General features: G+C 38.1%; 4 protein-coding genes and 1 long non-coding RNA gene across 5 annotated transcripts; all 5 read left to right on the forward strand.

The window, feature by feature from the left end:
* Positions 1 to 13518: 13518 nt before the first annotated feature.
* On the forward strand, positions 13519 to 16146 carry LOC111891985 (mitotic spindle checkpoint protein BUBR1). The gene is made up of 11 exons (XM_023888047.3): positions 13519 to 13825; positions 14058 to 14117; positions 14232 to 14376; positions 14479 to 14636; positions 14712 to 14793; positions 14875 to 14941; positions 15025 to 15079; positions 15171 to 15336; positions 15415 to 15506; positions 15717 to 15794; positions 15875 to 16146. Exons 1-11 carry the CDS (start codon positions 13620 to 13622, stop codon positions 15933 to 15935), a joined length of 1170 nt encoding a protein of 389 aa, XP_023743815.1. The 5' UTR covers positions 13519 to 13619; the 3' UTR covers positions 15936 to 16146.
* A 3332-nt stretch (positions 16147 to 19478) lies between these two features.
* LOC111891979 (bZIP transcription factor 60) lies at positions 19479 to 21108 on the forward strand. Its single transcript, XM_023888039.3, has 3 exons — positions 19479 to 20037; positions 20275 to 20498; positions 20592 to 21108. Exons 1-3 carry the CDS (start codon positions 19643 to 19645, stop codon positions 20864 to 20866), a joined length of 894 nt encoding a protein of 297 aa, XP_023743807.1. The 5' UTR covers positions 19479 to 19642; the 3' UTR covers positions 20867 to 21108.
* Positions 21109 to 29556: 8448 nt separating this feature from the next.
* LOC111891984 (pyrophosphate--fructose 6-phosphate 1-phosphotransferase subunit alpha) lies at positions 29557 to 34777 on the forward strand. Its single transcript, XM_023888046.3, has 18 exons — positions 29557 to 29760; positions 30242 to 30414; positions 30505 to 30617; positions 30710 to 30784; positions 30853 to 30966; positions 31054 to 31121; positions 31481 to 31564; positions 31662 to 31715; positions 31812 to 31892; positions 31968 to 32061; positions 32159 to 32232; positions 32326 to 32436; positions 32525 to 32626; positions 33334 to 33438; positions 33533 to 33649; positions 33730 to 33833; positions 34299 to 34464; positions 34542 to 34777. Exons 1-18 carry the CDS (start codon positions 29671 to 29673, stop codon positions 34659 to 34661), a joined length of 1845 nt encoding a protein of 614 aa, XP_023743814.1. The 5' UTR covers positions 29557 to 29670; the 3' UTR covers positions 34662 to 34777.
* Positions 34778 to 39819: 5042 nt separating this feature from the next.
* Positions 39820 to 41888, forward strand: LOC111891983 (uncharacterized). Its single transcript, XR_002850407.3, has 2 exons — positions 39820 to 40123; positions 41709 to 41888. It is a non-coding gene; the product is annotated as an uncharacterized LOC111891983 (long non-coding RNA).
* Positions 41889 to 42878: 990 nt separating this feature from the next.
* LOC111891981 (cysteine protease XCP2) lies at positions 42879 to 44941 on the forward strand. The gene is made up of 4 exons (XM_023888040.3): positions 42879 to 43390; positions 43993 to 44228; positions 44397 to 44537; positions 44616 to 44941. Exons 1-4 carry the CDS (start codon positions 42925 to 42927, stop codon positions 44829 to 44831), a joined length of 1059 nt encoding a protein of 352 aa, XP_023743808.1. The 5' UTR covers positions 42879 to 42924; the 3' UTR covers positions 44832 to 44941.
* Positions 44942 to 72089: the final 27148 nt, after the last annotated feature.

The following is a 72089-nucleotide window of genomic DNA, read 5'->3' on the forward strand; positions in this document are numbered from 1 at the left end:
ATTCCAACCCGATGGTTGTGGGCCGAGAGTATTCCATCCTGGTAGGATGATTGGACTCATAGTATGTTGGCATTCCAACCCGAAGGTTGAGGGCCAGGGGTATTCCAAACGGATGGTTGATTGGGCCCTTAATATGTTGTTCATTGTTGTATGTGTATGGTTATGTGTGTATGGGTATGGGTATTTTGGGGGAACTCACTAAGCTTTCGGGCTTACAGTTTCAGTTTATTGTTTTGGGTACATCAGGAGATCGTGGCAAGGCAAAGGCGTGATCGTACTGCTCCTCATATTTCATGATTTTGTGATTTGGTTCTGGGGATACTCTGATGTTTAAACTATTTTGAAAACAAATTGTAATAACATAATGGTTTTTAAATGGATTAAAATGTTTTAAAATTGGCATAAGTTTTATGGGTGTTACAAGTTGGTATCAGAGCCTTGGTTTGAGTGAATTGGAGGAACATTCGTGTGAATTCAGTCTCAAATCAAGGAAAGATTTTCAAATGGTTTTCAAAATAAGTAAAGGAGGATGCAGAGGGGTACGATCAGCCGGAGCCAGTAAGTAGACCCCAAAATACCATACAAGTTATTTGATTATGTGATATGATTAGAACAACATGCTAGTACTAGGCTAGGGATCTTCAGGAATTGCATGATAGAATTGCTTGATTACATGATGCATGTTAGCCTAGGGTTTCCTTTATATGAGATTGACATCATTACTGTAGTTGCTTAGTGTATGCATCACGGTTATACATAATTAAGATCTTATAGCCTGAGAATGTTTGATTTGGCCTTATATTCTGTTATTGTTTAATTAGGGGCTTAGGGTAGGATCGGATATTCGAAAGTCTATCGGGTCCAGCGTTATGTATGGCTAGCATACACTAGTGCTACAGTGTTGGTGGAAGTTTCATGGATGGATGGGTTATGTGAGGCCGGGAGGCCAGTTATGAGATATTCAGTATTCCTCTAGGAGTGAGGATTGAGCACTCGTTATGTCTATATATGTTGTTAGGGTGCTGTGATGATACTTGAGACAAATATGGGTAGGTGTGGAAGGTAGTATGGGCCCGTACTACTGAAAGCACAGGACCCATACGCATATCAAGGAAGTCACAACCCCTAGGATTTTGCATGTTTTGATTTCCAGAATAATTAAGTTTATTAAGAATAATCGAATTGTTCAAATCGTCCACAATCGTTCATATGTTGGGAGTAGATATGAATGAAGATTGTAATGAATTGGTGCGTAGAATGTCTAAATGGTGTTAGACATTGCAAAGGGTTGCTACAACGTTCATGAGTGTTTATGAACTAGTTTTGAGCATTAGAACAAACCCACGCTTGCTGGAATCACCTTATGGAATATGACATAAAAGGTGATCGCAAGACGATAATATCATATAGTCTTAAAACCTAGATATATGGTTTGTTATTTGTTAATTGATTGTACATTGATAATGCGAAAACGCATCAGTAACTCGGTGTTATAAAACGTATTGTTGTGTATAGTTGGTTAATGAATAAGTAAATGCATATAAGTCGAAGTTTATCTGTAACTTTTATCTAAGAAGGTAAAAGCGATATCTCGGCCACTCGATGATTTGATTTGACTTATGTGTTGGGCCCGGTCAGAACTGAATTGATGTGTTCGATTAAGTTCTATGTCAAATAAATCAGAGATCGAGAAACCTAAATGCTTGACTAACCATTCCATAGGATTGTCAGCATGATATCTAACAGAGGACTGTACGATCCCTTATCTAAAGGACAAGATTGATTAGATCAGAGTTTGACAGCGTCTTTGAGAGCTACGATTGCAAACCGAATTGTACTTGTGCATATAGTTACTAGACTTATCCAAGTGGGAGACTGTTGGAATAGTGTCTAAGGCTGTAACTATATTAGGCAAGTATTTGACCCGGTTGTGCATGGTCCTTTTGGGTTGCCTTCACCATAGCAACTTGATAGGATGATTTAATAAGAGAGAGTAAATATTATTAATATGTTATGAGGATAATATAATAATAATATATTGTTATTTGATTAATATAAGTCATAGAATTAATTAGAATTAATTTGGTGACTTAAAGAGATTAATTAAATAAAGGGGTATAACTGTCAATTGTTTGATAGTTAAACTTTAGACTGTAAATCCATATAGATATGGATTGGACGAATTCTAGAAGCTGAAGGATAGCTAAATTCGTCCAAGGCTTATCTATGGAAAGGATTTGGATAGCCTTAAGAGAAGATTATCCAATTAGGGTTTAGGTTGTAACCCTTAAGGAGTCTACAAGTATAAATAGACCCCATGGCTTAGGGAAATCGGCACCTCTCCTAAAGCAAGAGAACCCTGGCCGATTTCCTCCCCTCTCCTCTCTCCTAAATTATCTTCCTTGCTATTGGTGTTTGTAAGCCATTAGAGGAGTGACATTTGTGACTCTAGAAGCTCCAAGACCTCAAGATCAACAAGGAACTCAAAGGTATGGTTCTAGATATGTTTTAATGTTGTTATTTAACCTAATTAGCCATTAGAAGTCTTGGATTCAAAGCATGTTTAATTAGAAAGCCTAGATCCAAGCATTAGGGTTTTGCATGCGCACATAGGAAAGTTCTTATGGCTAAAACCCATCAGATCCGGTGTTATTTGTAAAGAAGAAGGACGGGAGCATGAGAATATGCATCAATTATAGAGCTAAATAAGGCAACAATAAAGAATAGATATCCGTTGCCAAGGATTGATGACCTGTTCAATCAGCTGTAAGGCTCAAGTTATTTTTCAAAGATTGATTTGAGGTCAGGATATCATCAGCTAAAGGTGAAAGAGCAGGATATAGAGAAGACTGCATTCATTTGTGATATGAACATTACGAGTTGTTGGTTATGTCGTTTGGACTAACCAATGCTCCAGCAGCCTTCATGGATTTAATGAACAGAGTTTGTAATTCGTTCCTTGATAAATCTGTGATAGTGTTCATAGATGACATTTTGATTTATTTGAAGAGCCAAGAAGAGCATGGTAGACACTTGCGAGAAGTGTTGGTAGTCTTGGAGAAGGAGAAGCTGTATGCTAAGTTCTCCAAATGTGATTTTTGGGTTAGAGAAGTCCAATTCATAAGTCACGTGGTCAACCAAGAAGGTATAATGGTTGATCCGGCAAAGATTGAGGTTGTGACAAAGTGGGAGCAACTGAATAGTCCCACGGAGATCCGAAGCTTTTTGGGATTAGCCGGATATTATCGAAGGTTTATCCAAGGCTTTTCTTCAATCGCTACTCCATTAACAGTTTTGACCCACAAAGGAACCGCTTATACGTGGAGTGATAAGCACAAAGAAGCATTTGAGCTGCTAAAGAAGGGGCTATGTGAGGCACCGATTCTTTCTCTACCCGATGGAGTTGAAGACTTCGCTGTTTATAGCAATGCATCTGGTGTTGGGATGGGTTGTGCTTTGACCTAAAGAGAAAAGGTGATAGCATATGTGTCTCGATAGTAGAAAGAGCATGAAAAGAACTACCCCACTCACGATTTGGAGTTGGCAGCGGTAGTTTTCGCTCTAAAGATATGGAGGCATTACCTCTATGGCACGAAGTGCAAACTTTTCACTGATCATAAGAGTCTTAAATATGTCTTTAGTCAGAAATAATTGAACATGAGGCAACGACGCTGGCTAGAATTACTTAAAGACTACGACTGTGAGATACTTTACCACCCCGATAAAGAAAATGTTGTTGCTGATGCTCTCAGTCGGAAAGTCAATCTTGAAAGAAGAAGGCCAAGAGTGTTGAGAATAGAAGTTGTCTCGACAATTGTGGAGAGTATAAAGAAAGCTCAAGAGGAAGCTTCTGAAAAGAATGACCGGAAGGAGGAACGTTTGGGAAAAACATTGGTGTTTGGTACAAACGGTCATGGACTGAAGGTATTCCAAAATCGTATTTTGGTACCTAAGTCAAAAGGAATAAGAGATCTTCTGATGGAAGAAGCTCACAAAACCATGTACTCAATTCATCCTGGCAGCATTAAAATGTATAGGGACCTGAAACCCTATTACTGGTGGCCGACGATGAAGCTTAATATTGCAAAGTACGTGACGAAGTGTCTGACATGTGCGCGGGTCAAGGAACAACATCAGAAACCATACGGGAGTTTAGAACCTTTACCTGTGCCTATGGCTAAATGGGAAGACATTGCTATGGATTTTGTCACTAAACTGCCCAAAACAAAGAATGGTCACGACATGATTTGGGTGGTCGTTGATCACTTCACTAAGAGTGCGCATTTCATAGCAGCCAATGAGAAATGGTCTATGGATAAGCTTGCAAATTCTTACGTGAAGGAAATTGTGAGGCTTCACGGTGTTCCATTAACGATTATGTCAGATCATGATGGTCGTTTCACCTCGCGATTTTGGAAAAGTCTACAAGAGGAATTGGGTACCAAGTTGTGTTTGAGTACAGCTTACCATCCACAGACTGATGGTCAGAGCGAACGAATGATACAAATACTTGAAGATATGCTGAGAGCGTGTACCCTGGAATTCCAAGGTAATTGGGATGAACATTTACCTTTGGTAGAGTTCTCATACAATAATAGTTTTCACTCGAGCATAAAGATGGCACCTTAACAAGCTATGTACGGACAAAAATGTCGTACGCCGTCTTGATGTCTTGAGGCTGGAGAAAAGCAGTATATGGGATCTGAGATAGTCCATCAAACTGCTGAAAAGCTAAAAATAATCAAGGAGAGAATGTTAGCAGCTCAGGATCGTCAAAAGAGCTATGCTGACAACAAGCGAAGACCGATGACTTTTGAAGTTGGAGATTCGGTTTTGCTTAAAGTCTCACCATGGAAGGGACTTATAATATTCGGAAAAAGGGGGAAAGTTAAGTCCAAGGTTTATTGGACCGTTTAAAGTTCTTCAAAGGATTGGGAATCAAGCTTACAAGCTCGAATTACCCGAAGAATTGAATGGAATTCATAACACTTTTCATGTGTGTTATTTGAGGAAGTTCACGGGAGAAGTTCCTGACATGATTCCACATTCGAAGTTGAGAATTGATGAGAACAAAAGGTTGATTGAAGAACCAGAGGCAATCGTTGACCGAAAGACTAAGAAGTTGCAACACAAGATGGTCGAATTAGTGCTTGTCCGTTAGAAACATACGAATGGGCCAAATCTCACTTGGGAAACGGAGAGTGACATGATGAGTCGCTATCCGCATTTGTTTGTTGATGTGTGATTCCAGGGACGGAATCATTCTAAGGTAGAGAGAATTGTAACGCCCGTGTTTCTATGCTAGGCATTAATGATGATGTAACAGTCTAGGTTAACATTTGTAACCCGTCTTGAAATAATAAAGATGTATTATTTGAGTATTATGTGTTTTGTGCTTAATTATGTGACTTAAATGAATTAAGGATAAAAATAAGCGTCAAAATGAAATGTTAGATAAACCCGATATCTATGAAGGATGAGGTAGTGGTCGTGACAAGGTTCCGAATATATAAAGAATGTTGAAATCCGAGTTATAACGAAGAAATTATGACCTGTCGAAGTTTCACGACAGAACCGGCACGACGCTGAATGACGTAAAATATGAATTTAAGATAGAGCAATATCTAGCCTTAGTGATCTAAACAAAAGGCGTAGAATATGTTAAACCGAGAGCGTATGTAAAAGGAACGTCTAAATCTGACTTCGTATGAGGAAGTTATGATTTTTCAAAGTTTCGACTTAGCAGTATGCAACCCAAATCTCAAGATAGAGATAGAGTGATATTTGGCCAAAACAATCTAAACAGGAATCAAAGATCTCGTCGATAGTAGTCCAACGGTAAAAAGACAGAAGAAAACGAACGTTAGATGAAGAAGATGTGATTTTCTAACAGAGTTTTCCTGTCCCGGCCTACTAAAATAATATAATAAAAGTTAAATTCAAAATTAGCCGACGGAGTCTAAACAAGAGTTGTAGAGCATAATCTCACCTACACGTGGATATAAATAATATCAAAAACGGAGCTCGTATGCGAAAGATATGAACTTTTGAAGTTCAGAACACAAAAATCGAGGCTGTGTCAGAACTCACGACGTGAGCATAGTGGTCACGACGTGAGCATAGACCTGACGCCTTCCAGAGCAAGTGGACGAGTGATGCATACAGTGACCTACAGGGGTTACGATGCGAGCATTAGAAACTCATGACGTAAGTGTAGAAATCTCACCCTATAAACAGAAATCAACAGTCAGCCGATTTTCGTTGCTCCTCCCTTACTCTCCCCCTCCGTATTACCTCGTTTTGCATGAAACTCATACCCCGAAGCCACGGTATCATTCCCGAGTCCCGAATCCCGAAGATCCCGAGAAGAAAAGAGTTTTCGAGCCGAAGCTCTGCTTGCAAGAAGCCGGTTGTGTGAAGATCTTCCAGATTTACCGAAGAATACTACTCTTTGAGCCGTAGTGTTGTCCGATCATCTTCTGATCAAGTGAGTGTATATTCCCTTTCTTCTAACACATAGATATGAAGTATCTACTTTAGAATACGTGTTACGTGTGTATAAATATACGTGTATATATATGTTATCTATTTATTTGGAATGAGTATCTTATTAGTTTTTAAGTTGCATATGAATGCATATGTACGTTTGTTATCTACAAAAATGATGGGTAGAACTTGGGTAGATAGTTGATGTGTGATAAACTGATGAGAGGCATCGATGTGATTGTGATCTACTCATTCAGCAGAATATGGATGACGACCACAGACTCCTTTTAGACTGTCCTGTGGAATGCTAGCAGGCTCATAACCTGTAGGTGTTGTTGAACTTAGGTGTTCATTTGTTGTATTTTATCCCCCTCATGGTTGCCTTAGGACATTTATTGCTGAGGAAACCCCTTTGCAGTATTGTCCGTCCGATGGAAATCCTAGATTAGGTCCCTTGTGATAGTTGTTGTTTTAGGGACGTTAAGTGAGGATAAGAGGAATGGGTAATCGGGTTATTGTTGGTTGGTGAAATTAAATATAATTATTTATTGTGGGTTAAAAACCCTATATGTTCACCTGGCTCCCAAGTCTGGCCTACTCCGTTTATTTGTATTACAGGTAGTGGCACGAGGGCATAACATGGAAGAATCATCAAGTTATTTTGTTTATAAGCTTGTACATGTATATAACTATTGTATGGATTGTAATATGTCATTTATGCTTTTTGGTCTGTATCGGAACATGACATCCTGAGTTTTGATATATATATATATATATATATATATATATATATATATATATATATATATATATATATATATATATATATATATATATATATATATATATGAAAGCACATTTCTTTAATAAATGTTTTGATGAACTTTATTTTATCATGTATTGTTTTGGGGAAAAATTCCGCAACTCTTTTAAATCAAATCATTACTCTAAAATTATTTTAAAAGCATAAATAAAACCGGTCTTTTCTGGCCATGATTTTGGGGATGTCACAGGCAATTCCCAAACTAAAGTTTCCAAGATTAGGGTTTTCTAAACCCTAGTTAGGGTTTGCAACCCAAACACATGGCAACTAGGTTCTGTTGGATTACGTGTCTAAGCCCATAACTATTTTGGTATGTACTTGACCCGATTATGAGCATGGTCCTTTTGGGTTGCCTTCACTCATGCAACTTGATAGGATGACAATAGGAGAGAGAGTAGAATTTATTATATGAATAATAAATTCATACTCAAAATGGTTTTATTAATATATTAATAGATTAATATATTATTTGGAAATCATATTATTTAATTAGTATCGGGCGGAAATTAATTTGGAATTAATTTGGTGATCAAAAGAGATTGATTAAATAAAGGGGGTTGATATTGTAATTATCGGATAATTGCTAGTTGGGCTATGAATTCCTATAGAAGGGATTGGACGAAATCTATGGGAAGCCCATAAAGATTTCGTCTAAGGGGCTTCTAGAATGGGCTCCATGGATTGCTTAAGGCCTAAGCAAGGCAGTTAGGGTTTCCACCATAAAACCCTAATATCCTCAACTATAAATAGACCCCTTAACATGTAGAATTCGGCCCTATGCTTCTTGGAGTTGCCATAGCCGAATTCTTCTTCTCTCATAAGTCATCTTCTTGCATTGATTGTTTGTGACTCCATTAGAGGTGCAACAATTGGGGCACTAGGTTTTCAGAAGTCAAGATCAAGAAGGATTAAACTTGTTATTGCTACATAACAAGAGAGGTAAAGTTTCTAACCCTAATCATATATATGTCAATTTCGAAATATGTATGCTAGTCATAGGGTTATTTGCTTTGGTATTCAATGTTGTATGTTCAAGTTAGAAAAACCTAGATCAAAGAAATTAGGGTTGCATGTACACCATAGGAATGATGTTATGCTCAAAACCTAACACTGGTATTAGAGACTAGGTCAGTTTTCTAGTTGAATAGATGCAAAAGTGAACTGCCAAAGGATCAAAAAGTCAAAATTTGTTGTTTGACAGGTCCGACTTGGCAAGTCCATCAGTGGACTCAACGAGTTGCATGAACTCAACGAGTTCCACAGTGGACTCGGCGAGTCCAGGATTCTATTGCCGAGAATTTCGATTTTCTAGCCAGATTTTGATGAAGATAATTACCAAAACTCGTTTTTCTTGTCTAAAATCGATTTTTTATGATTGGTATGGTTATCCTTATCAAAATTAATGGATTTGGTTAAATATAGATAATATATGATTATTATGATTCAAATATTTAACCTTGTAAGTTTGAAAAGTTTCAATTTACACCCTTTAGGTTTTATAGTTTAAATTTGAACTTAAAAGTTTTAGTTTTTGAACTTTAAATAGTTAAACCCTAATATTTTGAAAGGTTTCAAAATTTGTCCTCAATTTTTGGAATTTAAAATTTAATTAGAATGTATTAATTTTGAAATATTAAATTCTAAAACCCTAGTGCTTTGAAAAGTTCAAATTACCCCCTTATGGATTTATTAAGTTAATTAAGAGTTTAGTTAAAAGAGAGAATTAATAAATCCATAATAATATGGTTTAAAATTAATTAAATTAAAAGTCTAATTTATTAATAGATTAAACCACCTAGTATTTTAAAAGTATAAAATACACCCTTATACTATATAGAATTAAAAGTTTAATATTATATATGTATAAGTAAATGTCAGTCTTACCGTTAGTAGGCTTCATTCACGAAGCTGGTTTATAAGGGGTGTTGAAGGAAACAGCCTGTAAAATGACCATCATTGGGTATCCACTCTTACCCATCGCACTCTTGACTAGTGGAGGGTCGTTAGCCAAACGGGTAGGATAGGACACAACCTTCCATTCTAAGTATAATGAAATACGAAGCAAATAAACACTTTTATAAATTCCCAAATCTCAGTTACTTTAGGAAAAATGTGAATTTGGTGCTAATCCATGAAATTACACATTGCACCTTGTTTGTCGTTAGTGGAGCGTGTGTGGTTAACCGGCACACTAATATGGGACCAATGAGGGATGGAAATGGGTAGCTCGTAGATTATCATAGATCAATGGAGCGTATGTGGTTAACCGGCACATTGATTAGGTGATATGTATCTTCGAGAGTACCAAGCTAATTTGCATGGTTATTCACACCTTATTTGTGATCCTCGGTATCTCAGTCACAAACTTGAATGGCATAATCGAGATTAAACATACCATTGAAAAATTCAATGAATCTCAAAAGATCTAGGAGTTTCAATTCATTTAAAACCTAATTATCATTTTCGTTTTTCATGGTGGAAATTGGTAAATCGTCATTTACCTACCTTTAAATATTCTACAGCTGGATTACAGTATCCTTCTTCCGATTTGTAAAATATTGTGTTAGGTCCTAGCCTTAATATTTCATCTGGGTGTTATATTAAGGATTGAATCAACTAACTTGAATTTCTCCCGTTTTGTAGATGTCAAAATCTAACAACTATGGTCTTCCTGAATCCTTTGGAAAAGGTTTTCCACATGAAGATGATGGTCCACGATTGGATTGTGAAAATGGAAATCATGCTTCACTTCTTCCACCTCTTCCAATAGTTCTCCCAGACCCACGTGTTCGAAGACTTGAAAAGTTCAAGGTGACTCAAGCCCTGTTGGCAAGCAGATACAAAGATGGAAAGTTTGTGTGTGCATACGTCTTGGAGATGAAGTCACGCATACGAGCTCCTTTTTCGACGTTCTTTATATCCAAGTGTAGGTGAGATTATGCTCTATAACTTTCATTTAGACTCCGTCGGCTAATTTTGACTTTATTTTTAATATTATATTTTTAATAGGCCGGGACAGGAAAAGTCCGTTAATAATTCATAACTTCTTCATCCGACGTCCGTTTCCGTCTGTCTTTTTACCGTTGCACTACTATCGACGAGATCTTCGATTCTCGTTTAGATTGTTTCGGCTAGAAATCACTCGATCTAAATATCGAACTTTGGGCTGCATATTACTAACCTGAAACTTAGAAAAATCATAACTTCGTCACACGAAGTCTGATTTGGATGTTCTTTTTATGCATGCTCTCGGTTTAACGTATTCTTCGATTTTCGTTTAAATCACTAAGGCTAAAAAGCGTTCTATCGTAAATTCATTTTTTACACCATACAACGTCGTGTCAGTTCTGTCGTGAAACTTCGACATGTCATAACTTCTTCGTTATAACTCGGATTTCGGTATTCTTTACATCTCCGGAATCCTTGTTTCAACCACTACAACTTCATTCTTAGATATCAAGTTTATCTAAGATTTATTTTTGATGCTTATTTTTATCCTTAATGATAATAATTAAGTTTAAAGCACATAATTCATTTATTACTTCAAAACGAGTTCCAATGGTTGACCTAGACTATTATATTATCATTAATGCTTAGCCCCGAAACAAGGGCGTTACAACGTGGCCAAAAAGGTTCACGGATCACTTTTGTGCACCACGATTTGGAAAGCATGAGGCCACGATGTGGCGACCATCTAAAGGCAAACCCTAATTTTTTTTGGGCCTTAGACCTTATTTAAAGGAAGTGATAGCTAAGGTTTCCTCCACCCTCTGCCTCCATCTCCTCTAAATGACCATTTGGCCAGCCCTTTTGAAGCATTTGAACTCATTTTGCAAGAATTTGGTGGTTTTGAAGGAAAAAGAAGAAGTTTTGGTGCTTAGGTTCTCCAAGAAATCCCTCATCATCCTTTTGTGCAGCTTATGGACTTTTTATAAGTCCTCAAACTCTCACCTTTTTGTTGTATGCTTCTTGGATCTAGATTTTATGCCATATTTTGCCTTATTTGTAAAGATGGAATGAGTAGAAGATATAATGTTTGCAACTTTATGATCGATTTCTCTGAGTCCTAAGAATGTTATATCTCATAGATTTAGGATATGGTTATGGTTTGGGGACTTTGCATGAATTTTAGGTCATATTTCATCTTTTGACCTAGATTTGGGAAAGCACATGCATGTCTATAAAGTTTGCATTTTTATGGATCATTAGGGTCCCTAAAACCCTTCTAGAGGTTTTGGTATGGAGACTTTATGGATTAAGTGCTTATTGAGTGACTTCATGGCTTGAGTATCATTAAGGACCTAATATTTGAGATCTTGGCTTATCAGGATGTCTTAATGCATAAAGTTGGAAACTTTATCCATCAAGACCTTGGAAAAGGATCAGATATGAGCTTTGGAGCTCATGAAATGCATAGAAACAGCTTAATCCATTAAGTTGTTGAGTCGTGATTCCCACGAAGTGGCATCTAGTCGTCACGACATGGTAACTGAGGGTCAGGTCGACTATTTTGTCTTATTCTACCATGACGTGGCCAATAGAAGGCCATGTGGTGGCAATGCTCTGTGGGTGACTTGGACAGTTGACCTTGACCGTTGACTTGTTAACTTGGGTTGACTTTTGGCTAATTGCTAGTTCTAGAGTATAGACTAAGGTTGGACATTGTTTGATTCGATAGGTGTGTTATAACACGACTACGTGGCATTAAGTTGTGTTTTAGCTGACTTTGTGAGACAGGTGGGTCGTCTTACTATAATGTGTATGATGTTAGGTGTCTTTGTGACTCTTGTATTGGTATATTGGACTGGGCTCATTTGTGTATTGGGTTTGGCCCATTTGTATGTTGGGTTGGGCCCATTTGTATGTTTGGTTGGGCTCGTTGTATAATATGTGGTATTTTGGGGAATTCATTAAGCATTGTGCTTATGTTTTATGGTTTAACATTTTCAGGTATTTACAGTTCTAAAAGGAAGATACCGGCTTGATTGCATAACATTCCCCTATGATTTTCCACAAAGATGACTATTATTTTACTCTGATATTGAGATATATTTTATAACGATTGGTTTTTGGAACACTTGATGTATGAATTGGATGATCTAAAAATGAAAATTTTTATCAATATTTTTGAAACGTTATAATAATTTTAATGGAAATCAGTTAGATATCTATGAATATGTATGAAGTGTATATGTATATAACCATGTATTTGTAAATGGAAGTTCTGATTAATAGTACACTCAATACTATTAATTCATGATTGCCTAAATCAATTATTAATAGTGATAGGTGAGATATCACTTGAAATTAGGTTGGAAACCATAATAGTAGTGAAATGCTTTCAACAACCATTATTGATTTTTTTTTTGTTATAAACAATTTCTATTGGTTAACATTTTTAAAAAGCCGATTATAAAAATTAAATAATATCTTATCTAAAATTTTCTCATCTTTTATATAATTATCCTTATGATTTTTCAATTTTTAGTTCTATCATTTTCTATGAAATAACATTTGATATTAATAGTTTAATAAATAAAAACACGGCTAATACTATCTTATGATAATGTTTTTTTAATCTTTCGTATATGTATTATTTTGAATTTTTTAAAAATTATTTTTTTTTGATATAAGTTTATATAAAATATATTCATATTTATTTTGAATTTTAAATTAAATAGATTAAGTAATAAAAAATAAAAAGTAATTAATAATATAATGTAACAAAAATTGTTATGAAATATTTGATCTAGACGAATTATATATAATTAAAAAATTAGAAATTATTAAACCGAGCAACTTCAACTATAAAACACTAAATTTATAATTGTTTAACACTAAAATGGTGTTTGCATTCCAACCAAACAATGGTTTTTAGAGACCATATAGTATGACTTTCATATTTGGTGTGTGAAGCTGTCCAAACATTAAAATGATGTTTTTCAAAAATTGATTGGAATGAAAACAATATTTTATAGGCCTCTGTAATTGTGTTATTGGCATCTATAATTGGTTTTAATAGTTGGTTGAAGTTGGTGTAAATGATAAGTGAACACAACTCCAATAAAAAAAAAATAAAAAAAAATAAAAATAAAAATAAAAAATAAAAAAAAAAAAAAAAACGTTGTTTCATGTAAAACTTTTGAAAAAAAAAAAAATCTAGTGATCGATGTCAAAATGGATTTGTGGTGGTCAATAAAATAGGCTCCTTGTCTTTATCTTCGGCTATAATTTCAAATTTTGAAAACATATCTCAGAGCCCAACCTAACCGTTGAAAACCTAGGGTTTGCAATTTCAAATTTCTCAACCATGGCGGACATTGTCGATCCCAGAAACATGGTTATGGATCCAGAGACGGAGTTCCTAGCTTCTAAACAAGAAACTGGTAACGAGTGGGAACTCTTCAAAGAGAACGTCAGACCATTGAAGAGAGGACGCAACGTAAAACTCCTCAATGATTCCCTCAAATCCAATTCGGATCTTCAAATCAGAAACTCTCTCATTGACACTCGAAGGTCACAATCTTTCTTAATTATTTAGTATTTCATATTGTATTTACATGAGCAGAGTATAAGATCGAAGAAACTCCAATTGATTCCTTTGAAGACGAAACTGGTATAAGATAACTAAATGAACGAACGAAAAGAAATACACATCCGGATTAAATTGGAGAAAAAAAAAAATCTTCATTCGTTTTGCCTTCAACTATTTATTGATTGTCTTATTATTGTTTCTAACTTCTATCAGAAAGCTGATTAAAGCCATTGATGAGTATGAAGGTGAAGATCCTCTACAACCATGGATTGAGTAAGTTCTGATAAATCTGGACACATTTACACTTGCATCTTTTGTTGTTGTGATGTGGAATTTGCCTAATTAAGTCCGAAATGAGTATTATAACCTTTCAATTACGTTGTATAGTTGTATCAAGTGGGTACAAGACGCTTTTCCTCCAGGTGGAGACTGCTCAGGATTGGTGGTTATCCTTGAACAATGTGTGCGAACCTTTTGGCATGAAGAACAATATAAGAACGATCTTCGTTATCTTAAAGTGTGGTTGGAGTATGTAAGTTCTTATCACTATCACTGTAAAACGCTCAGGATTGGTGGTTATCCTTGAATCTTGACATTTGTTTGGTTTAATAACTAAGCTGCTATGCATTTGCAGGCTGGATATTGTGATGATGCTGAAGTTGTTTATAGTTTCCTTGATACAAATAAAATTGGCGAGATACATTCCATCTTTTACATATCATATGCTACCCACATGGAGTCAAAGAATAAGATCAAAACTGCAAATGACATATACGAATGTGGGATTGCAAGGTATGCATGTTATCTTTACACATTCCATCTTATCATATCTGTGTTTCTTTCTTCATATATCTTACTTTACTACAGGAATGCTCAACCGATTGAGAAGCTAAAGTCAGCTTACAAGAAGTTTTTCGTTCGTTCGATGAGTAGACCAAAAGCCATTGAAGTATGTTCTTTAATTTTACTTGTTTGTTGAAGTGTGATATGATAAAATGTTTGTATTGATGTTAAAATCCAAAATGGTTAGGAGGAATCAATGGACACTCGTCAACCTACCAGAAGCTTTGGAACCATCTTGGCTCGAGCAGACAGTGGTGAGAATTTCTTAATGAGTATATGCGAAAAAAAATCTATTTCTTTCTATTACTAATATACTAATTTTTTTTTAAACTGCTAGGAAATCGGCCTCTGGAAAGTTCTGAAATAGCTAGAAAAAGACAAAAACAAGAAGGGTGAGCAAATGATATAACCTGTTTGATTATTATTTCAAACCAGTTGTTAGCATATACATTGTGATAAAAAAAATAAAAAACTTTTTGATAGGGCTGCTGCATCATTCAAGGTTTATAAAGAGACAACGGGGAGGAGCTCAATGCAGCAGCAGCCGGAATCATCAAAGCCGGAGTTGAAAAACTGGAATACTCTTGGAGGAAGAGCTGATAGAAATAAAGAGAATAATGCGATTCCTGCCAAGTGGACATCACATAAGGTATTATTAATTTATTATTCTCTTTATTTCAATTGTCATATTTCCTTCAAATTCAATTATATTTCTTTCAAATTTCAGATTCCACAGAGACCTGTTGCTAGAACTGCTGCCCCTGCCCCTGCCCCTGCCCTTCCTTGTATTGAAGTATTTGTGGATGAAGAATGCTTAGGGTCAGTAATTATTAATTATTTTCTCTTTATCCTATTGCTACTTATTAATCAATTATTAAAGAATTACCAAAAATCACTCTAGGACTTTTATGGTGTATATATTTTGAAATTTGAACGAAAAGACAAGTAAGATAAGATGCTGTGACAAGTTATTAGTGTTTTGATAAATATATATATCATAAATCATTTTGTCTTTTTATCGATTTTCAGACCTCAAAATGTGAGAAATGAAGGTGGAGGCGCTTCTGCACTGCAGCTCAGGGACAAGGATGGTAAAGACCTCAAAAAGTAAGTAATGCAAATTGACATTATTAGCCCTCATAACAAATAGTATCATCATTTTCACTGGTTTTGTTATGTTAAAACAGGGAAACAGAGATATTGAGGGAAAACCCGTTATGCCATTTTCCCCCAAGCAGTATGAGATGATGATTTGTCGGATTATAATATATGAAGTGGTGTTGTTGTTTGAAAATCTCTTAAAGGGTAGACTTTTTGTCTATGAAGCTTGATTACTGTTGGTTTAATCATGGAAAAAAGAGTTGTACTGTGGGGTTTCATATTGTAAAAGGTTTGTTAAGACATTGCTCAATCATTTGTTGAGATAGTGTACGCATATGCTTATCTCATTTTTAAATCATTTCTTCTCTCCTTTATAAGTTTGTTTTATGATGAGAGATTAATATGGTCTCATTTGACTATAAAGTTAGAATATAAGACTCTTTTAGCATTTTATGTAAAATTTAGTAAATAAAAATGTAATAAATTTTTATCTAAAAATTATCTTTTAATGTAATATTTGACAAATTTAACAAATAAGGTTAATTGCAAAAATAATGAAACATTTTGTTATTATTAGGGGTGTGTATGGGGCGGTTTGGTTCGGTTATTGGTTATAACCGAACCATAACCATTATATTTGGTTAATGGATTTTGGTAGCCATTGGATATGGTTAATGGTTTTTATCGGTTACCGGTTTTGGTTAATGGTTAATATTGCTTAATCATAATGTTCAAAATAATATAAACGACAAAAGTATATTGACATAAAAAATGAAAATAGAATACCAAAAAGTCATCAACGCCAATGTTTGTAATCTAACTTATAGTAATAGAATAAAATGTATACCTTTAATACTTAGAGTGAGATAACACATAGTCATAATCAAAATAAAAAACATTCAATAAAAATATAAAACATTAAAAAATTTGACATTAATAATTTCATATATTGATAATTGATATTAATATTAAAATAAAGTCAAACATTCATATACTTAGAGTGAGATAACACATAGTCATAATCAAAATATAAAACATTAAAAAATTTGACATTAATAATTTCATATATTAATAATTGATATTAATATTAAAATAAAGTCAAACATTCATACACGTTTAATACGGTTAAATCAAAACTATAAAATAAAAGAGCCAAACATTCATATTATGTGTTATTGGATAAAAAAAACCAATCACTCATATACATTCAATGTGATTAAGTCGAAAACAGTAAATAAAAAAAGTCAAAAAATTAAAAAAAAAAAAATACATTCTTAATATATCACAGAATACAGTAAATAAAAAAAGTCAAAAAAAATTCAAAAAAAATACATTCTTAATATATCACAAAGTACCAACGGACCAAAAACGTAACTTATCTAGGAGTCTTGATTATAAAGTCAAAAAAATCCTTCGAATAGGACTATAAAGTCCAAACAATCTTTGATTAGGATTAACGGTGTGAGAAACCTTCGATTATGATTATGAGTGTGAAGATTAAACTAATTGTGAATAATGTTTACAAATTACAGAACTAGCCGATTAGGAATTACAACATTAATCAATAATCTAACTCAATGCATGATTGAAAGACTATGTGTGTCTGTGTGACCAGCATTTGATGGTTTGATTGCTCGTCCGTCTTCTGATAAGTGAGGATTAATGGATTATATTTTCAAATTTTTAATGGATCTTAAATAAGTTTGACTATATGATTTTATATATATAATATATAATTTTTATATATTAAAATATAAAGATAGCGGTTCGGTTAATAACGGTTTGGTTAACCTATAAAACCATAACCGAACCGTTAGTTATCGGATTAAAAAAATTAGAAACCGAACCAACGGTTTTTTAAATGGTTCGGTTATTATGGTTCGGTTATATCGGTTAATTTGGTTTTGGTTCGGTTTTTCGGTTATTATGTTCACCCCTAGTTATTATTTTAGATATTTATAAACGTTTGAATAAAATGATAAAAGATGCTAAAATGTAAATTAAATAGTTAAACTATATACGGTATGAATTGATAAATTGATATGAGTGCGATTTTCAATATTTGAGAGCATCGCGCCTAGACCAACATATGTTGTTTTTGGAACATCACACTATCCTTAAGTATCACCTCATGATGTCATTATTTCCGGTTGATGGAATATGTCAAGTTTGTCGTAAGACATGTTTAGACTCTTTTTCGGAGAATGCAATAGATTGTACAGAGCTCCACGTTTTAAGTGTCATGACATGATTAAGGACTTCCTTTTTGATGTATTTTGGTGTGGTGGTGTTTCCGTTAATAAAGAAGTACCTGTGAACTTCGTGATTGATGCTTTGGAGGAAAGATCTAACATGTTTCATACCTTGTAAGCTTGAAGAATGTGTGTTTCATTGTAGGACAAACTGATTTAAATATGTTTTGTATAAAATAGCAAAACACGAGAAAGTTTGTATAGATAATCAACACGTATTTATATTATTTGCCTTCGATACTTTTGGTTCTCCTAACAATGAAAACGATGAAGTTCTTCAATCAAGTCTAGAATTCATATACGGTAACGTTACGACAAAAAAAAACCCATGTACAAATTTACTAAAAAAAGTTTTGCAATCTAAAAAAATAAATAAATAACATTACCCTATTTTGTAATTGTAGCGGGTTTTCAGAAACAATGTTTTCAAAATCGGTTTTTTAGTTAAATCGGTATGGTGACCGGTTTAAACCGGTTCGGCCGTCAGTTAGTTTCTATAATTTCCATCTTATTTCGTATTTTCCTACACACAAAGTCATTCATAAGTTATAAATTATAAATACAAATAAATATAAGTTGAAGATTAATCCAAATACATTAAAAACACATAAATGTAAGTTCTACATCAATCCACGTACATCAAAAATAAAATAAAGTATAATACAGAAACAAAATATAGTTTTAGATGAATATAAATATATTAAAAAACTTTATAACTTTTATCATGTGTTTTTATTCAGAGAAATCTATAATTCATTTTTATGTTTTTATTTAATTTAACCGTTTCAACCGAATTTTTGTAAAAATCAATGTTTATTCCGATTCAAAAAATAAACATAAAATCAGCGCTAGCTGAACCGTTTATTTCTCCGGTTTTCGGTCCAACCGATTCGACCGACCATGTTTTTGAAACATTGTTCAAAAGCCTTAGAGCATCTACACAAATGCAATGCAAGTTTAACATCTTGCAAAATAATGCCCCATACACTTGCATCTTGCAAGTCTTCCAAATATTGAAAGATAAACTAGGTGTAGGGCTGTAAACGAACCGAACGAACATGAACGAGGTTTGTTCATATTCTGTCGTTTAAGTTTACCGAACAAATAAACGAACACGAACGGATAAATGAACGAGTTTTCTTGTTCATGTTTATTCGTGAACTTGCTAAACGAACGTTAAAAGAACTTATATGAATGAATATAAACAAGTGTAAACGAATAATATAAACGAACAATATCATTGTTCATGTTTGTTCGATTAACTAAACGAACGAGAATTTGTGTTAATGTTCGTTCGTTTATTAAATAAACGAACATAAACCAATTTCCCGCCGAACGATTCACGCACAGTCCATTCCGTTTACGACCCTAACTATATGCGGTCAGCAAATGCTTGGTCGCTTTGCAACATTTATTTGATTCATGAAATGGTGAATTCTGATTGGATGAGTGACACGCGGTTTCTTCGTCAACAAGATTGAAACGGAAAATCCCTAATTCCCAAATATTGATTTCCTGGAACCTTCCGCCCCTTGTTCCATATACATAACCTCCCTCACAAAGCTTCTTCAAAAAACAACCCCTCTCCATGTAAATCTTTCTATGGAAGAGCAAATCGATTGGGATAACCTCTTTGACTTTGATGCCAGTTTCTCCGATCCCTCCCCTAACCCTATCCTTCCAATTTCATCACCAAATCACGCCAACAGCCAGTCTCCTTTGTCTGTCGATGATATCGAACAGCTGCTTTTAAACGATGACGACGAAACTCACAACGCTGATGCGTTGAACTCGGTTCAGGATGCGGTCGATGTGTTCTTCCATGATATTTTGCTTGATTCGCCTTTAGACGTAGAAAAATCCGGTGAAGTTGTCGATATTTCTGATGGAGATAATTCGGTGGAGGATCAGAACAACGAAGCTATCGTTGATCACAAAGAAGAAAAGGAGAATTCCGATGATGATCCCAATGATCCCCTCGACAAGAAGCGTAAAAGGTATTTATGATTAACTAGTCTTTCGTATTTTGTTTTGGGTTTAAAAAACGTCGAAGGAAGTATCTTCCTAGATCTAGCCTAAATTGTAATATTCCATGCTTGATTTCGAATTTCGATCATGATCTGTATGCTATTACCAATATCTCGGCAAATTACATATTAGCAATATTCGAAGTTATCATTTGTCATCTCAATTTAAGTATTGCTTAAATTGTAAGTAACAAATGATTATTTCAGGCAACTGAGGAACAAAGATGCGGCTCTAAGATCTCGAGAGAGGAAAAAGATGTACGTAAAAGATCTAGAGATGAAAAGTAGATACTATGAAGCGGAATGCAAGAGATTAGGTTCGATGCTCCAATGTTTCATAGCAGAAAATCAAGCACTACGTTTTTCATTACATAGTAGTAAGGCATACAATGCTTCCACAACCAAGCAGGAGTCTGCTGTGCTCTTCTTGGGTAAGTGTCACATCTATAACTTTCATCCATCTTCTTCATCTCCATATCTACCATTGAAGTGAAATTGTATTGATTTGTGATTGTTTTTTGTAGAATCCCTGCTGTTGGGTTCCCTGCTTTGGTTGGTGTGCATAGTTTGCCAGCTCGTTCTTCCCAGCCTGCACCTGCAAAAACTAGGGGCAGCTCAACTGGAAACCGTGGTAGAAGAAAAGCTACTACCAAATCTGGTTGTAAGGAAGGAGGGAAGTAAAATCTGTAGAGAGCCTCTTTCCCTTTTGGTTGGAAAAAGATTCAAATCTTCAAGGTCAAGAATGAGATCAAGCCTTTGTTCTCTAGAATTTGTAAGCAAAATCCTAGTAGTTTTTTGATTTTTCTTTTATGGTTCTTTAACAAGACATGGGTAATAAAAGAAAAGAGAATGAGAGACTTTTGAGGTGTTGGGCTTAAACTTTGTGATATTCATTTGGTCATCTCTTGTTGATCCTGTCTATTTTTGGTTTTTTGATTTTTTTTGTTGGTGATGACTGATTCTATGTAACATTATGGTAATTATTATGTTTATGGCAATTCTGTAAGGTGTTAATGACTGATATAAAAAGTTGATTGGGTCGGATTTGTTGTTTGATTGGGATCAAGAGTTTTGTCCGGTAGGTTTGCAAAATACACAGATTGGGATGGGCATTGGCAATTGGGCATTGATGCTGAAATAGCCAAAAACGATATTCAAAACTCATAACTTACCAACAATATCTCATTTCTTTCAAGAGCTAGAACTAATTGCTAATTTACACCTCATAAATAGTTTTTTTCCCCTCTCAATAATGCAAGAGAAATTAAATTCATTTCTATTTTTTATGCTTATAAATGTTCCTACCAAATAAAATTATGACAAGTGTCATCATTCTATATTTTTTAACTAACTCATTAAGGCATCAAATAAAATGAAATTGAATGGTGATTTATTATAGTTTGAGTGGGTAGGAATAATTATAAGCATAAAAGATAGGAAGTGATTTAACTTTTCGATGGATAATCTTTTATAACTTTTCGTATAATAAAAAGTCATTCAAATTAGTTCAAGATAAAGTAAATAACGTTAGGTGTGACTTGATGGCCATGTAAACCCTCAAACTTTTATGAAGGGTGTCACGTCGTTTGTAAGGCGTTACTTAAGGTGTCTATTTTGTATTTAATTAATAATTTTATATATATTTCCTATTATTATTCATTATTTCTATACATATATGACTTAAGGTGATATTTTGTTAAAATACGTTGTCAAATACAAGCCTTGGAATAACGACGAAACCGCAACAAACTTTTTAGAACCTTGTTTAAAACTTATATATTTTCAACTTATATAATCTATTTTTTAGTTCCTTTCATAGATATGTACAAACCAAATAAAAACTTATTCAACTCAATGTCAGCAAAACAAAACATTGATTCCATTCCATGTCAAATCATACACAAAACAATTTCCAATTTCTTTTAATTCTATTTCCTTTGACAAATTTCATCCCTTCCAAAAATATTTTGCAACGCCGGTTAAGAATATGGGGAGATAGGGCGAGCACTGCGTTTGGGAGCTTCTAGTGTTTAACAAAACGTTTCGTTTTGAACAAAAAAAATTTATTTTACGCTACAAACTTTTAATATTTAGTTTGAACAAATTATTGAAATAGTCCCTGTGGTTTGGCTAAAGTTGCGCGTTTGATCCCTATCTTTTGTTTTGCACTAGGACCATCCTCACGTTTTCTTTTTATTACCCGCCTGGTCCCTGGGTCCGTTAGTCGTCAATTCCAAACGTTAAGTCCCCCCACGTGCTTCGCACATGAGGGGTATATTCGTCATTTTTATAATATTTGAATTGGGCTCCATCTTCACCATCCATCCATCGATGTTACCTCTCATGGCGACCATTTCTCTTTTTCCTTCTTCATCTGCCTAATTCGAAAAGCATTCTCTCTGGATCATTCAATCTAATCTTTAAATTCATCGAACTTGCCCCCTTTTCCATTTCATGTCTCTTGACTCCTTTTCAACTTTCCATCAAGAATCTAGTCTTTCCACAGATTCGAATATGGAAATCTAATGTTATTCAAGTTTCTTGGTTAGTAATTCATCAAAAAGATTCATCTTTTGGCTCTTGATTATGGAGAAACAGATTAATTTTCGAATGGGAAAGATGGAAAAACAACAGAGTTTTCATGTTTCTGCTATGGAGAAACAAAAGAGCTTTCGAATAGCCATGGGAAGACAGATGAGCTTCGGTGTCGACAGAAAGAAACCCAAAGATTCATCAGGAAAATGTGGGGATTCTTTGCTTCATCTCGCTTCTAGAGGAGGTAATTTATCAAAAGTCATTGAAATCGTTCAGAGTGTTGGCCTCGACGGATTATCGAAACAAAATCAAGAAAGAGAAACCCCTCTTTATGTTGCTACAGTTTCTAAGACACCTCGATCTTCAAATTGCATCTGAAACACCTCGATCTTCAAATTGCATCTGAAAGACCTCGATCTTCAAATTGCATCAATCGTCGGCAACAATGGCTACGATCCCTTTCATATCGCCGCAAATCAAGGACATTTAGGTATATATGATTTACCTTAATACCCTTATTCCCTTTTTGTTCTTGATTTCGTATAATCAACTCAAGATTCAAGATTCAAGATTAAAGATTCGAACTTTTTTGATTTCTATGATCTTTTGCAGAAGTGCTGAGGGAGCTTTTGAGTTCTTTCCCGAATTTAGTGATGACGAAAATACCCCTCATGTGCGAAGCACGTGGGGGACTTAACGTTTGGAATTGAAGACTAACGGACCCAAGGACTAGGACTAGGTGGGTAATAAAAAGAAAACGTGAGGATGGTCCGAGTGCAAAACAAAAGATAGGGATCAAACACGCAACTTTAGCCAAACCACATGGACTATTTCAGTTATTTGTTCATTTAGTTTAAACAAAACGATCCAAATCTAAAAGATATCACATAGCGTTTAACAAAATTAAAAAAACATTACCAGCTATCCATTATCAGCTACTTTTGTCAAAATAGAAGTTTTATTAAATCATGAGTTTGGGAATTTAATTCTTTGTGATATTGGAAGCTTTTTTCATTTCATTTCAATGACACTTTTCATGATATTTTATAGAAATTCAATTCTTTCTATTTTTCCAACCAAACACAGGAACCGAATGGAATTGAAAATAGAATTCCAACAAAAGCTAATGAAATGCAGAACACCCCCAAAGAGGAATTTGGACTCATCAACTACAATGATCTACATTTTTGTTATATAGCGCCAATGTAAGAAATAATAACATACTTTCATGTATGTGTATTACACTATAATACTTTTCGTTTATAAGATTTAATATAGCATTTTATTTGGAGTTTTTCTTCTTTTCTTATGAAGGTATTGTACCATGGAAGTTTATATGTTATAGCTAGTGGTGGACCTAGAAATAAAAACCAGAGGTTGCACAACTTTAGGTGTTGGGTAATAGGAAAAAGTCTAATTTTCGATACACAATTTTCGTTACAAAATCCGTCATTAAAGGGTTTTACCGACAAATACATTAATTTACTAGGAAAAAATATAATTTTCGATATCATTTGGCTTATTTAGAGTTGTGATTGGAGTGTTAATTAGGGATAATTATCATATGTGTTAGGCGAAGGCTGGATCGGTGATTCGTGTACGAGGTTTATTCGTTTGCTTGCTTACGAGGTGAGTCATATCACTATACTTACCTAGAGTGGTAATCTTCGTGTGACCGAAGGGTCTTATGTGTTTATATTGAGTATTGTGATATCCTGCATTATGTCTTTGTGATTTATGTTGTGTATTATACTGAGCTTACTGAGTTAGGACCGGAGGGTCCACCCGAGTTGTGGGACCGGAGGGTCCCACTAAGACATATTGACCGGAGGGTCTTATTCGAGCATAGCCATGAGAGGCTAATGAGATATGTGTGGTATTTTGAGGAACTCACTAAGTTTCGTGCTTACCGTGTTATGTGTTATGTGTTTCAGGTAGTTCTCAGGATCACGGGAAGGCGCCAGCTTGATTGTTTTGAGGATCCTGGACTGTGTTTTAAACAATTTATGAACATGTGTTTTTGATAAATTGTCATTTTGGAGAATTGTGAAGTGTGCTTATGAGAATTATGTGATTTTTAAAAATGAAAATTTTGTTTGAAAATTTACGGTGTTATAGAAAAGTTGTTTTGCTAAAGTAAAGGAGAGGAACCGATACTTCATTCCAAATCTAAAAGTTTAGATTGAGAAATTTGAATCGTACTTAGTCATGAGTATATATGAATATCAAGTTGGAATGTTTTAACATTGGAAATTCTATATATGGAAATATTATAGCAAGAAACTAGTAAGTATCATGACTTTATGTAAGATGTAACGACCCAAAAATACGACCCAAAAATTTCGTTTTCCAACATAACCAAAAACCATAATTTGAGTGTCATATCATGAAACCATACATAATGCATCTCAAAATAATAATAAACCACGGTACGGAAAACTGTATCATATCCATGACATATAAAAATCAGGAACTAAATCAACTCCCAGGATGAAAGCTGAAGTTGTGGTGTGTGCAATGCCATCAACCCGAGCTCCTCCCTCTGCTAGCGGAAGTACCTGAAACCAAAACTGAAACTGTAAGCACGAAGCTTAGTGAGCTCCCCCAAATTACCACATACCATACAATAATATATATATCAAGCACATACTGGGGCCTTGCCCCCCCCCCCTCCTCCATCGGACCGAAGTCCGAAGCTGACTGACCGGGACCTTGTCCCCTACATCGGACCGCAATCCGAAGCTCACATCAGACCGAGTCCGAAGCTGACTGGGACCTTGTCCCCTACATCGAACCTGAGTCCGAAGCTGACATCGAACCGGAGTCCGAAGCTGACATCGAACCGGAGTCCGAAGCTAACTGATCATAACATAACGTATCACTTAGCATGAACACACATAATCCTGTCTGAGCCACGAAGGCTTCAAACATGCTAACTACTGCGTCGGATAAAGATCTGGATACTACTGCTAGCTAACGGGCCGGCATTGTGGCCTTAGACCCGCTCCTACTGAAAAGGAACTCACCTCGTGAATTAGCTGCTGAGTGAATAGCTCTGAGGGCTAACTGCTGCTGCTCCGGTATCTCCCTGACTACAAGTCCATAAACATGCTCAATCAAATACTAAACACTGCACTGGGTAAAATGACTCTTTTACCCCAGGTCAAAGTCAACTCTCGGTCAAAGTCAACCCATAGTTGACCTGACTCGCCGAGTTGGGCCGCCAACTCGCCGAGTCCCTATTCTCACACCTCGACTCAACTCGCTGCTACTCGTCGAGTATGGCATCGACTCGACGAGTACTCTCCCGATCCAAGAACTCAGACAATCTTCATCCGACTCGCCGAGTCCTATGAACAACTCGATGAGTTGTTCTTGAGCTTAAGAAGATTGCCTTGGACTCGCCGAGTTATAAGAACAACTCACCGAGTCACTCCATCACTGAGTCTACTCTCAACTCGCTGAGTCCACTCTCTAACTCACTGGATCCACTCGATACTGATAAAAACGAAGGAATCGGGGACTCGCGACCCAACTCACCGAGTCGTTCTTCCCGACTCGCCGAGTTGCCGCCATGCAACTGATTTTTACTCGATTTTGTTTGAATCCAACACATACAATTGATAGATCTGAGTCCAATAAGCTGATTTACCACGTAAAGTTTCCAACTTTACGTGTACAACCTCATGAATAAGGGAAATAAGGCTAAAAGATGCACAAAATGGGTAGATCTATGGTTATTATGCAAAGTAACTCCAAAAAGGCAGTAGATCTGGGCTCTACAACCCCCAATCATTCAGATCTAAAGATATCTCGACTTATTAAGGCATTCATGCAAACATAAGGCTTGGAACAAGCATCAACTAGATCCTAGGAGGGCTCTAATGGAGGTTTAAAGCATATAACAAGAGGGGAAATCCGAAAATACCTCAAATAACTCAGATTTGCCCTTGGATCTTTGCACTACACCTCTTCTCCTTGCTCCTTGCTTCTTCTCCTTCTTCAAACCTTCACAAAATGGCACAAAACACTTAGCTCACACAAGGGTGGATTAGGGTTCTTTCTCACAGTGTTCTCAGGGTGAGGGAGACGAGAATGGGGCTATAAGGTGACTTAAATAGTGGGCAACCCGGGGATTTAGGGTTTCACCCAGACGGATGGACTCGCCGAGTCAGGGATATGGACTCGCCGAGTCCCCGGCTCACACGTGCTCGAAATCGCGACCCTACTCGGCGAGTCAGGTTATGAACTCGCCGAGTCCCTCTTACAAAACTACAAAATAAATACCAAGGAATTACCATACCGGACACGGGTCGCTACATAAGACGTTATGAATCCTATCCCATATGCTTCAAGTATAGGATCGATTGCATATGTTGTAATATTCAACCGTTCTGTCTATTCCAAATGCCTAGGGCATTAAGAGGGAAAAATGACTAGAACCGGATATGACTATAATAGTTAAACAACCATCAAGGACGATATAAAGTTCGCTAATGATTGGTCGCTTGTGGGCAGTTGGAAGTATAGTAATGAATGGGCTATATTGACATTATTAGGAATAGATAGGATTCTATTAGGAATGAGTTGTCATATGGGAAATATGGAAAGGTTTCCATAATAGAAGCTGGATATTAAGAATTTATGTGTATGTTAGAAACTTTTATGCAAGAAGGATGTTCAAAGGAATGTACTTTGAATGTGAGACTTCGTATCTATGTAATTGTCAGTGTAACAATTTCCAATGGAACGCTTTGTAATATCATTGGAAAAGTCTTTGTGACTTTGGTGCTATGACGTTACAAAAGGATCATTGCATAAAAGATTAGAATCTAATACATTCTAATAGTGGAAGAATTTGGTATTCTTACACTTATGATAAGGATTTGGAATTGTGAAACGAGCATCATTGGCAATGTGTTAAATTGATCTATTTCACAAAGTAGGGACCATAGGTAAACATGGTGTGCATGCTTGGAGCATGTGATAACTATTGTTTTAATTCAAGTATTAAGTTGATTACTCGAAACATTATGCAATGAACAATGTGTAATCAATATGGTGATTAAATAATGAGTGTTTTATTTATACTCAAAAGTATTGAGACCATATTGGATTTGATTATTCTTGTGTTTCACTTCGTATGTTTTGACTTCCGGAATAATAACATTATTCAAACATCCATAGTCAATCATACTTTGGAAGTAGGTAATGAGGTAAGACTGTCATAAATCCGACTGTAGATTGTCTGACGTGTTTAGACATAGCAAAAGTCTGCTGCAGTGTTCATGAGTACTCCTGAAATAAGATTTGAGTATTGGATTAAACTCACGCTCACTTGAATCACTTCATGGATTTTATCACGAGTGATTGTGAGACGATAATATCTTATATTCTTGAAACGGAAACATATAGTTGTTGTTTACGAGTCGGTTGCGCATTGATAATACGTAAACGCATCAGTAACTTGATGTTATAAAACATATTGCTGTGTGTGATTTGATGCTAATGGACCATATATCATCAAAGGGTAACCGACTCGAAAAAAAAGTCACATCACTGAATCAATCATGCCTCAACTAGATCATTTGACTTAATTCACACAATTCTTCTAGTCATGCATTTTCCTCTTTACTTTATATATTTTCATATGCATTAATGTGGGATCAACAAAATTTTAAAACCATGTAACATCAAACCGAAAGACCCCTTAACTATTAAAGGGGTTAATAAAATGAATCACACTTTTACCACTACACTATATCCGCTACAATGCAAATTATTATATATAAATGGACATTTTGTCGAGGTGCTTTCTTATTTCATTACCTTTTTTATTGAAATTCAAACATATCTATCTCAATCTTGTGGAATTTTTATCTTCAAACATTTGAAGGAGTAAGGAAGACTACTCTTGGAATTAGGATTATGGTGGGGTCATAAGAGATGGACATAGAGCTGCCACGCGTAATTGAACAAAGATCCCTTATAGGGATTAGATGCAAACTTAGCAGAAACAAAACTCTTTCAACATGATTTTCTCTAAATTCTTGATTCTTTTCAAGTCATCATATCAAAGGAGTTCTCTAATGAATGGTAATAATCAAGAACCTCGACGTCTATGGTTTATCCTGAGAAAACATTTATCAATATATGTTAAGTTCAAATTCATCATGTTTAGAGGGAAGGGAAGGGACTCATTTAGCTACCGTCAAGCTACTTGGATGTTATGTTGCATTTTTGGTGAATGGACGTGTGAATTTGGGTAGGGACCAAATGTGTAAATTACTTTATTATTTATAATTGTGCAAAACAAAATTTCATCCCTACTATACCCCTATCGATTGTCACTATCTAATCAATTCATCAGCCCCTAAAACATTATTATTGTATTTAAAACGCTCCCAAAAATCCACACAAATTTCTAACAAAACTGTTTGATTGTTGTTCTTTTCTCTTTTCCTATTATTATCATCTTAAAGAGGAGTTACATATTAAAATATCATAAGTAGATTGTATTATAATTAACCGCGAACTCAAGAAACAAAGAATTTCAGAATTATAAATATCTATATATGTCTGTTGATAACACTGTTCCGATATCTTAGTGTTAAACTGAACTATTTAGTTAGTGTCAAATAATTTCAAATCTTGGAAATGTATAAATCTCTTAATGGTTTAGATTTAACGTTTCAGAGGCCATTCAAATGCTTTTGATTTGTTCGCATGCTATATCAATCACGTGTAGAGGTGAGGTGACATTAGAATCGTTACTAAAAAAAATTATCAATGAAACAGCCATTTCGAATATGGAAAACTTTGCCATCGTAAAATGGAAAGGGTAAAATGGGCAAAAAATCCATATGGTTGGTGGGTCGGTTGGTAATATCGCCCAACTCAGTGTCGTTTCTTTGACATTTACGACTATAAAATCATACCTGATTTCTTTTTCAAATCCAAAACCCTCCACCAACTCTGTCTTTCTGGTGAAGAAAACAGAGTGAGCGTCTTACTCATCTTCAAAGAGCACAACAATTACAATTTACGTCTACATTTCTTATCTGAGTAATGGAATCTGATTATGGACTTCCTAGAGAGCTTTCTCATCTTCAAAAGAGTCGTTCGCTTTATCAGCCGGAACTTCCTCCCTGCCTTCAGGTTTCTATTTTACACTACACCCCAATTCTCTTCGTTTTCCTTGTTCTTATTCCTTCTATATATGTACTTCATGTAATGTACATCTTATAACCTTATAATTTTCTGGACCGAATCAGCAGATCAACGATTTTACGGTTTGTGTTTGCCGTTTTTGATTGTTTGATTATTCGTCGCTTCCATGAAACATGTACAAATCATCTGCAAATGATAATTAAATGCATATCAAACGCTTTTTGTGATATATGCATTGTTTTTTCCGTCCTGGCGTTTTGTGATTATGCATTGTTAACTGCATCATTATTCTGGTGGCCTTGTCACCATGATTGTGACAGGTTTATGCGGTTGAAATAGGTTTCGTGTTTTTGCCCTTTTAAAGAATAACTTACAAATGCAGATTACTTAATTAGCTTCCTTATTACGTGAATAAGTAAGTATCATAGAAGATAGACCTTACAAACCATTGTTATGGACTTGTATCCAGGGAACTACTGTGCGATTAGAATTTGGTGATGCAACTACTGTGGCAGATTCATCTGGTGGCCACACTATCAGTCAATCGTTTCCTCACACATATGGTCAGCGTTTGGCTCATTTTCTTAGGGCAACAGCCAAAGTCCCTGGTGCTCGGATTATTAGCACACATCCTGCACTGAGGTAATTCTGTGTGTTTATGTGTGTATGTGTAGAAATATCTAAAAATTCACAGAAAAAGAAAATCATACCTTTACAAAATTTTGATTTCAGGGTTGGACTGGTTTTCTGTGGTAGACAATCTCCTGGAGGGCACAATGTTGTTTGGGGCCTTCATGAAGCTCTTAAAATTCACAACCCTAAAAGTATTTTGTTAGGATTTCTTGGTAAGTATATATTTTTTAATATACATTCTTCTTTTCAAGTTGACAATTAGCATGATATTTGTTAAAAGGAATTCTGTTGTGCATATGACCAGGTGGTTCTGAAGGTTTATTTGCTCAAAAAACTCTTGAGATCACAGATGATGTTCTTGCAACCTATAAAAATCAAGGTAATTTTAATATTTTATAGCAAACACAATTTTGGTAAATAAATAGTGACTGTTTTACCCTTTTGAAGGTGGTTATGATCTTCTGGGACGCACAAAGGATCAAATAAGAACAACAGAACAAGTCAATTCTGCAATGGCTGCATGTAATGCTTTAAAGTTGGATGGCCTTATCATTGTTGGAGGTAATGTTATAAAAAAATAGAAAAATAATGATTGAAATTCAACTTTTTATTTGTTTATTAATGAAACCTGATTTATTTTATTTAAAGGGGTGACATCAAACACTGATGCTGCTCAGCTTGCTGAGACTTTTGCTGAAGCAAAATGCTCCACAAAGGTAAAAGTTTTATTATTTTTTACAAAATAATAATTTACTGTAGATTAAATTACATTTTTGGTCTGTGGGTATATTTGATTCTTGCAATTTTGGTCCTTGTTTGAGGTTTTTAACTTTTTGCAACATTTTTGTTCCATATTCCAAATAAAATGTCTACTTTTGGTCCCTGAGCATAGCCGATGTTTGCAATTTTGGTCCAAAAATGAAATCATATTGCTGGGAAGCAGGACCAAAGTTGTTACAAAACCTCAAATAAGGACCAAAATTGCAAAAATCAGATAACTCGGGGGACTAAATTGTAATTGTCTTTACTGTTCTAAATATATATGATACTGTTGATACTATTTTCAATATTTTAGGTTGTTGGGGTACCTGTTACTTTGAATGGAGATCTTAAGAACCAATTTGTTGAAGCAAATGTTGGTTTTGATACAATTTGCAAGGTGTGAATTTTCATAATCTCAAAACATCAACATTAATATTTCAATTGATCATCTTTTGAAAGTGATTATTATGAACATGTTTTGTCTTTTAATCCAGGTTAACTCCCAGCTAATCAGCAATGTCTGCACAGATGCACTTTCAGCAGAGAAGGTAATTCAAAATTCAAAAATAATTAATAAAAGCAAAACATATTTTGCTAATTTTGGTTTTAGTGAAAATTGATTTTCAGTTTTTCAACCCTTTCAGTACTACTATTTTATTCGACTCATGGGTCGGAAGGCATCTCATGTGGCCTTGGAATGCACTCTACAGTCACACCCAAACATGGTATGAATTATTTTCTCATTCTGATATAATAGTAATATTTTTGTTCCCAAATTAACCTTGTGGAGCTTTCTGTAGGTTATTCTTGCTGAAGAGGTTGCTGCTTCAAAGCTTACTATATTTGACTTAACAAAACAGATTTGTGATGCAGTCCAAGCCAGGGCAGAAGAAGGTGCGTTTTGGTCATTTTGTTGTTGATTTTATAATGGTGATTAAAAAATTAGTAATATTATCTTTATTTATTCTTTAAAATTTATTTATTGAGCCAGAGAAGTACCATGGTGTTATCCTACTTCCAGAAGGTCTTATAGAAAGCATACCTGAAATTTATGCCCTGTTGCAGGTAACTAAATGTCCACTCCATATATTTGATTGATTCTAAAGTTTCAACTTCAACTTTTTTATGACAAATTAACATACTTTACTCCCATTCCAGGAAATCCATATTCTTTTAAGACAAGGTGTTTCTGTTGATAAAATATCAATGCAACTGTCACCTTGGGCATCTGCTTTATTTGAATTTTTACCACCATTTATTAGAAAACAGGTCTGTTTTAATTATTATTAATATTTTAAACCTTTTATATATGTTAGCAGTTTTATATAATTTATAAAATAGGTTTCCCAATGTGCAGCTTCTCCTCCATCCAGAATCTGATGACTCAGCACAGTTGTCTCAAATTGAAACAGAGAAGCTTCTTGCTGAACTCGTGGAGGCAGAAATGAACAAACGCCAGGTACCATATCAACCCTACAACATTGGTATATAAATAGAGTCAATTACTTTTTTTTTTTTTTTTTTTTTGCAAATTTGCTCCTTATTTGAGGTTTTTGTAACATTTTAGTCTGTGCCAAGTAAAAATAACTATATGGGGATCAAAATTGCAAAACTCATCTATATTGAGGGATCCCAGATGCCAAGATACTATAGTCATTTTACTTGGAACAAGGACCAAAATGTCACAAGAGCATCAAATAAGGACCAAAACTGAAGAAGGAAACTTTTTGAGACAAAATGGAAAAAATCAACTACTAAGGGATCAAAAATGTAAATTACTCTAGCACATATATTAAGAGCACATTACATTTTGATCCCTAAGTATAGCTGATTTTTTGTGATTTTGATCCCTCTCCCAAAAAGTTTTCTATTGCAATTATTGTCCTTATTTGAGGTTTTACTGTTTTAGTAAAATTTTTGGTGAAATGACTATATTTTGAGGACCAAAATTGCTCAAATCAGATATACTAAGGGACCAAAACTAAAACATGGAGCATGGACCAATAATGTTATGAGAATCTCAAATATGGACCAAAATTGCAACAGAAAAAAAACGTTTTGGGACCAAAATTACAAAATTAAGAGTATACTCAGGAGTCAGGACCAACAATTTAATTTACTTTATTAATTATATGTGAATGTTAATAATAAATAATAATAATACAGAAAGAAGGTTCATACAAGGGGAAGAAATTCAATGGTGTCTGCCATTTTTTTGGGTATCAAGCTCGAGGCTCTTTACCATCAAAATTTGATTGTGATTATGCCTACGTAAGTTTCTTTCCATTTTTATCCATCAAATTAGATATAAGTTTTAAATATTTTGTAGCCTTTACCAAAGCATGGAGCAATAATTATGATGTAGGTGCTAGGACATATTTGTTACCATATTCTGGCAGCTGGTCTGAATGGTTATATGGCGACTGTCACTAACTTGAAGAATCCTTGTAACAAGTGGCGCTGTGGTGCTGCTCCTATAACCGTAAGTCTCACAATTTTTTTTTTTTAAAAAAAAAAGTCAAAATATCTATCTAGATTTGACCATTGACTTTTTTTTTGTAGGCTATGTTGACCATAAAGAATGATGTTGGTGGTTCACGCGCAATGACAATTGGAAAACCGCTTCTTCATCCTGCTATTGTGGATTTGAGAGGCAAAGTATACGGGTATGTCTCTCACCTCATATTTCACAATTGGACCAATGCAAAACCACTTTTTGGTCCCTGTGCTTTACAAAAACGTGCAACTTCAATCCAAACTTTGAAATTGTCCCAATATCGTCCTTAGGTCTTTTTTGACATCCTACATTATCGCGACAATGTTTTATTTTGGACTGAACTTGCAATTTTGTGTAAAGCGTTAGGACCAAATTTGTAATTTACTAACAAAATCTATAAAAAAAATCATGTAGTTTAGAATATATGATTTTTTTAATTAAAAAAAAAATATTTTTTTTGTTGTGAGGACCATTCAGAAAGTGAATTTTGCAGCAAAAAGGTATTTGTCAATGAAAGATATGGTCATTTGTTACACCTTTTTATTTGAATAGATTCCTCCCATTTTGGATATTCTTTGTAATTTTCTTGGGTTTTTTGGTCAGGTTATACTAAAAATGAGATTTATTGGTGCAGGTTGCTAAGAGAAAACGCGAGAAAATTGTTGTTGGATGATATTTACAGAAACCCTGGACCACTTCAATTTGATGGGCCGGGTGCTGATTCACGGGTCGTGAGTTTGTATGTTGAGGATCTTGATTATATGGGTCGTATTAAAGAGCTAAATGAATATCTTGAAAAGGTCTAGTTCTTATCTTTACAATAATATAAATTTATGTTATTTAAGGTTTGAATTTTTGAATTTTTGTGTTTGTGTAGGTACGAGGTATTGTGAAACCGGGTTGTTCTCAGGATGTTTTGAAAGCGGCTCTGAGCGCCATGTCATCAGTCACAAATGTTCTCTCTATCATGTCCTCACCTACTAACACAAGTGCTTAGATTAGTAGTTTCTTTTAATAACCTCAGGAAAATGTGGAATGATATTCTAATGCTTCACACTTGTTATTATTATCTTTTTAATGATAAATGAACAAAATTGTGTGAGGATTGAGTTAGCTTTGCTTCCATAGCACATATGTTTTTGAAGATCTTCCTCCTATCAAAGTACCAAACCACTACTATGCTCTTTAGGATTCAAAGGGTGTTTCAAGCAACATTGTGTCCCATTTCTTATATCATATTGCTTACAAAAACCTACCAATTATTTTAAATATATATGGACTTACTAACAATGCTATATACAAAAACACTAAGAAATAAATAATGACAATTATTAACTTAAACGGGATATCATACCAAATAATTGTACAAAAAGCTACAAATTTAAAAGCCTCACCTAAATATCTAAGTTTAATACTTTACTTTTTGATTTTTTATTATTTCCAACTTCTAGAGATGTGCCTTTACTTTATTTGGTGTGTGGTCTTTTCCTACTTTATGTAATGTCATGTTTTGTTTGTCGATAATTTAAGTGTAAATATTACGCTACCCTTTCCTATATAAAGGATTGTAAACGATTGTAAAAATCATCGAATATTCATACGAATAAAAATTTATGTTGTTATTTCCCTCATGTCTCTCTAAACACTCTCTTTCCGATTCTCTTAGCCTATCTCTTAAGTTCCTAGTTCTTTCAAGCACTTCATATTATATCATAATCAAATTAAGACAAACATTGAAAATGAAACAATTAAGTTATTAACAGAATTTTTAACACATGAGTTAGAAAAAGGAAAAGATATAACAAAAAGTATGAATCATCCTATAATTTTACACTTGGAGAAAATTGGATTTATAGGAGAAGATATTACAAAATCAAAAGTTAATTATATTTGTAAATTTAAATTAAAAAATCCTGATATTACAATAAGAACAACAAACATAGAATATAGTCTTTTAGATAAAGAAGAATTAAAAAAAAAAAAAAACAAATACCAGAAATGATAGAACAGAGATTAATTAGAAAATCGGAAAGTCCACATAAATCAGCAACTTTTATAGTAAGAAATCATTCTGAAATAAAAAGAGGAAAAACTTGAATAGTTTATAATTATAAAAGACTAAATGATAATACAGAAGATGATGGTTACAATATCCCTAATAAAGACTCTTTAATAAACTTGATACAAAAGAAAAAAGTTTTTAGCAAGTTTGATTTAAAATCTGGATACAATCAATTACTGCTTGATGAAAACTTTAAATCATGGACAGCATTTACATGTTCTGAAGGACAATATGAATGAAATGTTTTAAGTTTTGGGCTTAAAAATGCCCCATCTATATTTCAAAGGTTTATGGACAGTATCTTTCTGAAATATGATTTTTGTTTAGTATATATTGATGATATTTTGGTTGCCAGTGAAACAGTACAGGAACATGAGAAACATTTACAAAAAATATTTGAAGAAATAAAAAGGAATGGTATTGTTATTTCTAAAAGAAAAATGGAATTGTTTAAAAGAAAAATATCGTTTCTTGGTTTAGAAATAGGAAATGGAAAAATTGAATTACAAAGTCATATATCAACAAAATTTTTAGAATTCCCAGAGAAGTTTGAAAATCTAAAACATATACAAGCTTTTTTAGGATTGGTTAATTATGCGCGAAAGTTTATTCCTAATCTTTCAAAGTTAGTGGGACCATTATATAGTAAAACAACAAAAAATGGACAAAGACATTTTAACCAAGAAGACATTAAATTAGTTAAAGTAATTAAAGAAGCAGTTAAAAATATTAAGTCATTAGAATTACCATTAGTTACTGATTACATAATAATAGAAGTTGATGGATGCAAAGAAGGATGGGGAGCCGTTCTCCTTTGTAAATCCGATAAATATAGCCCAAAAGATACAGAAAAAATATGCTCATATGCTAGTGGAAGCTTTAATAAGACAGGAATGAATTAGACTTCTATAGACTACGAAATACAAGCTTTAATAAATGATTTAGAAAAATTTAAAATATTTTTACATAAAGAATTTACAGTTAGAACAGATTGTGAAGCTATAGTTCGTTTTATTAAAAATGATCAAAGTAAGAAAATAAATAGGACACGATGGATTAATTTACAAAATACAATACAAGGAAGTGGATATAAGATAAACTTTGAGCACATAAAAGGAGAAAATAATGGAATAGCTTATATGCTATCTCGAAATATTAACAAATTATTTTCTGCAGATGGATAGTCGAAACAAAGGAAAAAACAAATTAATACAGCCTACACAGCAGAAAAGGAGTTCCTCTTCTATGAGCATTTCCTCAGAAGAAGATAGAAACACAACATCAACAGAAAAATTATTGGATTCAGCAATAAAAACAGAATATCTACATAAACCCACACAACAGAACTCGATTCCTTATATGAAAATAACGAGTATTACACATAATAATAACCTTTTGCAAGGATCTAGACTACAATCTCAAAACATTCAACATGCATATTATTGGACACGACCTTCAAAAAATACACAATATACACAGAACAGAGAAGCCGTTATAGCATTTGGTAACTGCACTTTACCAATTTGCTTCGATGAACGTAAAAAGTTTAGGCCCATGATCGGGGTAAACTTGACAGAGGACCAACAATGTTTGCTAGACAACTTATAGCATATTCAGACAGTTCCACAGGCTTCATCATTTAAAGTTTAAATTCTCAATGCTTTAAGTTTTTACTTTCATAAACAATCACCATTGACTCCTGAAAAACACATAAAGAAGTTTACACATTATGTTGTCATTAGGGGCACTAAAGTTGGGATTTTTAATAATTGGGCAACAGTCATAAAATATATATACAGTGTCAAAATCCCCTTTACAAGGGATGTTATAGCTTCCAAGAAGCTATGAATATTGCTCGAGAACATTTTGGGTTAAACAGTTTTTTCATAGAACCCGAACAGGTGAAATTTTTTTCAGAAATAGCAAAAACTAGTCCAGAGCAAATGATCAAAGCTCAGGAGGAAATTATTGCAAAGTTACAACAACAACTTATCCAATCTGGAAAAGATACATAGCATATACAAAGCCAGATTGAAAACAATATTTTGAGACAAAAAATAAAAATTCTTGAAGCAAAAAATGTACAACTTATACAAAGGAATGAGAAAAAAGACGAGAAATTAAAAACAACAATATACAGAAATTATGAATGCTTTAAAGCTCGCATTTTAGATCTCCCTTGGAGACAAACGTTGAGACCAGTACTTGATCAGTTCAAAGAATTTGAGCAAATGGTGTGTCAAAAAATTTGTATAGAATTTCCAGCAATTCTATATAAATTACAGCAGACGATTGTACAGATTGCTTTTCAAGAAATCAATTATAAAGGAGTTACAGTAATCCAAAGATTGAATGATGAAGGAGAAGATACTCCCATACTCCTGTTACAGATAAACCTAAAGACTACAGATATGCCAGAAGAACAGATAATTAATTTTTATTACAATGGAATGATAGATTACATAGAATTCTGCCTCAATAGCAGCACAAAAAGTCTTCTTAATAAACTAGGAGAAAAATTTACTTTAACAGCCGGAAACATCGCCTCTCACAGCATCAGTCCAATTATTGGGTGCAAAATTTTTTCTTCTTTTCCAGCAGCAGATGAACATACATACAAACCTGCTAGAAAAAGGATCTTCATCACCCAAAGAACAATACAACATGGCTATCTTAAAAAGTTATCATGCAAACAAGAAATAGATTTTGGGACTCTACAGAATCTTTCAAATGAAGATATATACACAGCTCAAAAAACACCTTTACTACCTGCAAGTTTTCGTTGGGAAAATTATAAACTCCTAGCAGAAGGACACTACTTACAAATTTGGTCTCATCAAAACTGGCATATGCTCTTGCCATTTAGCGGCAAAGGAGATACACTATTGAGACTAGAAGATATCATAAACAGTGAAGAACAGGTTGACACAGAACCAGTATCATTGGTTTCTATTGATAGTACTCATCGGGATTTTTAGCAAATGATGTTTTTTCAACAAAGGATACAAAGTGATAAGTTTGAACAAATTTAGGGGCCATTTGAGAAAAATGACAAGACATAACAAGTTCAAGGGCCATTTATGAAATTATAGTTGTTGTATAGAATTATTATTTCCGACTTCTAGAGATGTGCCTTTACTTTATTTGGTGTGTGGTCTTTTCCTACTTTATGTAATGTCATGTTTTGTCTGTCGATAATTTAAGTGTAAATATTACGCTACCCTTTCCTATATAAAGGATTGTAAAAATCATCGAATATTCATACGAATAAAAATTTCTGTTGTTATTTCCCTCATGTCTCTCTAAACACTCTCTTTCCGATTCTCTTAGCCTATCTCTTAAGTTTCTAGTTCTTTCAAGCACCTTATATTATATCCCTTATACATAAAAAAAAAAGCTGCTGCTGCACATACGACTCTGGTTGCTTCCCTTCTCGTAGCCTTCCTTGTAAGTTTACTCTTCTTGATTTTAATTTTTGTTCATATTATTTTTATGGTTTAACGGTAAACCCGGAAAAAACCGCCATACCCCCATATTTGGTATCAATATGGTTAAGATATTGTTCAAAGATGATTGTTGCTTCGCATAATCCCAAAATTTACAAGTCATATACCAAACATTGGCATCTAATCTGCTCTGAAGTTCATTATGATTGAGATTTTTCTTTTTGAATTGTATTTTGTCTTGGAAAGTGAGGAAGGAATGCCAACAAAAAATTGGCATTTCTAAACATTGTTACAAGATTATGAATGTTGAGATTTTATTTCATTTTTTTGGCCCTCATAAAACAAAATAATTTAATATACATAGATATTACACTTATAGATACCATAACGATCTATCATACTGCACCTATTTTGGACTTTATGCGATCAAGTCATGCATCAACATGGTTCCTTTTTAATGTTTTTCAAACTAATCTTAAACCGTAAAATGAAATTTGATATCATAAAATGCAATACGACTCAAATCATTTACTAAGAAAAATATTTTGGGCTTTAAGCATTCAAAACTATGGCAGTTGTAGCCCAATTCAATTTTGGCCCAACACCAGGTGCTACACTTACAGACTACAATAAAGGAGAACGGTACTGGTAAATTAGTCGCTTGTCAATTTCTCATCTCTGGGAGAGTTCCGAAGAGCATATTGTATCCTTAACAACTAATTAGCATCACTGATTTGAATTTGTTGAAGCTGTTAGATCGAATATGGGGTATACGAAGGGCCTTTTTTCCGCCATAACCAGAGACGGAGAGCCGCTAGTGAAGAAACTGGCTGCAGTGTCTGTATTTGGGGTGTTGCCTGGAGCCATGATCGCTTCTCTTATCTATTCTCCTCCTGATTTCATCTACAACAAGAACGCTCCTTCCAAATCTACCAATTAGAGTCTTAAAAGGTTGGCACTTCTCTTCCCTTTTATTTTGAATCTGTGTTATGTTAGGGTTTGCGTTTAGTTTTATCCCTCTTTTATTGCTTAATTGATTTGAATTATAGATGTTTCTAATTCAGATTATATGCCTCATATAGAATTATTAGATATGGGGTATTATTTTGATTTAAAAGAGCGAGCCATTGTTCTAGAAAGTTGGGTAAAAGTCACCGATTTGTGCATGCAGCCAATCTATGCAGTCAATAGTTTTTTTGTACTCAACTTATGAGAAATTTATCTATGAAAATTGTTAATCTAGGGTCCAAAATTGTCTAATTAGGAACTAGGTGGATACGTTAAATGACCCATTTTGATAAATAAAAGAGGGATTATACCCTTTCAGACCATGCATCATAGTCAATGTTATGAATTGGCCATGAAACCAACGGGTGATAGAATTTAGTTACAGGTAAAAATTATACACAATTCAAGGCAAAAAAATTGTAAACTTGGACTGAAAGAACATGTATAAAGAAAAATGGCTTTCTATAAATAAAGATTGTTATAAATCGGTGAAGTTTGCTCTTTAATTTTAAAAATTGATTCTTCTGGCAATCTGGCCTGATAAATCTCCTCAAAAATCAATTTTGGAGTTGTTGGTGGAATCCCATGATGACGATTTCCAAGCAAGCTGTTTTTTTAGAGTGGTTTTGTCTGATTCCTGCAATTGATGTTGATTTCTTCTTGCACGTGTTGTTGGTTCTTATAATTGTTGCTAATCATTTATTGTAATTCTTGATGATTTTTTCTATAGTCCTATAAAACTACACTATGTTTCTAATATTTGCTACATAATTTACACTTATTTCTGGTTCTTTTAACGTGTTGTTGATGATTTTTACAAATTTTTTTTGATTTTTGATTTTATTACACACTTACAAATTACAATAATGACTATATACAATATTGTTTCTTATTTTTGGTAATTGGTATAGTTATACACTTGCTTTCTGATTTTTTATTGTTGCAATTGTTTGTAAATTATGTTATGTGGAATGAAATTACAAGTATTTTGTTAATAATGGACACCTCGGGTGTGTGATGGTAGTGCATCATGCATCATCCATCTCTATCCACCACTTCAAAAATTATAAGTGTTTATAACACAAGTGATAAGTATATAATCTATCATGACTAATGGTGCACATGTTCCTAGTAGAAAAGAAAACTACCATTCTTACCATTGTAAAAACATGGAGTTAACATAATAAAAAATGTTGAACCAATTTTCCTTCGAATGAAGATGGCAAGATTCCTCATAAGTAATCCCTCATCACCAAGATACAATGTTTCAAGTCCATAGCTTAAGTACATTTTTTTTTTCAACTCTTCTCTTCCACTTAGCTTCAAGTTATGCATGAGCATGACATACACACAATCATTCATCTGTTGTTGATGTATGTAGCTAATTACTAAACAACAAAATAGATAAAATATTCAACAAATTAGCTCAGTAACATTAGGATATGATGAGATTGTAAGAAATTAGTGAAATATTCTTAATTCTTATGTCTCATATTGTTTACTAATAAATACCATTCTTCTTGACCAGGGTATGTATGTATGTCTGGACCTCGAGGATGGACTGCAATGCAATAATTATTAGATAGTTTTGAAGCAATTGTTATGTATTATTCACTATCCTAAAATCCTAAAATTATGGATGAATGAGACAATATTGTTTTTTCAATGGAGTTGCATTTTTTGGATGCAAAGAGTGTTATAAGTGCAATATTTGTTTTTTTTTTTTTGGACTCCATTGTACATGGTAGATAGTTAGGTTAAACTGCTAAATCCATCCCAAACTTAAAACTATTAATAATGATAATAAAAAGGAGCAAGTATATGTTACGTCCTTAAAGCAACAAAAACCTTCATTGTCCCTTATCTCGCTCATTATCTTTTTTTAAATCCTTCTTACTTTAAGATTATGGGCTTGTGTTTTCGCTAATAATTTTAGTAATATTAAGATCAGTCGATCAACACTATACATTTTTAGATGTATTCACACATCTACAAATGTGCAAAAATATCAACTTTGTGTTGTGATAAATTATTTGTAAATTTCTACATTTAAAAATGTGAAAAACGACTAGGTAAAACTCACTTTAAAGTATTACTAAAATCTTTCTTATCTCCATGCTATTATTTTACGCGTTCATAAACACTATTTACACAAAATAATATATTTCTATACAATTAAATGTAGTTTTCTATTATTTTCTAATACTTGAAAATTTGAAATATAATTACGTAAAAAAGTAATATTTTATACATTTGTGTTAAGTGCAAAGATTTGACGTATATGTTGTAGTGTCTATACATTAGTGGAAAACAATCTCTAAGTTAACCTAATAAAATCGGCTTACGTAATCTTTTGGCAGTAAATCCATTCGAATATATTGACAAATAGTTTCAAAACAGATTTTGTAATTGTCCTTAATGATTTTAATTGTAATCAATAACTAATTTTTCTCTTATAACACAACACAAGAAACAAGCATTCACAAAACAAAGCTGTAATATACATGATGAACATCATCAATACCTACAAACTTTTCACCTGTTCTATTCTTAAAAATTCCTGGAAGTAGCAGACATACTTGGCTCTAAAGATTGCCAAAAAAGAAGCAAACTTTATCACTTATAATATACAAATAAACTTAAACCCAAAGCAACATATCCCATAACACCACCCTATATAAACCTCCATTCACCCCTCATGTTCTTCATTCAATCTCTTCTCATTTCACCACCAACACACCAAAATGACATTTCCCTCTTCAAAAATTCCATCCCTTTTCTTCTTTTTTCTTTCCCTTTTTGCCCTTTCAACCTTTGCCCACGAGTTCTCAATCGTGGGGTACGCCCCCGAGGATTTAACATGCATTGACAAAGTCATCAACCTCTTTGAATCATGGCTCTCAAAGCATGAAAAGTTGTATGAGAGCATGGAAGAAAAGCTACATAGATTTGAGATCTTCAAAGACAACTTAAAGCATATTGATGAAACCAACAAAAAAGTTAGCAACTATTGGCTAGGACTCAATGAGTTTGCTGACTTGAGTCATGAAGAGTTCAAGAACATGTTCTTAGGACTCAAGGGTGAGATGCCAGAAAGAAGAGAGGAATCAACTAAAGAATTCACTTATAAAGATTTTCTTCATCTCCCAAAATCTGTTGATTGGAGAAAAAAAGGAGCCGTTTCACCCGTTAAGAACCAGGGTTCATGCGGTTAGTATAACAAATATTATATCATCCTCTAAGATTATTAAATTTAGAGTAAACTACAAATTTAAACACTTTCCAGTTCTGGTCCTTTTTTCAAGGTTTTGTATCGATTTTGGTCCTCATTTCAAGGCAACTTACAAAATGGTCCCTGTGCTTTTTGATTTTTACTGTGTTGAGTCCAGATTTGAAACCTTTTTCAAATCCGATCCTTGTTTCAAAGTCTCATATCGATTTAATGATGTTCTGATGTTGGTCCTTAGTTCTAGTTTTTATATTGATTTTGGTCCTTTTTTCATTGTTCCAGGGAACAAAATTGATATGAAATCTTGAAATAAGGACCAAAATTAAAAAAAAAAAAAAGTTTTAATATTGGACTAAACATGGTAAAATTTAGAAAGCAGAGTGACCATTTTCTAATTTACTTGGATTATGTCAAGATTCCAGGGACCAAAATCAATAAGTAACCTTGAAATAAGGACCAAAAAACGACGTACATTTTAATTTTGGATTAAACATGGTAAAAGGTAAAAGCACATGGACCATTTTTGTAATTTAATCAAAAATTTGTCATGCATATTCTTTTTCTCATATGATATGGTATACAGGTAGCTGTTGGGCATTTTCAACGGTGGCTGCAGTGGAGGGTATAAACCAAATCGTGACTGGAAATTTAACAGTGTTATCAGAACAGGAGTTGATTGATTGTGATACAAGCTTTAACAATGGTTGCAATGGAGGTTTAATGGACTATGCCTTCTCCTTCATAGTGAAAAATGGTGGGCTTCATAAGGAAGAAGAGTATCCCTATATCATGAGCGAAGGAACTTGTGATGAAAAGAAGGTAAAAGTCTTAACTTAGAATTTAATATCAACACATTATAAGCAAACAAAAAAATGCTTGTCTAGTGTTTACTCTTGTTTATATGGTTCATTCATTCGTAAAAATAAACAGTGTTTATTTATATATATAACATTTGATCTAAACTTTTTTTTTCTTTAAAATCTTCAGGATGTATCAGAAAAGGTGACAATAAGCGGGTATCATGATGTACCTCATAACAATGAAGATAGTTTTTTGAAAGCACTTGCAAACCAACCTATTAGTGTTGCAATTGATGCTTCTGGTCGCGACTTCCAATTTTACAGTGGGGTAATTAATTAGTCTCATATAAACTTAATCGAATTATTTAAGTAATATAAAATTATAATATTATCTTATCCATTTCAGGGTGTGTTTGATGGACATTGTGGAAGTGATTTGGATCATGGAGTTGCAGCAGTTGGATATGGAAGCAACAAGGGACAAGATTATATAATTGTGAGGAATTCTTGGGGGCCAAAATGGGGAGAGAAGGGTTACATCAGAATGAAGAGGAAGACTAGTAAAAGTGAAGGGATGTGTGGTATTTATAAGATGGCTTCTTATCCTACCAAACAAAAGTGATCATTGCGTTTGTAACTTTTCCTTTTTATGTATTTTCTTGCTTCTTGTTTTCTGACTTTTAATCAAGTCAAAACCATCATTCTAATAAAAATGCAACTTATTTCTTTTAATTGCTATTACTAAATATAGGAATTCCAGAATATAGCTAACCAAATGGAGAAAGAAAACAAGAACGCTATGGGAATACTAAACTCTCTACTAGCTGTTCAAATTGTTAAAATCTAAGTTAACAAAAAGAAAATATGTGCCAAGTAGAAACAAAAATATACAATCAATAAGAAGATGTACTCGATTTCCAATTATATATTTGAATTTTGATAGAAGATTGCACCAATATGCAGTGTCCTAAGCAGAAATTGTTAGTGTATTGGTGTATATATCTAGAGGATACAACTATTAGTCCAAGATAAACTTGAATATGACGAATCAAATGTATGTCTCCATGACAGGGGCATAACACAACATCAATGGATTTTCAGAATTTTGAGAAGTACTTGCATGTTTTTTAAACACAATGATAGTTGGTTGTTATTTTATGTCAATGTTCACTACATCAAAAAATTAACTAATATATAGAAACAATAAAGTAATGCTAAAAATAGTTGATTTAACAAACAAATTATTCATATCCTTTTAATTTGTTTAATTTGTAGATACTTTCGATTTTTTAAAGCAAAATACCCACCAATATGTTTCATTTGGTAAAACAATAATGAATATTTACGAAAAAAAAAAGCTGTTAGCCACCTTTTAACTTTTCAGACATTAATTTCTTTTTTCAGAATTCATATCTTCAAAACCTTATTCACCTAATATTGGAGAGGAAAGTGAGAAGCACATCAGAGGTAGCTGTTGAGGAGAGCAGATGGAGAAAGCATATGAAGGTGAGTAGCAAGGGAGGAGAGCATAAATAAAGCAAACGAAGGTCTTGTTCGGCAAACGGCGAAGGTTAGCACAACTCCAACTGTGATATTTTCTGGTGAGGCTCACAGTTACTCGTATTAAAAAGAACCGACTTGTAAATTACAACTCATATATATATATATATATATATATATATATATATATATATATATATATATATATATATATATATATCCATTTCAAGAATATAAAATTTTATCGTCTCACAGTTGCTCTTGATATAATCCATGATGTAATTCTATGAGCATGAGTTTATCCAATATTCAAAATCTCTATTTTCTAAGTACTCATGAATATTGTAGCAACCATTGCAATGCCTAATCTCCACAGACAATCTATAATTCAATTCATGACAATCTTAATTCACTACTTAATTCCAAAACTATGAGCGACTGTGGAATTCCAAATAATCAAATAATTCAAGAAGTAAAACATGCAAAGTGAAACACAATAATATACTAATTAACTATTGTCTCAATTCTATTGAATATCGATAATCTCCATTATTTAATCACCATAATATTTATGACTTTATTAATTGTATAATGTTTTGAGTAATCATCTAACCACTTGAATTAAACATCAGTCATGCCATGCTATGAACATGCATCCTATGCCTCTTGTAATACCCTAATTTTTCAAATAAAATTTTCATTTTTAGAATCACTTAAAACCCAATATCACATTCCTCAAAACCCACGAAATGTATAAGTTGTCAAAACACAAGGCAACAAATGTTTGATAATATCCCAAAATCCTCAAAAATATAATCTCTAACTGGTGTGTACAATCAAACCGGCGCCTTCCCACGATCCTAAGAGGTACCTGAAACACATATCACACAACACGATAAGCACAAAGCTTAGTAAGTTCTCTAAAATATCACATACACAAATAATAAGCCTCTCATGGCTATAGCTTGGCATGGACCCTCCGGTCATGTGTCTCGGTAAAGACCCTCCGGTCTCACGGATCGATATGGACCCTCCAGTCATGTGTCTCAGTGAAGACCGCCCGGTCTCACAACTCAGATTGGACCCTCCAGTCCTGTATCTCAGTGAAGACCCTTCGGTCTCACAACTCGGTTTGGACCCTCCGGTCCTATCTCAGTAAGGCACAGAATAATGTATAGCATACATCACAAAGACAAAATGCATAATATCACATAACTTAGTACAAGCACATAATACTCTCCAGTCGATAACTCAAATAAGACCCTCCGGTCACATAGTATTACCACTCAGGTAAGTATAGTGAGAAGACTCACCTCGCAAATAAGCAAGTAGGTCTCGTACTTCACGAATGGTCTAGACTCCGCCTACATATCATAATCATCTCTAATTAACACTTTATAACCACAACCTTAAAAAGTTAGGCTAACCCCTTGCTCTAACTCTTGGAAAGGGTGAAAGACCATTTTACCCCTCCATTATCTCGTAACTCATGTCTTGACAAGCCCTAAAAGTCAACGAAAGTCAACACCCGAGTCAACATCCATGTTGACCCAACTCATCGAGTGAATCTATACGAATTGTCGAGTTCCTTCGTTTTCTCTGAAGTATCGGGAAAATCCAACTCAACCCGTCGAGTTGTCTCACCAACTTGCCGAGTTGTAACACGTCCAGACTATCGGGGAAAACCCAAGCCAACTCGTCGAGTTGGCTCATCCACTCGTCGAGTCCCTTCAGTCCATTCTCTCATTCAGATATTTTTAAGCAGAACTAAGGCTCCATACTCTAGATCTATCCTTCTAAGGTTGAAGTATCATGTAAAGATGCAAGCTTTACGTCAATGCATGCCATCTAGGGCTCAAAATGCCAAAACAAGCTCTATAGAGGGTTTGATGCATTAAAGCTGGCCAATAGCTTGATAAAGCCTGAATCTTTAGGCCCAAGGGACTTCATACTATCCAGATCTGGAGTCTTAACTCCATGGAAAGCTCAAACAACTTAAGGACCCAAAGAAAGGATGAAAATTGACATAAACTACCTAATGATGAGATCTAACCAAACAATGATCAAGGTGAAAGCTTTTTACCTCTAAATGGAAGCTAGCACTAAAAGAACACCAGATCCAAAGGCTTCTTCTCGTTCCAAGCCATTTTTCTCTTAATCCCCTTCTAAAAATGCACTAGAACACACAAATCTTAGCCTTTCATTCTTTCACAGTGAATACAACTCTCTTAGGGTTTCTCTCAGTGTGTCAACATTATAATGGAGGCGAAAATGAAGGTTTAAGGTCCTTTAAATAGGGCACAAGCCCTGAAAATTAGGGTTTTCACACTCAACTCCTACTCGTCGAGTTGGGATCCTCCAACTCGTCGAGTAGACTCTAAAGATCACACAACCATTTAACTCTCTACTCAACGAGTTAGGGCCTCCCACTCATCGAGTTGCTCTGACCACATGAATATAAATTAATTAAATATTATACCTAGGAGTCGGGATGTTACAGTTCTCCCCACTAGAATCAAACTTCTCCCTAGAAGTCATCCTTCGGAAACAACACTTGGTACTGCTCCCGCATCTCGAATGTCATACACCCAAACCGGAACAGCAGAAACGTTCGGGGGCGGATGACCTCATGTACAGTATCACAACAATTGCATAATAGTAATCAAAGTACAACAACCATTACATTGATAAAGCATAGTTTTACATTCGTGTTCAAATCAATGTATACTTGACACCAAAATGTATAGCAAAAGCCAAACGAGATGAGTCTATGAAGCTCCTTCTTCTCATAACCTATGGATACCTGTTTACTGATTTCTTGAGAATACAAGTAGTTTTCAAAAGAGTGTCAACAATTAAGTTGATGAGTTCATAAGACCAAAACATGTAAATGTTATTGTACTCTGAGATAGTTTAATGTAGTTTTAATTCACATAAAACCATGAAAAATATGTTTTCTCTATACTAGAATAGTATACAATATTTGTACGTACTTGTATAAAAACTGTGTAATTGTAAGTGCTTGGATTCACCAACTGAATTGAAAAATAATGTATTATAGTTTTATTATTTAATAAAACTATATAAAGTTTCTTACTTATTCATACACTAATCGTATTGTTCAATACCAAATTTTGAGTTATCATAACCATGCTTGATGACCTATGATGGCCTGAACACGACGTTCTTCAGGCATCGCAATCGCTACTACATTTTTTACCCCAGGCCTGCCGGTCTAACTGTAGTTAACAGTTAAGGTGCAGGATTGTCAGTACTGTATAGATCTATACACAAGTGTCACGCTCTCCCTCCAAGAAAATCTAGTTTAAATTTCAGGGCTTGGTTGGTACTTAGATAAGTAAGTGAAGTGTGTCTCGTAAATGCTATATTGACGGTTACATGTAGAATAATGAAAAGCCTTTTTGTGATAAATAACTGTACATATATTCTATAAACTATATCTATTGTAGTTTATATCTTTGTTTTCTGTAATGTATTTTGAACTTGGTAATATAGTGCATATGATCTATAAACTATACCTATTATAGTTTATATGTTTGTTTTCCGTATTGTATCTCTACTGTGTTAGATGATATGTAAGTTCCATAAACTATACCTGTAGCACCCGGTTCCCGGTATGTATTTTATTTAATGTATTTTGCATTTTTGGCCTGGGACTCGGCGAGTTGAAGGCCCAACTCGTCGAGTAGGAGCAGGTTTGGACACGAGACTTGAGTGGCAGACTCATTGAGTCGGCGGCCAGACTCGACGAGTAGGCTCTGACTAGAAAAAACCCTAATATGAGGGTTTGCAGCCTATTTAATTATCTCTTTCATCCACCACTCATTCCTATTGCTCCCAAAGATCCTCCATAGCAAACCCTAAGTGTTTTGGTGCAAGAGCTAAGGCTTTTGAGTGATTTTTGTGGGTTTTGACCTCAAGGAAGAAGGAAGAGCATAGAAGGATCAAGAGGAGACTGAAGGATTCGAGTTTGGTTCATCATTTGCAGTCTTTGAAAGGTATAAAGTCTGTACCTTGCTTGCTTGTTTGTTAGATCCCTTTTTAGGGAAGATTTAGGGCTTTTAAGCCATATGAGGTGACCAACCATGATTTGCAAACATGGTTGGGGGTTAAGACTTCGGATCTAGCACTTGGGATGAGTCACAAGGCAGATTGGAGTTGCTTTTGCACTCAAGGAAGGTCCCATGCATTTTAAGAACCATTTTAGGGCCTTTTAGGCTCAAAAGTCCCATGCATGCACGTAAAGTTCGTAACTTTATGTGCTAGGTCGAGCTTAAGGGATTGGATCTATCATTTGGTCAAGTTATGTACATCAGAAATCGAGGATTAGGGGTGTGGACATTATCGACTCAGCGAGTTCGTTCTTAGGGCTTGACGAGTCCAAGGCATTAAGTCCCATATCTGTTGAGGGTCGAAAGAACTCAGTTGGATGTTAGAAGGGTTGTAGCAGGTCAGAAGGAGTGACCCAACGCATTGGACTTAGTTTTAGACCTGGAGTTCATAGGACTCGACGAATGCTAGAACAGACTTAGCGAGTCCAAGGCAATCTCCTTATGGTTGAAGATGAACTCGACGAGTTGTTCATACAACTTGGTGAGTTAAGGTCAAGACTTGTTCATCAGATGAAGGTGAACTCGACAAGTTGTTCATACAACTCGATGAGTCGGATGAAGGTTCATTCGATGCTCGTAAAGAAGAGGAACTCGTCGAGTCGTTGCCAAACTCTACAAGTCAAGTCATGGATAAGGACAGGTAAAAGGTTAGGGACTCGACGAGTTGACGGCCCAACTCGGCGAGTCGGGTCAACTTGAAGTTGACTTTGATTGGACTTGGACTAACCCTGTTTAGGGTTGCACGTTCTGTGTGCTGACTTGAAGGTTGTCGTGTAGGGATCGAGGAGTCGAAGGGAGTCGACTTGTATGCCGAGGATAGTTCAAACACTGCACGACATTAAGTTGAGTTACCTTCCAGTAGGGGTGGGTCTAAGGCCACAATGTCGGCCCACCAAAGAGGGGTATTTAGAAGGTGATTGTCTTTGTGATAATTATCTTGGTCTGGTTATGTGCTTTGGTCATGAGATTTATCTGTATGATATGCTATGTGTATAGTAAGGATCAGTTTCCCCTGACAGCGGTCCTTAGGACCGAAGGGTAGGTCAGTACCCAGATATGCCTTACTTTATGTTTATATCTTGTTGTTGTATGCTAGTGGTAAGGGGTGGAATAGTCCCCAGTTACCGGTTGAAAGATACCGATGATGGTTACCAGTTTAAAGATACCGATGGAAGTTACCGGTTGAAAGATACCGACGATGATTATCGGTTGAAAGATACCGATGATGATTACCGGCTGAAAGATACCGATGATATTGTATGGTATGTGGTATGATGGGGGAACTCACTAAGCTTTGTGCTTACGGCTTCAGTTTTGGTTTTAGGTACCTCTTCGTCTAAGGGAAAGGAGCCGGCGGCGTAGCATCGCATCACACACACACATGATTCCGCATCGGACTTTCTGGGATTGTACTTTGATTTTCATTAATTTTGATGTCATGGTTTGGGACACAACATTATGATTTTGTAATGTGTTGCTTTATTGAAAATGTTATGGTAAAATGTTTTATAAATTATTAATTCAAAAATGCAATTTTCGGGCTTGAAATTTGGGATGTTACAATACCTATTATACTTTATATGTATGTGTTCTGCTAAAACGAAAACTTTTGTATTGTTAATAATTTGGCAAATTTAAATCGTAAAATCCGTAATACAGTTGTTCCATGAAATTTAACATTTGTGTCCAAATGGTACTAAAATAGATTGTAAAAATTAATATTTTTGTTTAACAAGTTTAAATGGCTTTATACTTATATACATATAATATTTATATAATTATGAATAAAAAGGCAGTCGAATAAATAATTCTACCCAAACCCACAACCAAACAAGGAACATGAAATAGAGCAAAATTATAAATTCTAAGCCTATTGAACCTTAATATATATATATATATATATATATATATATATATATATATATATATATATATATATATATATATATATATATATATATATATATATATATATATGTTTTTAATAATGACAACGATTGACAAAATATTGAAATCATTTAGATATTAACACAAAATTTCTTGTGTTAAACTTGTATCCCTCCCCCACCCCACCCCCTAAAACAATGAAAAATCAAGAAAACATAGGGGTATAAACTCACCTTAAGTGTGTTCTTGGTTTTGAAACAGTGTAAATGGCGATGTTCTTCGTGTTTAAATAAGTGAAATTATTTGATGTCCTAATAGTGTTTAAACATATAATAATATGTGATTAAGATGATACAAGTAATATAAGTGTTGTATAACACAAGTTTTATGAATAAAACATACTAAAGCTCGTAAGTATTTGGAATAAGTAAAATAGTCTCCTAGAGTTTACTTGATCTTAGTATGAAGGAATTTGGGCTTAATATTTAAGAGATAAATGAGAGTAATCTCGTTACTAGAGGTTTGAAAATGAAATTGATTTCTATTATGTATCTTAAATATGAAGTAAAAAGGTAGGCGGTTGAGGTGATTATACATTGGGATGCACAATATAACTTAATATTTTGGAGTTTTCGGCCATAAAGTGACCCAAAAAGGAGATTTCGGTGCATGTTCTCGGTCTTGCAATGGGATCTCGGTCCGAAGGTTTGCGGTCAAAATGGTTCTCGGTTCGAGGGTTTGGTCTCTCATGATTTCGTTCTTAACCGAAATTCGATTTCGGTCCTGACCGAAATTCGATTTCGGTCCAAGGAGAAACCTCCTTCACATGTTTTTGGTTCTAAAGTGGTCGAATCTTTTGAGTTTTCGGTCCATCCACATGGTTTTGGTCCCCATAAAACCGAAATCTTCACTATTAAGAATACTTTACTATTAAGTAAATGTTTTTCAATATATAAGTATTTATAACTTATATAAACATGCCCTTAAGGAATTCAAGTTCTTATTCTACTAAGGTTATGATATGGATTTACTTGTGTATGATCGTAGTTTAGACTTTTATTTGAATAAGTTTGATTTGCACTGACTCGAAATAATGGGTTGTTACATCGGACTCTGGCTCCCAAGTCTACTCGAATCCCTTTCGATGTTGCCACTAAACCTAAACCAAGGGAACATCTTTATTCCTCAAGACCTTCACCTTCCTATCCAAGATCACTATCGGATTCTCAATGTAGTTCAAGTGATCGTCAAACTGAATTTCCTCCAAAAGGACCGCAGCCGTCTCATCGGCTACACACTTCCTCAGATGGGACACATGGAAAGTGTTATGAATCTGACTCAACTCTGCAGGCAGCTCTAACCAATAAGCTACCTTATCCACTCACGTGATCACTCTGAACGGACCGATGTATCTAGGGCCCATCTTGGCGCGCTTCTTGAATCAGATCACCCTTTTCCATGGGGATACCTTCAGGAGGAAAAAATCTCCGACCTGAAACTGTAGCTCTAAATGTCGCCGGTCTGCATAACTCTTTTGATGACTCTAGGCCCTCAGTAACCTCTGTATGACCTGCTGGATTTGCTATGTCATCTTGAGCACTATCTCAGTCCCCCCATCACTCTCTGCCCTACCTCTCCCCAACAGATGGGAGTCCAGCACCTCCTTCCATATAAAAGCTCAAAAGGAGGCATACCAATACTGGAGTGATGGCTATTGTTGTATGAAAACTCAACCAAGGACAAGTAAGTGTCCCAACTTCCACCGAAGTCCATAACACATGCACGTAGCATGTCCTCGAGCATCTGAATTGCCCACTCGCTCTGCCCGTCTATCTGTGGGTGGTATGCGGTACTGACATGCAACCGGGTACCCAACTCCTCATGAAATGGCTTCCAGAACCTAGAAGTAGAACACACATCCCGATATGACACTATCGATGTGGGCACCCCATGTCGTGCCACCACCTCTCGAACGTAGATATCAACTAATTTCTCCGTAGAAGAGCTCTCACTTATAGCCAAAAAGTGAGCACTCTTTGTCAACCGATCTACAATCACCCATATCGCATCGACACCTCGCGCGGTCCTCGTTAATTTGGTAATAAAATCCGTAGAGATCTGTTCCCACTTCCACAGGGGAATCTTTAAAGGCTGCAACTGGCCATGAGGACGCTGGTGCTCCGCCTTGACTTGACGACAGGTCAAGCATCTCTCGACTACCCATGCCACATCTCTCTTTATACAGGGCCACCAATAATCCCTCTTCAAGTCCAAATGCATATTGGTAGCCCCCGGATGGATTGAGAATCTCGACTTATGGGCCTCCTCCATCAAAATATATCGAGATCCACCCATATATGGCATCCATATCCACCCACGGAAGGTCATAAGCCCCCGACTATCCATCTCAAACTCAGAAACCTACCCGATCACCCACTCTCTCTTATGGTTCTCTGGTGTCACAACCACCACTTGGGCCTCTAAGATGGTTTCTACGACTGGGGTCATCACCGTCATCCTCATGTACACGTCTCGGATCGGAGCACTCACTGCTCTACGACTCATGGTATCGGCTACCACATTAGCCTTGCCAGGGTGATACAAAATCTCACAGTCATAGTCTTTCACTACATCCAACCACATCCTCTTTCTCTGATGACGTGCCTAAGCTCGCATGGAAGAGTCGCGCCCGACCAAGGAACCTAAAACACTGGTCGAGCCAAGCTCAGCGGGTTCAGCGCTCGCCAGTACCCTTCAGAGCAGGGCGCCATGGTGAAAGGCTCGCGCTCGCCATGCACGCTCCTGGTGCCAAGACAAAAGATACGGTCAGGAGACAAGGTACAGGATCAGACCTGTAACAGCCCAGAATTTCAGGTATTGTTATAATTATGTTTTTGGGTGTTTTAAGAGGGGACTCGGCGAGTTGGAGCCTAGACTCGCCGAGTAGGATCGCAGATCTGGTCGCGGGTTCGCGACTGGACTCGATGAGTCCGGATATGGACTCGGCGAGTCTGCGCTGTTTAGCGAAAACCCTAACCGTTCAGGTTTGGGACGTATATGAAGGACTTTATGGCCGTCATTGTTCACTCTAGCCTTCTGAGAGAAACCCTAAATTGATTGTGAGCATCTGGATCAAGGTTGAAGGCCATTGTTGATTTTGGAAGAGTTGTTGTGTAAGGAAGAGAAGGCTTGGTTAAGGGAACAACAAGGGAAGTCACGTTCTGAGGATTGGGGACACAGAGAGCACATTATTCAGGTAAGAATTCGAGTTATACTCTGCTATGTTGATGTGTATATGGATTTAGGATTTATGGAACCCTTTTGTGGCTAGATTGAATGTTACCTTAGTCCCCCAAACGATTGGAACCCTGTATTGGGACTTTTGGAGGTCCAGAATGTCCCATGCCTGAGCATTTCGGGAATTAATGGAGGTTTTGGATTGGAATCCTTATGCCTTAGGTCAAAATGTAAATTATGAGTCATGGGGTGTATTATGAGCACCGAAATGAGGACCTTACGTGATGGATCAGTCTAGGAAGGCCAGACCTATGAATGGTCGGAGCAGTTCTGACCTTAGAAAGTAGTTTGAGCGGTTGCATGGCATGGACTCGCCGAGTCCGATGAACAGACTTGGCAAGTAGCTTGAAGATTAATTAGGACTCGTCGAGTTGAGTCGGGGTGGCCCCGCGATTCTTCCAGGGGTAACTCGTCGAGTCAAGGAGGATACTCGACGAGTAGAAGGGGAATCTTAGAGAATTGGTGAGGACGTCTAGACTCGCCGAGTCGCTCTAGCACTCGCCGAGTCCGGTCAAGTTGACCGTTGACCGTTGACCGTTGATCAGAGTTGACCTATGCCTGACTTCTTAGGGATAGTCAAACTTAGAAGATAAAAGTGTTAATAAGAGATATATGATGTTATAGGGAGATTGTAGCTCGGCGGATCGAGCACGAGTGATTTCAGGATTTGCTAGCTTTCGATATTCACGAGGTGAGTCTTCTCACTATACTGTACCCGGAAGGGTTTGACTGTGTGACCGGAAGGTCAGATATGATATGTGATATGTGTTCTATATGTGGTAAGTTATTTGTTATACGTGCTATGTATGTTATGGGCCGGAAGGCGATTATATTATGGGTCGGAAGGCATTATGTTATGGGCCGGAAGGCGATTATGTTATGGGCCGGAAGGCGTTGTGTTATGGACCGGAAGGTTGGCGTGGGTAGGACCGGAAGGTTTACCCAACAGGGACGGAAGTCCCCTGAGACACATGGACCGGAAGGTCAGGGCCTGGAAAGGCGTACGTGCGTAAGTTGTATATTGGGGAACTCACTAAGCATTTACGCTTACAGTTGTTATGTATGTGTTCCAGGTACTAGCGAGGACCGTGGGAAGGCGCCGGTGTGATCTGTACACATTGAAGGATGATTTATGATCTTGGGATTTAGACGATTTGTATTTTGACATGACACTTAAATTGTTTATGCCTTGTTTTGAATGAAAATACTTTATTTTTGAAATGAAAAATTTGTTCGAAAATTTGCGTTGTTACAATTGGTATCAGAGCCTTGGTTTGAGGGATTCGGGTGCACCTTCGGGCGTAACTGAACTCAAACCGAGGATTGAGGAAAACTTTTTAAAATAAAGGCATAAACTCTTGTAAATGATTTTGTGGTAAGCAAGAAAGAAGCAGTGTGTACGATCAGTCAGCGCCCGAACGGTAAAGATCCCCAAAATACCTTACAATATTATATGATATGAATTGTTATGCATGCTAGAAGACTAGGTATTCATGATAGGACTAGAGTGGCCTGATTTGTGATGCCTTAGTCTAGGGAAGTTTTCCGATATGAGATGCTTTGCTAGTGTACGGGTAGATAGTGCATAACAGAAGTAGAGTACTCACTATCCGGGGTTTGGGGAGGAAGATTTGGGATGAATGCTGGTACGGTGGGGTCGGTAGTATTGGGCCTGTACTACCGAAGACACCGGGTCAGTGGGAGACCCAAGTAATAATCCCTGGATATCGGAGACTGAGTAGGGTTGCGTTATCGAGTGCGATTATACTCGATGGAGTCTCTGATAGTTTTATGTTGTATTTCAGAGACATCATGGTTAGACCACGCCACGGAGCGAGTTCGAGCGGTGTGAGTGACGAAGAGATTCGTCAGATGATTCACGAGGAGGTAGCTGCAGCGATCCGGGCTGAGATCCCGGAGATGTTTGGGTCTATTAAGACCACCCTGATGGAGACGTTTGAGGAGCGGTACGCCGCATTGACTGAAGCTGCAGCCGCTGCAGCTACCGCAGCTGTGGCCGTTGCCAGGCCACAGGGGGGTGACTCGTTGCTGTTCCGGGAGTTCAGCAACACGAAGCCACCTGAGTTCGATGGGACGCAGGATCCGATTGCTGCGATGAGGTGGATCGCTGATATTGAGGGGTGCTTCTACACTTGTTCATGCCCGGAGCACCTGAGGGTACGGTTCGCTTTGAACCAGCTCCGTCTGGGAGCGAAGGATTGGTGGAAATTTGTGACGGCGAACTTCACTTTGGCAGAGATTACAGCAGTGACATGGGAGGGGTTTACTTCAATGTTCAGGGACGAGTACGTTCCCCCGGTGGAGAGGGAACGATTGGTTCAGGAGTTCTTAACCCTCAAGCAGGGTACTGATTCTGTTGCGGTGATCACGCGGAAGTTTCATGAGAGGGCGATGTTCTGCCCCGAGCTGGTGTCCACTGAGCAGGCTCGGATGATCCGGTACTTGGGTGTTTTGAGGAGGGATATCCGGGAGTTTGTGTCAAACTCCACCTATCATACCTTTGCTGAGCTTCAGGCGAATGCCAGGAAGCGCGAGATTGAGTTGGAGACCCAGGCCAGGGAGGAGGCCGAGTCTCAGCGGGTGGACCGGCGGCCGGCTCAGTCTCAGCCGGCAGCCAAGCGGACAAAGTCCGCCGATTCGAGGACGGGAGGTCCGAAGGGCCGCACTTGCGGAAAGTGCGGCAAGGGTCATGATGGGGCATGTCGATCTGGTGCTTGCTACAAGTGTGGCAAGGAGGGGCACATTGCTAGGGAGTGCCCCAAGGGGTTTACGGTTTGCTTTCATTGCAACCAGACCGGCCATCGGAAGGCCGAGTGCCCCCAGCTTCTTCAGGGATCTGCACCTGCTGCCAGAGCTACTGCGACTCGAACGGTGAAGGCCGAGGCCCCGAGGGCTCGTGGGAGAGCCTTTCAGCTGACCGCGGAGGAGGTCCGTGCTGCGCCCGATGTTGTGGCAGGTATGCTGTAATTCATGTATTTATTTTAATGTCGAAATATTATGCTTATGTTATTATATGCGTAGGTACTTTCCTCGTGAACTCTGTGCTTGCTCTAGTGTTATTTGACTCGGGTGCGAGTAGGTCCTTTGTATCTTTAACTTTTAGTTAGCATATCAGCGTTAGTCGTGAGTCGTTGAGTCGGCCTCTGAGAGTTTCTATAGCTGACGAGAGAGTGATTTGTGCCACGGAAGTTCTCCGGGGATGCGTGCTAGAGATTTTCGGGGTTGAGTTTCCGATTGACCTGACTCCTATTGCGATGGGTGATGTCTGTGTCATTGTGGGCATGGACTGGTTGAGCTGATTCGACGCTGTCATCGACTGTGAGCGTCAGCTGGTGACTATACGAGACCATAGTGGGGGAGTTCTTTCGGTGTACGGCGAGGGTACCCGTTCTGGATCAGCTTTTTGTTCGGCCGCTAGGGCGAGGCAGTGTCTACAGCAGGGCTGTAAGGGTTTTGTGGCGTATGTAATGGATACGCGGGAGGTTTCCGAGAGACCGAGATCAGTTGAGGAGGTCCCAGTAGTGCGTGAGTTTCCAGATGTTTTCCCCGAGGAACTACCGGGAGTACCTCCTGTGAGGCAAGTAGAGTTTGGTATCGATCTGGTTCCGGGGGCCGCGCCTATCGCTAAGGTGCCTTATCGTCTTGCACCTCCAGAGATGCAAGAGTTGTCCTCGCAACTTCAGGAGTTGCTGGGGAAGGGATTCATTCGGCCGAGCAGCTCGTCGTGGGGAGCGCCTATTCTGTTCGTCAAGAAGAAGGATGGTTCACACCGGATGTGCATTGATTACCGGGAGTTGAACAAGTTGACGGTCAAGAACCGTTACCCGTTACCGAGGATCGATGATTTATTCGATCAGTTGCAGGGAGCATCTTGGTTTTCCAAGATCGATCTGAGGTCAGGGTACCATCAAGTGAGAGTGCGGGATGAGGACGTCCAGAAGACAGCGTTTAGGACGCGATATGGGCATTATGAGTTTGTGGTGATGCCTTTCGGGCTCACCAATGCCCCGACTGTGTTCATGGATCTCATGAACAGGGTATGCAGGCCGATGTTGGATCGGTCAGTGATTGTATTTATCGACGACATTCTAGTGTATTCGAGATCTAGAGAGCAGCATGAGGAGCATTTGAGGGAGGTCCTTGAGGTATTGAGGTCGGAGAAGCTTTATGCAAAGTTCTCCAAATGTGACTTCTGGTTGCGGGAGGTCCAATTTCTAGGACATGTTGTTAATCAGGAAGGGATATTGGTCGATCCGGCCAAGGTTGAGGCGGTGATGAGTTGGGAGGTGCCGAAGTCACCCTCTGAGATCAGGAGCTTCCTTGGGTTGGCAGGGTATTATCGGAGATTTATTAAGGATTTCTCCAAGATCGCAGTGCCGCTCACCAGATTGACCCGGAAGGGTGTTGCATTCTCATGGGGACCCGAGCAGCAGACCTCCTTTGAGACACTTCGCCAAAGGTTGTGCGAAGCCCCGGTATTAGCTCTCCCGGAAGGGATGGAGGATTTTGTAGTATATTGCGATGCATCGATTTCGGGACTGGGTGTAGTGTTGATGCAGAGGGGTCATGTGATAGCTTATGCGTCGAGGCAGCTGAAGCCTCATGAGGCGAGATATCCCACGCATGATTTAGAGTTGGGGGCAGTAGTGTTCGCTCTCAAGATTTGGCGTCACTACTTGTATGGGGTTCGATGTACGATATACACGGACCATAAGAGCTTGAAGTTTTTGATGGATCTGCCCAACCTAAATATGCGTCAGAGGAGGTGGTTGGATGTGGTCAAGGATTATGATTGTGAGATCCTGTACCACCCAGGCAAGGCTAATGTGGTAGCCGATGCATTGAGCCGCAGGGCGGAGAGCACTCCACTGCGAGATGTATGTTTGAGATTGACTGTGATGGCTCCAATATTGGATGTTATTCGTGGAGCACAGGCCGAGGCTGTGCGACCAGAGATGCAGAAGAGAGAGCGGGTCTTTGGGTTGATTTCAGAGTTTGTTAAGGATGGACGAGGGCTTCTGACGTTTCAGGGTCGGATCTGGGTACCGTTCGTGGGCGGTACGCGTATTACTTTGATGGAAGAGGCTCATAGATCGAAATTCTCGATCCATCCCGGGGCTGTGAAGATGTATTTGGATTTGAGGAAAGAGTATTGGTGGCCCTGTATGAAGAGGGACGTCGCATCGTTCGTTGAGAGGTGCTTGACCTGCCGTAGGGTTAAGGCCGAGCACCAGAGACCGCATGGCAAGTTACAGCCATTGGAGGTTCCCGAGTGGAAGTGGGAACAGATCACTATGGATTTCATCACCAAATTGCCGAGGACTGCCAGAGGAGTCGATGCAATTTGGGTGATTGTGGATAGGTTGACGAAGAGTGCACACTTCCTTGCCATCAGTGAGAGTTCTTCAGCGGAGAAGTTGGCGGAGATATATGTGAGAGAAGTGATATCTCGGCATGGGGTGCTGATCTCGATTGTTTCAGACCGTGATGTGCGCTTCACTTCAAGGTTCTGGAAGAAATTCCATGAGGAGCTGGGTACTAAATTGCATTTCAATACCGCATACCATCCCCAGACAGACGGTCAGAGCGAGCGAACGATTCAGACGCTGGAGGACATGCTTCGAGCGTGTGTGTTAGACTTCGGGGGTAGCTGGGATGCGTATTTACCCTTGGCAGAGTTTTCCTACAACAACAGCCATCATTCGAGCATTGGTATGCCACCTTTTGAGCTGTTGTATGGTAGGAGGTGTCGGACCCCCATTTGCTGGGGAGAGGTGGGACAGAGAGTGATGGGCAGTACAGAGATCGTGCTTCAGACGACAGAGCAGATTCAGCAAGTTAGACAGAGGTTATTGACCGCCCAGAGCCGACATAAGAGTTATGCAGATAGACGCCGATCCGAGCTTGAGTTTCAAGTCGGCGACTTCGTTCTCCTAAAGGTCTCTCCTTGGAAAGGAGTGATTCGATTCAGAAAGAGGGGCAAGTTAGGACCCCGATATATTGGGCCATTTCGGGTGATTGCAAGGATAGGCCGGGTAGCCTATCGTTTGGAGTTGCAAGCAGAGTTGGGGCAGATCCATGACACTTTTCATGTGTCGCAACTGAGGAAGTGTATAGCCGATGAGTCGGCAGTGGTTCCATTAGAGGATATTCAGGTGGATGCGAGCCTGAATTATGCTGAGAGACCAGTGGCCATCAGGGATCGGAAGATCAAGGTTCTGAGGAACAAGGAGGTACCTCTGGTGTTGATTCAGTGGCAACACCGGAAGGGATCGGAAATGACTGGGGAGCCGGAGCGTGAGATGCGGGAGCAGCATCCGAAGCTATTTTCAGAGTGAGACTTCGAGGGTGAAGTCTAGTCCTAGTGGGGGAGAGTTGTAACAGCCCGGAATTTCAGGTATTGTTATAATTATGTTTTTGGGTGTTTTAAGAGGGGACTCGGCGAGTTGGAGCCTAGACTCGCCGAGTAGGATCGCAGATCTGGTCGCGGGTTCGCGACTGGACTCGACGAGTCCGGATATGGACTCGGCGAGTCTGCGCTGTTTAGCGAAAACCCTAACCGTTCAGGTTTGGGACGTATATGAAGGACTTTATGGCCGTCATTGTTCACTCTAGCCTTCTTAGAGAAACCCTAAATTGATTGTGAGCATCTGGAGCAAGGTTGAAGGCCATTGTTGATTTTGGAAGAGTTGTTGTGCAAGGAAGAGAAGGCTTGGTTAAGGGAACAACAAGGGAAGTCACGTTCTGAGGATTGGGGACACAGAGAGCACATTATTCAGGTAAGAATTCGAGTTATACTCTGCTATGTTGATGTGTATATGGATTTAGGATTTATGGAACCCTTTCATTGTAATTCGGTACTCCTCAGAGCACAACATTATCTTGGGAAGGATGGCTCTGCTTAAACTAGGAGCGGTCCCATCAACAATGCATGTAATTGTAAAATTTAGTACCACCGAGGGCCCAGCTACGATTCTGGCCACACCACTAAAAGAGCTGCAATACTTTACGATCATGCAACCGGCAGAGATAACAAGGGAAACCAAGATGGCACGAGCCAAATCAACAAACGAGAAGGAGGTGATTAACGAGGAATACCCCAACCAACCAATCAACATCGGTCGTAACCTCCCGGAGCATATCCGACAGGCACTCATTGACCTGCTCAGATGATAAAAACAAGTGTTTGCATGGAATCCCACAGACATGGATAACGTGGACAGGAAAGTCATAGAGCATAAACTTATGATCAAGCCAGGAACAAAGGAAGTCAAGTAGCAGAAGATGGTCCAGGGGGGAGATCGTAACAGAGCGATCAATGCAGAAGTAGCCAAACTAACAAAGGCGAGAATGTTGAGAGAAGCGGTTTTCCCAACCTGGATCGCTAACCCTGTCATGGTACGAAAGCATGATGGGTCATGGAGCATGTGCATCGACTTCTCTGATCTAAACAAGGCATGCTCCAAGGTGTCACACCCTCGAACCGGACGGCGGAAACGTCCGAGGGCTCGTGTGACTATAAATTGAAATATCATCACAATGAATACACATGAAACATAACACAATCATCACCAAACATTACATAATACAACTGGTATTGTTCACATAAAGTACATTGTCTTAGATTACATATTCCAAAATGTCAATAATTGTATGATGCTTGACATTACAAAAAATAAATCCACACACTTGAAGATTCTTCTGCTTAACTGTAACAACGTGAATTTTCAAAAACAAATTTTTCATTTTTAAAACCATCAATTCTCACAAATAACATTAACATATTGTTTCAAATGTATTTATCACAAAGACATTTCCCCAGAATCCAAAAACGTAAACTCCTCAAGTGTGTACGAATCATGCCGGCGCCTTCCCGTGCTCATCACTGGTACCTGAAACACATCACACAACAACTGTAAGCATAAATGCTTAGTGAGTTCCCCAAATATACCGCATAAAACACATACGCCACTCAAGGCTATAATACGACCCTATGGTCGATACGTCTCAGCGGGACCCTCCAGTCCCGTAGCTCGTTGGACCCTCTGGTCCGGTCATAGCTCGTTGGGCCCTCCGGCCCGGTCTGTATCGTTGGACCCTTCGGTCCGGTCTATAACAACATACACATAGCACATAGCACATAACACATAATCTCATACATAACACATAAAACCCTCTGGTCTACACAATATACCACTATAGGTAGGTATAGTGAGAAGACTCACCTCGATGTCTCGGTAAATATCTGCTCGGAATAAATGTGATCTATCCTCCGCCTAATCACACAAAGTAATACACTCATAAATACAACTGTACTCAACCCTAAAGGTCAACAAGGTCAACGGTCAACTTGACCGAACTCGGCGAGTGCACTAGGGCGACTCAACGAGTCTATACGTGTCCACTGACTCCCTTGGATCCTCTCTTGACACCCCAAGTACTTCTCTAACTCGACGAGTTTCACCTGGCATGAATCGCGGGGCCACCACGACTCAACTCGCCGAGTCTCAAGAACAACTCGGCGAGTTCCGGCTTGACTCAGTCCCCCCTGACTCTCCCTGACTCACTGAGTCGACCCCTCAAGTCGGCAAGACCACTCGCTGAGTGGTCACGGGCAAACTTCATGCTACTCGCCGAGTCTGATCTTCAGACTCGGCGAGTTCATGCCATGCATAAACTCAAACTCACTTCTGAGGTCAGATCCGTTCCATACAATCATAGATCTGGCCTTCCCAAGCATGATAATCACATAAAGTCCAAACCTTGGTGCTCAAACAACAACTATTTGCTCCTATATGATGTTTTAGCCCCATATCTCATGACCCTTGGTCAAAACTCCCATGAATCCTCATAAAGCTTAAGGAATAAAGCTTCTCTGGACCTGTATGGATCCCATCTCAAGCCTCATCACAAATAGGGACGAAATGGACATCAAATCTAACCAATAAAGGGGTCAAGAAACCCTAAACCCCCATGTTCAACATAATAACAGAAAAGGGAGCCAAAATATACCTCCAAAATGATGCTTTGAGTTCCAAAATCGAAGGATGTCCACCTCCCTTGCCTCCTCTTAGCTAGAATCTCCTTTTCCTTGCCAAACAAAGCTTCAAAGGTCAACAATGGCCTCTACACTCTCCCAAAACGCTCAAAATCTCGTTAGGGTTTCTCTTTGGGGTTGGTGGCCGCAAATGACGGCCATAAGCCCCTTTATATAGGTCTCAAACCCTGGAAATTAGGGTTTCATTAAACAGCGTGGACTCGCCGAGTCCAGACGCGAACCCGCGTGCAAAAACCGTGATCCTACTCGGCGAGTTTAGACTCCAACTCGCTGAGTCTCCTCACACCCAAAAATAAAAGAATAAAATTAATACATGGGAATCCGGGGTGTTACAATTCTCCCCCACTAGAATCAGACTTCGCCCTCGAAGTCTCAATCTGCAAACAACTCCGGATGCTGCTCACGCATCTCACGCTCCGGCTCCCAAGTTAGCTCTGACCCTTTCCGATGCTGCCACTGGACCTGCACCAGTGGCACCTCTTTATTACTCAAGACCTTAATCTTCCGATCTCTCATTGCCACTGGTCTCTCAGCATAATTCAGGCTCGCATCCACCTGAATATCCTCTAGTGGCACTACTGCCGACTCGTCGGCTACGCACTTTCGCAACTGCGACACGTGGAAAGTATCGTGAATCTGACCCAACTCCGCTGGCAACTCCAAACGATAGGCTACCCTATCTACCCTTGCGACCACCCTGAAAGGACCAATATATCGGGGCCCCAACTTGCCCCTCTTCCTGAATCAAATCACTCCTTTCCAAGGAGAGACCTTCAGGAGCACAAAGTCGCCGACCGGAAACTCCAGCTCGGACCGGCGTCTGTCCGCATAACTCTTCTGACGACTCTGAGTGGTCAACAACCTCTGTCTGACCTGCTGGATCTGCTCTGTCGTCTGAAGCACGACCTCGGTACTACCCATCACGCGCTGCCCTACTTCTCCCCAACAGATAAGGGTCCGATACCTCCTCCCATACAACAGCTCAAAGGGCGGCATGCCAATGCTCAAATGATGGCTGTTATTGTAGGAGAACTCCGCCAAGGGCAAAAACGTGTCCCAGCTTCTGCCGAAATCCAACACACATGCTCGGAGCATGTCCTCGAGCGTCTGAATCGTCCGCTCACTCTGCCTGTCGGTTTGGGGGTGGTATGCTGTACTGAAATGCAGTTTCATTCCCAATTCCTCATGAAACTTCTTCCAGAATCTGGAAGTGAAACGTACATCTCGATCTGAAACAATCGAAATCGGCACTCCATGCCGTGATACCACCTCTCTCACGTACATCTCCGCCAACTTCTCTGCGGAAGAGCTCTCACTGATGGCCAGGAAATGATCACTTTTTGTCAACCTATCCACAATCACCCAAATTGCATCAACACCCCTCGCGGTTCTTGGCAATTTGGTGATGAAGTCCTTGGTAATCTGTTCCTATTTCCACTCGGGAATCTCTAAAGGCTGCAACTTACCATGTGGACGCTGATGCTCGGCCTTAACCCTGCGACAGGTCAAGCATCTCTGTACAAACCATGCGACATCCCTCTTCATACAGGGCCACCAATAATCCTTCTTCAGGTCCAAAAACATCTTAGTGGCCCCGGGATGGATCGAGAATTTCGATCGATGAGCCTCCTCCATCAAAATGGTACGCATCCCGCCCACGGACGGTACCCAAATCCGACCCTGAAATGTCATAAGCCCCCGGCTATCGGTAACGAACTCCGATACCAGCCCGATAACTCGTTCCCTCTTCTGGCTCTCAGGCTGCACAGCCTCAGCCTGGGCCCCTAAAATAGCATCCAAAACCGGGGTCATCACCGTCAGTCTCAAACATACATCTCGCAATGGGGCGCTCTCTGCCCTACGGCTCAGTGCATCAGCTACAACATTAGCCTTGCCTGGGTGGTATAGGATCTCACAATCATAATCCTTAACCACATCCAACCACCTCCTCTGACGCATATTCAGGCTGGGCTGATCCATCAAATACTTCAAGCTCTTGTGGTCCGTGTATATCGTACATCGAACCCCTATTTGCATAAGCACCGCTCCCAATCGGAAATCGATGCGTTACAATAAACCACAAAATCCTCCATCCCCCACTGGGGCTTCGCATAACTTCCTGCGAAGGGTCTCGAACGAGGTCTGCTGCTCCGGACCCCAAGAAAACGCAACACCCTTCCGGGTCAACTTGGTGAGGGGCACAGCGATCTTGGAGAAATCCTTAATAAACCTCCGATAATAGCTGGCCAAACCCAGAAAACTCCTGATCTCGGTGGGTGATCTCGACACTTCCCACCTCATAACCGCCTCAATCTTGGCCGGGTCGACTAAAATCCCCTTCTGGTTAACGAGGTGCCCCAAAAACTGGACCTCTCGTAACCATAACTCACATTTAGAGAACTTGGCATAAAGCCTCTCCAATCTCAGGACTCCGAGGATCTCCCTCAAATGCTCCTCATGCTGCTCTCTGGATCTCGAATACACCAGAATGTCGTCGATGAACACGATCACCGAGCGATCCAACATTGGTCTGCACACCCTGTTCATGAGATCCATGAACACCTCTGGTGCGTTGGTGAGTCCGAAAGGCATCACCACGAATTCGTAATGCCCATAACGAGTTCGGAAGGCCGTCTTCTGCACATCCTCCTCCCACACCCTCACTTGATGATACCCAGACCTCAAATCGATCTTGGAGAACCAAGATGCTCCCTGCAACTGATCAAACAAATCATCGATCCTTGGCAACGGGTAACGGTTCTTGACCGTTAGCTTATTCAGCTCACGATAATCGATGCACATCCGGAGCGAGCCATCCTTCTTCTTGACAAAAAGGATAGGCGCTCCCCAAGGCAAACTGCTCGGCCTAATAAACCCCTTCCCCAGCAGTTCTTGAAGCTGCGAGGACAACTCCTGCATCTCCGGAGGGGCAAGACGATACGGTGCCTTAGCGATAGGCGCAGATCCTGGAACCAACTCAATATCAAACTCTACCTGCCTCTCCAGAGGCACACTCGACAAGTCCTCTGGAAACACATCCGGAAACTCACGCACTATCGGAACCTCATCAACTGACTTCGGTCTCTCAATATCAGCCCTCGCATCCATCACATATGCCACAAAACCCCTACAACCCTGCTGTAGACTCTGTCTCGCTCTGGCGGCCGAACAAAATGTTGACCCCGAACGCGTACCCTCGCCATATACCGAAAGAACTCCCCCACTAGGGTCTCGAATCGACACCAATTGACGCTTGCAGTCAATCACAGCTCCATAACGGCTCAGCCAATCCATACCCACTATCACACACACGTCCCCCATCACGATCGGGACCAGATCTATCAGAAACTCCACACCGAAGATCTCAAGGACACATCCTCTAATCACATCTGAAGCATACACAGCTCGCTCATCAGCTATGGAAACTCGTAGAGGTCGATCCAACGCATCTCGACGGGTACTAATACGCTGACTAAATGCTATGGAAACAAACGACCGACTCGCACCCGAGTCAAATAACACCAATGCAGGCACAAAATTCACAAAAAAAGTACCTACGCATATGATCATATAAGCATAAAATCTCAACTCAAATAAAAGATGAAAAGAGAATACATACCAGCTACAACATCAGGCGCTACACGGACCTCCTCCGCGGTCAATTGAAACGCTCTCCCACGAGCCCTTGGGGCCTCGACCTTCACCGGCCGAGTCTCAGTAACCCTAGCAGCAGGCGCAGATCCCTGCGCTGATCCTTGTAGAAGCTGCGGGCACTCGGCCTTCCGATGGCCGGTCTGGTTGCAATGAAAGCAAACTGAGAATCCCTTGGGGCATTCCCTCGCGATATGCCCCTCCTTCCCACACTTGTATCATACCCCATCCCTGCAAGACCCCTCGTGACACTTACCACACTTCCCAGAAGTGCGGCCCTTCGCGCCTCCAGATGTCGAATCAGCGGGTCTAGCCCGCTTGGCTGCCGACTGAGACTGGGCCGGCCGCCGATCCATCCTCTGAGACTCAGTCTCCTCCCTGGTCTGAGTCTCCAGATCGATCTCCCTCTTCCGGGCATTTGCCTGGAGCTCAGCAAATGTCCGGTAAGTTGAGTTCGCCACGAACTCTCGAATATCTCTCCTTAGAACACCCAGATAACGGCTCATACGAGCCTGCTCCGTCGACACCTGCTCAGGGCAAAACATCGCCCTCTCATGGAACTTCCTGGTGATGACAGTCACTGAATCAATACCCTGCTTGAGGGTCAAGAACTCCTGGATCAATCGTTCCCTCTCTACCGGGGGAATATACTCCTCTCGGAACATAGCGGTGAACCTCTCCCAGGTCACCTCAGAAATCTCAGCCAAAGTAAAGTTCGCCGTCACGAACTTCCACCAATCCTTTGCTCCCAGGCAGAGCTGGTTCAAGACGAACCGAACCCTCAAGTGCGCTGGACAAGAGCACGTATAGAAACATCCCTTGATGTCAGAGATCAACCTCATAGTGGCAATCGGGTCCTGCGTCCCAACGAACTCTGGTGGCTTCGTGTTGCTGAACTCTCGGAATAGCAACGAGTCACCTCCCTGAGGTCTGGCAGCAGTAGCTGCAGCTGCAGCAGCCTCAGTCAACGCGGCGTACCTCTCATCAAAAGTCTCGATCAACGTGGTCTTGATGTCTCCAAACATCTCAGGAATCTCAGCCCGGATGGCAGCAGCCACCTCCTCATGAATCATTCGACGGATCTCCTCGTCGCTGACACCACTGGTCTCAGGTGTGTGTCGAGTCCCAACCATGATGTCTCTGAAATACAACAAAAAATATCAGAGACTCGATTGAACATGCTCATACTCGATGACGCAACCCTACTTGGCCTCCATCGTCCAAAAGATTCTTACTTGAAATGCCTACTGATCCGGTGTCTTCAGTAGTACGGGCCCAATACTACTGACCACACCGCACCATCATTCACTTCAAATCCTCCTCCTTGGATCTTGGATTACAAGTACTCTATTCTCATGAGCTCCTAACTGCTATTACTCACCCTCAAAGTATCTCAGCAGCAGAAAACTCCTAGGCTAAGGCATCACAAATCAGGCCACTCTAGTCCTAATGTGTATACTTAGCCTACTCTAGCATGCATAATATAACATATCTCATAACACATAGAGTAAGGGTACTTTTGGGGAATTCGTCGCTCGGGCGTTGGCTGATCGTACACACGACTCTGCTCTATTTGTCTCAAAACTCTGTTACTCTTTCCAAAAATTTTATTTTATTATAAAAATTTTCCTCAATTCCTCAGTTTGAGTTCAGATACGCCCGAAGATGCATCCGAATCCCTCAAACCAAGGCTCTGATACCAACTTGTAACAAAGTAAATTTTCAAAAACAAAATTTTCATTTTTAAAACCATCAATTCTCACAAATAATATTAACATATTGTTTCAAATGTATTTATCACAAAGACATTTCCCCAGAATCCAAAAACGTAAACTCCTCAAGTGTGTACGAATCATGCCGACGCCTTCTCGCGCTCATCACTAGTACCTGAAACACATCACACAACAACTGTAAGCATAAATGCTTAGTGAGTTCCCCAAATATACCGCATAAAACACATACGCCACTCAAGGCTATAATACGACCCTATGGTCGATATGTCTCAGCGGGACCCTCCAGTCCCGTAGCTCGTTGGACCCTCTGGTCCGGTCATAGCTCGTTGGGCCCTCCGGCCCGGTCTGTATCGTTTGACCCTTCGGTCCGGTCTATAACAACATACACATAGCACATAGCACATAACACATAATCTCATACATAACACATAAGACCCTTTGGTCTACACAATATACCACTATAGGTAGGTATAGTGAAAAGACTCACCTCGATGTTCTGGTAAATATCTGTATCGGAATAAATGTGATCTAGCCTCCGCCTAATCACACAAAGTAATACACTCATAAATACAACTGTACTCAACCCTAAAGGTCAACAAGGTCATCGGTCAACTTGACCGGACTCGGCGAGTGCACTAGGGCGACTCAACGAGTCTATACGTGTCCACTGACTCCCCTAGATCCTCTCTTGACACGCCGAGTACTTCTATGACTCGACGAGTTTCACCTACCATGAATCTCGGGGCCACCACGACTCAACTCGCCGAGTCTCAAGAACAACTCGGCGAGTTTCGGCTTGACTCAGTCCCCCTGACTCTCCCTGACTCACTGAGTCGACCCCTCAACTCGGCAAGACCACTCGCTGAGTGGTCACGGGCAAACTTCATGCTACTCGCCGAGTCTGATCTTCAGACTCGGCGAGTTCATGCCATGCATAAACTCAAACTCACTTCTGAGGTCAGATCCTTTCCATACAATCATAGATCTGGCCTTCCCAATCATGATAATCACGTAAAGTCCAAACCTTGGTGCTCAAACAACAGCTGCTATTTGGTCCTATATGATGTTTTAGCCCCATATCTCATGACCCTTGGTCAAAACTCCCATGAATCCTCATAAAGCTTAAGGAATAAAGCTTCTCTGGACCTCTATGGATCCCATCTCAAGCCTCATCACAAATAGGGACGAAATGGACATCAAATCTAACCAACAAAGGGGTCAAGAAACCCTAAACCCCCATGTTCAACATAATAATAGAAAAGGGAGCCAAAATATACCTCCAAAATGATGCTCTGAGCTCCAAAATCGAAGGATGTCCACCTCCCTTGCCTCCTCTTAGCTAGAATCTCCTTTGCCTTGCCAAACAAAGCTTCAAAGGTCAACAATGGCCTCTACACTTTCCCAAAACGCTCAAAATATCTTTAGGGTTTCTCTCTGGGGTTGGTGGCCGCAAATGACGGCCATAAGCCCCTTTAAATAGGTCTCAAACCCTGGAAATTAGGGTTTCATTAAACAACGTGGACTCGCCGATTCCACTTTTGGACTCGTCGAGTCCAGACACGAACCCGCGTGCAAAAACCGCGATCCTACTCGGCGAGTTTAGACTCCAACTCGCCGAGTCTCCTCACATCACCCAAAAATAAAAAAATAAAATTAATACCTGGGAATTCGGGGTGTTACATGAACGGTTGCCTGAGAATACAAGTTATTTTGAAAACGGTCAACATATATAATGTTGGTGAGTTCATAAGCAAGTTTGATTTAAAAAGCTTTGTATCGATAGTATAACCCAAAAAATCCGATATTTTCTGTAAAATTTTTTTACAACATGATGTGATGATCTAATATATATATATATATATATATATATATATATATATATATATATGTGTGTGTGTGTGTATGTGTGTTTGTGTGTGTGTGTGTGTGGTGTGTGTGTGTGTGATTTCAAAACATGTGTAAATGAATGAATCCCAAAAGTTTTCCTTGTTTTGTATGTGAAGTATGTAAAAGAAAGAGAATGACGATATTTCCTGGAAAATCCGATATTTTCCGATCTATAATAGTATTGTAATAATTGTTTTATCGTATGAATTGTTTTTTATCACCACAATATATATATATATATATATATATATATATATATATATATATATATGAATTTGATTTCCCCTAAAAAGTATAGGTGCTAATGGATCTCTATGTGAGTCGTTACAACCATGCATGATAAATGACTAATTTTCCCGTCTTGGCATTTTTCCAAACGACGGTTTTGATCAAGATTTTGTCATCCTAGACTGGACGAGTCTAACTGTAGCGAACAACTCAAGTGTGAGGAGTCACCCCCATATAGATCTATACGCAAAATCTCGCTCTCCCTTCCTTGAGACTCTGATTATAACTATAGGCTACGTCCAAACACTCAGTGGTGTCGACCGGTAATTCTCACTAGACCCCAATGATTTTCACATGAATATGATTAATGTTAAATGTAGTTTGATTTACTAACACCTGATGATATTTGAATGTGATAGACACAACCCAACAAACATGCATAAGGACAGTTGTGGCCCATTAAACACGTAAGTTATTTCTAGGCT

The sequence above is a fragment of the Lactuca sativa genome, chromosome 2 (genome assembly GCF_002870075.4).
Source record: "Lactuca sativa cultivar Salinas chromosome 2, Lsat_Salinas_v11, whole genome shotgun sequence".
Taxonomy (NCBI): domain Eukaryota; kingdom Viridiplantae; phylum Streptophyta; class Magnoliopsida; order Asterales; family Asteraceae; genus Lactuca; species Lactuca sativa.

Excerpts from the sequence above, each read along its gene's own strand:
- LOC111891985 (XM_023888047.3), top strand. The coding sequence starts at position 13,620 with ATGGCGGACATTGTCGATCCCAGAAACATGGTTATGGATCCAGAGACG. Across the intron at positions 14,794-14,874 it reads GTAGACCAAAAGCCATTGAA|GAGGAATCAATGGACACTCG; the intron begins GTATGTTCTTTA and ends CAAAATGGTTAG. Across the intron at positions 14,942-15,024 it reads CTTGGCTCGAGCAGACAGTG|GAAATCGGCCTCTGGAAAGT; the intron begins GTGAGAATTTCT and ends TTAAACTGCTAG.
- LOC111891979 (XM_023888039.3), top strand. The coding sequence starts at position 19,643 with ATGGAAGAGCAAATCGATTGGGATAACCTCTTTGACTTTGATGCCAGT. Across the intron at positions 20,038-20,274 it reads CTCGACAAGAAGCGTAAAAG|GCAACTGAGGAACAAAGATG; the intron begins GTATTTATGATT and ends TGATTATTTCAG. Across the intron at positions 20,499-20,591 it reads GTCTGCTGTGCTCTTCTTGG|AATCCCTGCTGTTGGGTTCC; the intron begins GTAAGTGTCACA and ends TGTTTTTTGTAG.
- LOC111891984 (XM_023888046.3), top strand. The coding sequence starts at position 29,671 with ATGGAATCTGATTATGGACTTCCTAGAGAGCTTTCTCATCTTCAAAAG. Across the intron at positions 30,618-30,709 it reads TATTTTGTTAGGATTTCTTG|GTGGTTCTGAAGGTTTATTT; the intron begins GTAAGTATATAT and ends GCATATGACCAG. Across the intron at positions 30,967-31,053 it reads TGGCCTTATCATTGTTGGAG|GGGTGACATCAAACACTGAT; the intron begins GTAATGTTATAA and ends TTTTATTTAAAG.
- LOC111891981 (XM_023888040.3), top strand. The coding sequence starts at position 42,925 with ATGACATTTCCCTCTTCAAAAATTCCATCCCTTTTCTTCTTTTTTCTT. Across the intron at positions 43,391-43,992 it reads TAAGAACCAGGGTTCATGCG|GTAGCTGTTGGGCATTTTCA; the intron begins GTTAGTATAACA and ends TATGGTATACAG. Across the intron at positions 44,229-44,396 it reads GAACTTGTGATGAAAAGAAG|GATGTATCAGAAAAGGTGAC; the intron begins GTAAAAGTCTTA and ends TAAAATCTTCAG.